The 72,089-nt window shown below is 46.0% G+C and overlaps 1 non-coding gene and 3 pseudogenes across 1 annotated transcript; all 4 read right to left on the bottom strand.

Moving 5' to 3' along the window:
- Window positions 1-39,172: 39,172 nt before the first annotated feature.
- LOC125511727 lies at window positions 39,173-39,255 on the bottom strand. The gene has a single exon (XR_007285082.1). It is a non-coding gene; the product is annotated as a small nucleolar RNA SNORD24 (small nucleolar RNA).
- Window positions 39,256-39,340: 85 nt separating this feature from the next.
- LOC125511784 lies at window positions 39,341-39,416 on the bottom strand (annotated as a pseudogene).
- A 111-nt stretch (window positions 39,417-39,527) lies between these two features.
- On the bottom strand, window positions 39,528-39,603 carry LOC125511783 (annotated as a pseudogene).
- Window positions 39,604-39,883: 280 nt separating this feature from the next.
- LOC125511777 lies at window positions 39,884-39,959 on the bottom strand (annotated as a pseudogene).
- Window positions 39,960-72,089: the final 32,130 nt, after the last annotated feature.

The raw sequence follows: 72,089 nt of genomic DNA, 5'->3' as shown, positions 1-72,089 counted from the left end.
TAAAGTTATTATTTATTTCCTCATATCATGATAAATGTTTATTATTCATGCTAGAATTGTATTAACCGGAAACATAATACATGTGTGAATACATAGACAAACAGAGTGTCACTAGTATGCATCTACTTGACTAGCTCGTTGATCAAAGATGGTTAATTTCCTAACCATAGACATGAGTTGTCATTTGATAAACGGGATCACATCATTAGGAGAATGATGTGATTGACTTGACCCATTCCGTTAGCTTAGCACTTGATCATTTAGTTTACTGCTATTGCTTTCTTCATGACTTATACATGTTCATATGACTATGAGGTTGTGCAACTCCCGATTGCCGGAGGAACACTTTGTGTGCTACCAAACATCACAACGTAACTGGGTGATTATAAAGGTGCTCTATAGGTGTCTCCGATGGTACTTGTTGAGTTGATATAAATTGAGATTAGGATTTGTCACTCCGATTGTCGGAGAGGTATCTCTGGGCCCTCTCGGTAATGAACATCACTATAAGCCTTGCAAGCAATGTGACTAATGAGTTAGTTGCGGGATGATGCATTACACAACGAGTAAAGAGACTTGCCGGTAACGAGATTGAGCTAGGTATTGAGATACCGACGATCGAATCTTGGGCAAGTAACATACCGATGACAAAGGGAACAATGTATGTTGTTATGCGGTTTGACCGATAAAGATCTTCGTAAAATATGTAGGAACCAATATGAGCATCCAGGTTCTACTATTGGTTATTGACCGGAGACGTGTTTCAGTCATGTCTACATAGTTCTCGAACACGTAGGGTCCGCACGCTTAAAGTTCTGTGACGATCGGTATTATGAGTTGTTGTGCTTTGATCTACCGAAGGTAGTTCGGAGTCCCGGATATGATCACGAACATGACGAGGAGTCTCGAAATGGTCGAGACGTAAAGATCAATATATTGGATGACTATGTTCGGACACCGGAAGTGTTTCGGGAGGTTTCAGACATATACCGGAGTACCGGGGGGTTACCGGAACCCCCCGGGGAGCATATTGGGCCTAATGGGCCTTAGTGGAGAAGAGGAGAGGCGGCCAAGGCAGGCTGCACGCCCCCTCCCCCTCTAGTCGGAATTGGACAAGGAGGGGGGGGGGCGGCGCCCCCCTTTCCTTCCTCTTCTCTCCTTCCTTTCCCCCTTCTCCTACTCCTACTAGGAAAGGAGGAGTCCTACTCCCGGTGGGAGTAGGACTCCCCCCTTGGCGCGCCCTCCTCCTGGCCGGCCGCCTCCCCCCTAGCTCCTTTATATACGGGGGCAGGGGGCACCCCATAGACACAACAATTAATCTGTTGATCTCTTAGCCGTGTGCGGTGCCCCCTTCCACCATAATCCACCTCGGTCATATCGTAGCGGTGCTTAGGCAAAGCCCCGCTTCGGTAGCATCATCATCACCATCACCATGCCGTCGTGCTGATGAAGCTCTTCCCGGAAGCTCTACTGGATCGTGAGTTAGCGGGACGTCACCGAGCTGAACTTGTGCTGAATGCGGAGGTGCCGTACGTTCGGTACTAAGGATCGGTCGATCGTGAAGACGTACGACTACATCAACCGCGTTGTTATAACGCTTCTGCTAAACGGTCTACAAGGGTACATGGACGGCACTCTCCCCTCTCATTGCTATGCATCACCATGATCTTGCGTGTGCGTAGGAAATTTTGGAATTACTACGTTCCCCAACAGTGGCATCCGAGCCAAGTTTATGCGTAGATGTTATATGCACGAGTAGAACACGAGTGAGTTGTGGGTGATACAAGTCATACTGCTTACCAGCATGTCATACTTTGGTTCGGCGATATTGTTGGATGAAGCGGTCCGGACCGACATTACGCTTACGCTTACGCAAGACTGGTTCTACCGATGTGCTTTGCACACAAGTGGCTGGCGGGTGTCAGTTTCTCCAATTTAGTTGAACCGAGTGTGACTACGCCCGGTCCGTGAGAAGGTTAAAAAATCACTAACTTGACCAACTATCATTGTGGTTTTGATGCGTAGGTAAGAACGGTTCTTGCTCAGCCCGTAGCAGCCACGTAAAACTTGCAACAACAAAATAGAGGACGTCTAACTTGTTTTTGCAGGGCATGTTGTGATGTGATATGGTAAAGACATGATGCTATATTTTATTGTGTGAGATGATCATGTTTTGTAACGGAGTTATCGGCAACTGGCAGGAGCCATATGGTTGTCTCTTTATTGTATGCAATGCAATCGCCTTGTAATTGCTTTACTTTATCACTAAGCGGTAGCGATAGTCATAGAAGCAATAGTTGGCGAGGCGACAAGGGTGCTACGATGGAGATCAAGGTGTCGTGCCGGTGACGATGGTGATCATGACGGTGCTTTGGAGATGGAGATCAAAGGCACAAGATGATGATGGCCATATCATATCACTTATATTGATTGCTTGTGATGTTTATCCTTTATGCATCTTATTCTGCTTTGTTTGACGGTAGCATTAGAAGATGATCTCTCACTAAATTTCAAGGAAAAAGTGTTCTCCCTGAGTATGCACCGTTGCCAAAGTTCGTCGTGCCGAGACACCACGAGATGATCGGGTGTGATATGCTCAACGTTCATCTACAACGGGTGTAAGACAGTTTTGCACACGCAGAATACTCGGGCTAAACTTGACAAGGCTAGAATATGCAGATATGGCCTCAGAACACTGAGACCGAAAGGTCGAGCGTGAATCATATAGTAGATATGATCAACATAGTGATGTTCACCATTGAAAACTACTCCATCTCACATGATGATCGGTTATGGTTTAGTTGATATGGATCACATGATCACTTAGATGATTAGAGGGATGTCTATCTAAGTGGGAGTTCTTAAGTAATATGATTAATTGAACTTAAATTTATCATGAACTTAGTACCTGATAGTATTTTGCTTATCTATGTTATTGTAGATAGATGGCCCGTGCTGTTGTTCCGTTGAATTTTAATGCGTTCCTTGAGAAAGCAAAGTTGAGAGATGATGGTAGCAATTACACGGACTGGGTCTGTAACTTGAGGATTATCCTCATTGCTGCATAGAAGAATTACGTCCTGGAAGCACCGCTAGGTGCCTGGCCTGCTGCAGATGCAACTGACGACGTTAAGAACGTCTGGCAGAGCAAAGCTAATGACTACTCGATAGTTCAGTGTGCCATGCTTTACGACTTAGAACCAGGACTTCAACGATGTTTTGAACATCATGCATCATATAAGATGTTCCAGGAGTTGAAGTTAATATTTCAAGCAAATGCCCGGATTGAGAGATATGAAGTCTCCAATAAGTTCTACACCTGCAAGATGGAGGAGAATAGTTCTGTCAGTGAACATATACTCAAAATGTCTGGGTATAACAATCACTTGATTCAACTGGGAGTTAATCTTCCGGATGATCGTGTCATTGACAGAATTCTTCAATCAGTGCCACCAAGCTACAGGAGCTTCATGATGAACAATTCCTGAGCTCTTCGCAATGCTAAAGGCTGCGGAGGTAGAAATCAAGAAGGAACATCAAGTGTTGATGGTCAACAAGACCACCAGTTTCAAGAAAAAGGATAAAGGGAAGAAGAAGGGGAACTTCAAGAAGAATGGCAAACAAGTTGCTGCTCAAGAGAAGAAACCCAAGTCTGGACCTAAGACTGAGACTGAGTGCTTCTACTGCAAACAGACTGGTCACTGGAAGCAGAACTGCCCCAAATATTTGGCGGATAAGAAGGATGGCAAGGTGAACAAAGGGACTACGGATTAAGCGAACACTGGCTAAGGACAAGGCGACGATACGCGTGGGAAATGGTTCCAAAGTCGATGTGATCGCCGTCGGCACGCTACCTCTAAATCTACCTTCGGGATTAATTTTAGACCTGAATAATTGTTATTTGGTGCCAGTGTTAAGCATGACCATTATATCTGGATCTTGTTTGATGCGAGACGGTTATTCATATAAATTTGAGAATAATGGTTGTTCTATTTATATGAGTAATATCTTTTATGGTCGTGCACCCATGAAGAGTGGTCTATTTTTCTTGAATCTCGATAGTAGTGATACACATATTCATAATGTTGAAGCCAAAAGATGCAGAGTTGATAATGATAGTTCAACTTATTTGTGGCACTGCCGTTTGGGTCATATTGGTGTAAAGCACATGAAGAAACTCCATACTGATGGACTTTTGGAATCACTTGATTATGAATCACTTGGTACTTGCGAACCATGCCTTATGGGCAAGATGACTAAACCGCCGTTCTTCGGAACAATGGAGCGAGTAGCAGATTTGTTGGAAATCATACATACTGATGTATGTGGTCCAATGAATATTGTGGCTCGATGGTCGAGACATAAAGATCGATATATTGGAAGCCTATATTTGGACATCGGAATAGTTCTGGGTGAAATCGGGATTTTACCGGAGTGCCGGAGGGGTTACCGGAACCCCCCGGGGATTAATGGGCCTTGTTGGGTCCTAGTGGAGAGAGAGAGGGGCTGGCCAAGGCAGGCTGCGCGCCCCCTCCCCTTGAGTCCGAATAGGACAAGGAAGGGGTGCGGCGCCCCCCTTGCCTCCCCCCTCTCCCTCTCCTTCCTTCCCCCTCCTAGTGGGACTAGGAAAGGGGAGTCCTACTCCCACTAGGAGGAGGACTCCTCTTCCTGGCTCGCCCTGCTAGGGCCGGCCGGTCTCCCCCCTTGCTCCTTTATATAAGGGGGTAGGGGCGCACCCCAGGACACAACAATTGATCATTGATCTCTTAGCCGTGTGCGGTGCCCCCCTCCACCATAATACACCTCGGTCATATCATAGCAATGCTTAGGCGGAGCCCTGCGTCGGTAACTTCATCAACACCGTCACCATGCCGTTGTGCTGACGAAGCTCTTCCCGGAAGCTCTACTGGATCGTGAGTTTGAGGGACGTCACTGAGCTGAACGTGTGCCGAACGCGGAGGTGCCGTATGTTCGGTACTGAGGATCGGTCGATCGTGAAGACGTACGACTACATCAACCGCGTTGTCATAACGCTTGCGCTGAACGGTCTACGAGGGTACATGGACGACACTCTCCCCTCTCGTTGCTATGCATCACCATGATGCATGTGCATAGGAATTTTTTGTGAAATTACTATGTTCCCCAACAGTGGCATCAAAGCCAGGTTTATGCGTAGATGTTATATGCACGAGTAGCACAAGTGAGTTGTGGGCGATACAAGTCATACTGCTTACCAACATGTCATAATTTGGTTCGGCGGTATTCTTGGATGAAGCGGCCCGGACCGACATTACGCGTACGCTTACGCGAGACTGGTTCTACCGACGTGCTTTGCACACAGGTGGCTGGCAGGTGTCAGTTTCTCCAACTTTAGTTGAACCGAGTGTGACTACACCCGGTCCTTGAGAAGGTTAAAACATCACTAACTTGACGAAATATCGCTGTGGTTTTGATGCGTAGGTAAGAACGGTTTTTGCTCAGCCCGTAGCAGCCACGTAAAACTTGCAACAACAACAAAGTAGAGGACGTCTAACTTGTTTTTGCAGGGCATGTTGTGATGTGATATGGTCAAGACATGATGCTATATTTCATTGTATGAGATGATCATGTTTTGTAACAGAGTTATCGGCAACTGGCAGGAGCCATATGGTTGTTGCTTTATTGTATGCAGTGCAATCGCCCTATACTTGCTTTACTTTATCAGTAAGAGGTAGCGATAGTCATAGAAGCAATAGTTGGCGAGACGACAACGATGCTACGATGGAGATCAAGGTGTCGCGCCGGTGACGATGGTGATCATGACGGTGCTTTGGAGATGGAGATCAAAGGCACAAGATGATGATGGCCATATCGTATCACTTATATTAATTGCATGTGATGTTTATCCTTTATGCATCTTATTCTGCTTTGATTGACGATAGCATTATAAGATGATCTCTCACTAAATTTCAAGGTATAAGTGTTCTCCCTGAGTATGCACCGTTGCCAAAGTTCGTCGTGCCGAGACACCACGTGATGATCGGGTGTGATAAGCTCAACGTCCTTATACAACAGGTGCAAGCCAGTTTTTCACACGCAGAATACTCGGGTTAAACTTGATGTGCCTAGCATATGCAGATATGGTCTTGGAACACAGAGACCGAAAGGTTGAGCGTGAATCATATAGTAGATATGATCAACATAGTGATGTTCACCATTGAAAACTACTCCATCTCACATGATGATCGGTTATGGTTTAGTTGATTTGGATCATGTGATCATTTAGATGATAAGAGGGATGTCTATCTAAGTGGGAGTTCTTAAGTAATATGATTAATTGAACTTAAATTTATCATGAACTTAGTACCTGATAGTATTTTGCTTATCTATGTTATTGTAGATAGATGGCCCGTGCTGTTGTTCCGTTGAATTTTAATGCGTTCCTTGAGAAAGCAAAGTTGAGAGATGATGGTAGCAATTACACGGACTGGGTCTGTAACTTGAGGATTATCCTCATTGCTGCATAGAAGAATTACGTCCTGGAAGCACCGCTAGGTGCCTGGCCTGCTGCAGATGCAACTGACGACGTTAAGAACGTCTGGCAGAGCAAAGCTAATGACTACTCGATAGTTCAGTGTGCCATGCTTTACGACTTAGAACCAGGACTTCAACGATGTTTTGAACATCATGCATCATATAAGATGTTCCAGGAGTTGAAGTTAATATTTCAAGCAAATGCCCGGATTGAGAGATATGAAGTCTCCAATAAGTTCTACACCTGCAAGATGGAGGAGAATAGTTCTGTCAGTGAACATATACTCAAAATGTCTGGGTATAACAATCACTTGATTCAACTGGGAGTTAATCTTCCGGATGATCGTGTCATTGACAGAATTCTTCAATCAGTGCCACCAAGCTACAGGAGCTTCATGATGAACAATTCCTGAGCTCTTCGCAATGCTAAAGGCTGCGGAGGTAGAAATCAAGAAGGAACATCAAGTGTTGATGGTCAACAAGACCACCAGTTTCAAGAAAAAGGATAAAGGGAAGAAGAAGGGGAACTTCAAGAAGAATGGCAAACAAGTTGCTGCTCAAGAGAAGAAACCCAAGTCTGGACCTAAGACTGAGACTGAGTGCTTCTACTGCAAACAGACTGGTCACTGGAAGCAGAACTGCCCCAAATATTTGGCGGATAAGAAGGATGGCAAGGTGAACAAAGGGACTACGGATTAAGCGAACACTGGCTAAGGACAAGGCGACGATACGCGTGGGAAATGGTTCCAAAGTCGATGTGATCGCCGTCGGCACGCTACCTCTAAATCTACCTTCGGGATTAATTTTAGACCTGAATAATTGTTATTTGGTGCCAGTGTTAAGCATGACCATTATATCTGGATCTTGTTTGATGCGAGACGGTTATTCATATAAATTTGAGAATAATGGTTGTTCTATTTATATGAGTAATATCTTTTATGGTCGTGCACCCATGAAGAGTGGTCTATTTTTCTTGAATCTCGATAGTAGTGATACACATATTCATAATGTTGAAGCCAAAAGATGCAGAGTTGATAATGATAGTCAACTTATTTGTGGCACTGCCGTTTGGGTCATATTGGTGTAAAGCACATGAAGAAACTCCATACTGATGGACTTTTGGAATCACTTGATTATGAATCACTTGGTACTTGCGAACCATGCCTTATGGGCAAGATGACTAAACCGCCGTTCTTCGGAACAATGGAGCGAGTAGCAGATTTGTTGGAAATCATACATACTGATGTATGTGGTCCAATGAATATTGTGGCTCGCGGCGGGTATTGTTATTTTCTCACCTTCACTTACAATTTGAGCAGATATCGGTATATCTACTTAATGAAACATAAGTCTGAAACATTTGAAAAGTTCAAAGAATTTCAGAGTGAAGTGGAAAATCATCGTAACAAGAAAATAAAGTTTCTACAATCTGATCGTGGAGGAGAATATTTGAGTTACGAGTTTGGTCTACATTTGAAACAATGCGGAATAGTTTCGCAACTCACGCCACCCGGAACACCACAACGTAATGGTTTGTCCGAATGTCGTAATTGTACTTTACTAGATATGGTGCGATCTATGATGTCTCTTACTGATTTACCCCTATCGTTTTGGGGCAATGCTTTAGAGACGGATGTGTTGGAAATATGCCCTAGAGGCAATAATAAAATATTATTATATTTCCTTATTCATGATAATTGTCTATTGTTCATGCTATAATTGTATTGTCCGGAAATCGTAATACATGTGTGAATACATAGACCATAATGTGTCCCTAGTGAGCCTCTAGTTGACTAGCTCATTGATCAACAGATAGTCATGGTTTCCTGGCTATGGACATGGGGATGTCATTGATAACGGGATCACATCATTAGGAGAATGATGTGATGGACAAGACCCAAACCTAAGCATAGCATAAAGATCGTATAGTTCGTTTGCTAGAGCTTTTCCAATGTCAAGTATCATTTCCTTAGACCATGAGGTTGTGCAACTCCCGGATACCGTAGGAGTGCTTTGGGTGTGCCAAACATCACAACGTAACTGGGTGGCTATAAAGGTACACTACGGGTATCTCTGAAAGTGTCTGTTGGGTTGTCATGAATCGAGACTGGGATTTGTCACTCCGTATGACGGAGAGGTATCTCTTGGGCCCACTCGGTAATGCATCATCATAATGAGCTCAATGTGACCAAGGGGTTGGTCACGGGATCATGCATTACGGTACGAGTAAAGTGACTTGCCGGTAATGAGATTGAACAAGGTATTGGGATACCGACGATCGAGTCTCGGGCAAGTAACGTACCAATTGACAAAGGGAATTGAATACGGGATTGATTAAATCCTCGACATCGTGGTTCATCCGATGAGATCATCGAGGAGAATGTGGGATCCAACATGGGTATCTAGATCCCGCTGTTGGTTATTGACCAGAGAGGCGTCTCGGTCATGTCTTCATGTCTCCCAAACCCGTAGGGTCTACACACTTAAGGTTCGGTGATGGTTGTAGAGATATTAGTATGCAGTAACCCGAAAGTTGTTCGGAGTCCCGGATGAGATCCCGGACGTCACGAGGAGTTCCAGAATGGTCCGGAGGTGAAGATTTATAGGAAGTCCAGTTTCGGCCATCGGGAAGGTTTCGGGGGTTACCAGTATTGTACCGGGACCACCAGAAGGGTCCCGGGGGTCCACCGGGTGGGGCCATCTATCCCGGAGGGCCCCATGGGCTGAAGTGGGAGGGGAACCAGCCCCTAGTGGGCTGGTGCGCCCCCCCTTGGGCCAACCCTGCGCCTAGGGTTTGGGAACCCTAGGGGTGGGGGCGCCCCACTTGCTGTCGGTGTCAAAACCGGCGGATCTCGGGTAGGGGTCCCAAACTGTGCGTCTAGGCCGGATGGTAACAGGAGAGAAGGGGCACGAAGTTTTACCCAGGTTCGGGCCGTCTTGATGGAGGTAAAACCCTACGTCCTGCTTGATTAATATTGATGATATGGGTAGTACAAGAGTAGATCTACCACGAGATCAAGGAGGCTAAACCCTAGAAGCTAGCCTGTGGTATGATTGTTGTATGATGTGTATGATGAAGTTGTCCTACGGACTAAAACCCTCCGGTTTATATAGACACCGGAGAGGGTTAGGGTTACACAAATTCGGTTACAATGGTAGGAGATCTTGAATATCCGCATCGCCAAGCTTGCCTTCCACACCAAGGAAAGTCCCATCCGGACACGGGACGAAGTCTTCAATCTTGTATCTTCATAGTCCTGGAGTCCGGCTGAAGGTATAGTCCGGCTACCCAAACACCCCCTAATCCAGGACTCCCTCAGTAGCCCCTGAACCAGGCTTCAATGACGACGAGTCCGGCGCGCAGATTGTCTTCGGCATTGCAAGGCGGGTTCCTCCTCCAAATTCTTCATAGAAGATTTTAAACACCAAGGATAGTGTCCGGCTCTGCAAAATAAGTTTCCACATATTGCCATAGAGAGAATAATATTAACACAAATCTAGTCTGCTGACGTATTCCGCAGCGTGACATCACACTACGGCCAAGTCTTTTACTCGAATCGTTTTTACTTCTCCACCTCAGCTTGTTTTGCGAGGCGGTTTCCTTGGCACGTCTTGTCAAAACAGAGATCGTATCCCCTTTATTTACGGGATTCTCATCAATACGGACGTGGGTAACCCAACCGCGCCATTTATCACGACGCTTGGGAGGCAAGCGAGTTTAATAGGCTGGTGGGGACGCATAGCCGCATCCGCCCATATAAGGGGATAAGGATCCACCTTTTTACCTACACCTTCTTCCTCCTTTGCCTATCCATCTTCCGCGCACTCGAGCTCCAGCGCCCAAGCCCGCACTCCCCACCTCAACCTTCTCCAGCAATGTCCGGAGCGGGAGGCAAGTGGATGGTCTCCTCCATCACGGAGGGCCATGTCAAAAAGCTAAGGAAGGCCGGATACTTGTCCAAAGACATCGCGCACCGGCTTCCTGAGGAGGGGCAGCTCCTCCCCACCACAAGGCCCCATGAGAGGGTAGTATTACTTCCCCACTTCCTCCGCGGACTGGGTTTTCCACTCCACCCGTTCGTCCGGGGGCTCATGTTCTACTACGGCCTGGATTTCCACGATCTGGCCCCGAACTTCGTCCTCAACATCTCGGCGTTTATCGTCGTGTGCGAGGCTTTCCTCTGCATCCGCCCCCATTTCGGCCTCTGGCTCAAGACCTTCAACATCAAGCCCAAGGTGGTGCGCGGCACCCAGGCGGAGTGCGGAGGCGCCATGGCGGGCAAGATGGCCAACGTCCTATGGCTCGAGGGCTCCTTCGTGGAGACCCTAAAGGGGTGGCAATCCGGGTGGTTTTACATCGCCGAGCCGCGCGATCCGAAATGGATCGCGGCCCCTGAGTTCCGATCCAGACCCCCACACGGCGCATGTCCTGGAAAGAGACGGGCCTATCGTGGGGTGACGAAAGAGAGGTGACTGGACTACAGACATGCATCCAGTCCCTGGTGAACAAGCAGCTCAAGCTTGTTAATGTAGTCCAGGTTATGCTCGTCCGCCGGATCCTCCCTGTCAACAATGGGACTTTACTCTGTGGGAGTTCGACCCGGCGCAGCACCAAACCCTTAACAGGCTCTTCGACATGACGTATGAAGACGTCTGGAGGGTGCTAACCAAAGGCGTCGAGGCTCCCGCATCCGCTTCCGAGGACCGCGGATATAGCTCGTAGCGTCATGCTAGCGAGGTAAGCTATTTTCACCTTTTACAGGATGTTAGTTTTTTCATAGTTTGACTCTATGCAGGATCTAAACTCCCTCACCTTTGACAGGCTTGGCGGGTGAAGTCCGGACCGATAAACTGTCCGGCTCCCTTACCCGAAGACCCAGCCCCTGCTCGCTTAGCGAAGCTGCTGGCTCCGGCACCTTATGTGGTGCCGGAGAAGAAAGCCAAGAAGAAGAAGACCACGGGGACTCGAAAGAGTGCCCGGCACATGGTGGTGTCGGACTCATCATCCGATGAATCCGAGACGCACTCCTCCCGCGAAGACGAGGAGGAGGAAGAAGAAACCTCTCCCCCTCCAGCGGGGGGAGGAAAGAAGAGGAAGGCCGAAGGGTCCAGGAAGAGGAAGACCCCTCCGCCGGACTACTCCCCCGACGCCGAAGAGGACGAAGAGGAGTGCCCAGACAGGGCCAAGCGTCCGGCAAAATCGTAAGTATTCGGACACCAGAGTAACTCATGATATTCCTTTGTTGCACAGCTTTCCCTAATGTCGAATATAATCATGCAGCCCGCCCAAGGACGGGCTCGACGAGTCGTCGAGTGGTTCCCTGGATTCATCGGACGTGAATTCAGTTCCGCCCGCTGCCTCCCCCTGCGCCGCGGACGACGCCGAAGTGGCGTCGCAACAAGTTCCGCGCCAAGAGGAGGTGGTCCTGGAGGAGCCGCGAGGCGACCTCCCGGACTCCGGGAATAAAGGGGACAAAACCCCCCAGGGCTCCAAGTCCGGCTTTAAGCTGGACACTGCGCTGGAATCGTCAATGGTTCCGGACCGCGGTAGGTGAACTCCTTCTAAGAGGAGCAAGCCTACTGATCCGGCGGCCTTCGTCCAACCGGAGGCGCCGGACAATTTACTGGAGGTGCTTAAGGGTGCCTCCATCGACGAGGAGCACCGTACTATCATGAGTACAGTGATCCAGAAGGTTCAGTCCGCCAAGGGCGGACTGACTGAAGCTTGTGCCAACCTTCTAACAGGATTCGAGGTAAGTAAAAATATTACCGCATAGACAGTAGCCCCTGATGCTCTGTTTGGTGTTCGGAAAGAAAAGCCGAATAGAGGATCTATAAATTTTCGCAGGAGTCTAACAAAAAAAGAGTCAATATGCGTATGCAGGCTTCGCTGCTAGCCACCGCCGCACTGACTGCGGTGGTGGGTGCCTTGAAGCAGGGCCTCGAGCGGACCGAGGAAGAGCTCGGCCTTGCCAAGCGGCAGCTCGAGGAGAAAGAAGGTAAGAGAGACCTTATAGAAAAATATATAAAAAATATGCAATTGCAAAAAATGACAGGATTGTAATTCTTATTGTAGGGGCCACGACTGAGGTGGCGACCCTCAAGCAGGCGCTGTCCGAGGCCGAAAAGAAAGCGGCTGCGGAGCGCACTGAGCGAGAGAAATTTGAGGCCCAGGTCGGCGAGGTGCAGCGAGAGCTTCAGGCTCTCATGAAAAAACTTGAGAGTTTGGAGCTTGAGTCGAAGACGCGAGCGTCCGAGCTCGCGGAGGCCCTTGAAACTGCGAAGTCTGCCAAGGCCGAATCCAAGAAGGCCCTCCAGGAGTTGGAGGCGGTGAAAAAGATAGCGGCGGGTAAGGCATTCTTTATGCAAAGCAGACATATAAAAGTAAACTACTTGTTACTTACCCGAATCCGGAGTTCTCCAGGGGCATTCGCAGATCTTCCCCGCAGCGTATCCGATGCCGCCACATTCTACCAAGCCGAAGAGGGCAGCTCGAAGGAGAAGGTGTTCTGGTCTCAGTATGTTGAGGCTGGACACCCTGTGCCCCTGAGCGACTAGCTGAAGCAGCTAGTCAAGCTCCCCAAGGTGGCCGAACAGGCTATGAAGGGCTTCATAGTCCGGCTGTGGCCTGGGGAGGCCCTGCCAGGGAGCTACTTCGGACTGGTGCAGCGGCTGGTGGAGGCCTGTCCAAGGCTTGAGGTCATCAAGCGCTCCGTCTGCATCGAAGGTGCCCGCAGGGCCCTTGCCCGTGCAAAGGTGCACTGGGGTAAGCTGGACGGTGAGAAGCTTGTGAGAGACGGGCCACCGCCGGGGAAGGAGCATCGCAAGCCCGAGAACTATTACAAGGATGTTCTGGCGGGTGCCCGACTTATGGCGGATGAATGTACCAAGGATGTAATTTTTGAATGAACTCGCTCGTGTTATCCTGTGCACTGAAAACTTGTTCATATGCGCTAAGCAATGCTTGCTGAATTTAAAATATTACTTTCTGTGCGCCGTTTATCAAAAAATTGAGAGATGGCCAGTCGTCGGCTTCTGCCCCCATGCCACTAGTGCTGGGGTGTTCGGGATAAACCTGAGCGCTCTTTTTCCCATGTTTTGGTCCTTCGAGGGAGGCGCTCAGCACAACGAACAAGGCAATCAGACTAAAATGTTTGAACACTCTCACTTAGCCATAGAACTCTATAATTTTAAATCTTGGTGAAGCCCCTAGTATTCGGAAGACCGAGTTCGGGGCGCTATCCACGCCTTGGCCGGACAAAGTCGGCTCCTCGCTCGAAGCGGCATAAGTCTTTAGGGACTCGAAAAACCTCTCGAACAGCGACCGGTCTCTCGCCTCATAATGACAGTCAGTTTTAGCTTTCTCTACTGAGGTGCTCAGCCCAGCTCAACTAGGGCACAATCGCAGTAGTTCTCCTAGTGCTACCTTAGCCGATATAGCAGAACATAAGGCACCAAAACATAGGAGCCGGGCAAACCCAACTATTGACCCAAATCATGATTCGGAGCCGATGCATATAGTGATATAAGTTCGGGGTGCCGCACTTGTGAAAGTGTTCGGTCTTCTCACACAATGTTAAGGGGTACTGAAGCCCCTGGCGTATTCGCCATACCACAATGTACGGGTGCAACATGTCATTAATAAACATATATATGAAAAGAGGATAATGCAAAAAATAGACAAAAAGCTATGCATTATTTATAGAAAGGCTGCTATCAAAGCAGAACGATACAAATAGTGCGATAAGCAAAAGAGGTTGGACTATTTAACATGTCCTGGCCAGGGGCAGGCCGCGGAATTGTATTCAAAACAGGTATACTGCTCATAATAGAGACCACCTGGGAGTTCCATAATGCGGCATGGCTTGTCTGCTTTCCTGGATCTTGCATCGTTTGTGTGGCAGTTGAATTGCCAAACAGGTCGTCCGAAGTATGGAGTCTTGAAAGTAAGAAAAAATTAAAAAAAATCCAGCAGCCCCTGGTGCGGTTTAAGCCGTATTTCGGGTGTGCCGTGATAGTGCCCCTTCCCCTGTGCCCATGGTATTTCAAGAGCGTAGTTATGTACGCGAAGCACTGGTTTCGCTATATCGCGAGGGCTAGGGTTGGGGCCGCATTGCTAACCTAGCTCAGAACGTGCCAGGCGGTCCTATTGTAGGTTACTCCGGGCGCGCTTGACAGTGTCCGGCTTTTTGAACGCCGAACTGGAGATCTGCCTAGAGAGGCTGCTTTGTGCTTCTGCTGCGAGCGCTGCCGTGTGCTCCTCCATTCGGAGGGAGCGTTCGGTGTCCCATTGACCGTGATTACTCCTCTAGGGCCTGACATCTTGAGCTTGAGGTATGCATAGTGCGGTACCGCATTGAACTTTGCGAATGCGGTTCGCCCGAGCAGTGCGTGATAGCCACTGCGGAACGGGACTATGTCGAAGATTAACTCCTCATTTCAGAAGTTATCCGGAGATCCGAAGACCACTTCGAGTGTAACTGAGCCTGTACAGTTGGCATCTACACCTGGTATGACGCCTTTAAAGGTCGTTTTGGTGGGCTTAATCCTCGAGGGATCTATGCCCATTTTTTGCACTGTATCCTGGTAAAGCAGGTTCAGGCTGCTGCCGCCGTCCATGAGGACTCTTGTGAGATGAAATCCGTCAATAATTGGGTCTAGAACCAATGCGGCAAACCCGCCATGACGGATGCTAGTGGGGTGATCCCTTCGATCAAAAGTGATCGGGCAGGAGGACCATGGGTTGAACTTTGGGGCGACTGGCTCCATCGCGTATACGTACCGTAGCGCACGCTTCCGCTCCCTCTTGGGAATGTGGGTTGCGTATATCATATTCACCATCTGCACTTGTGGGGGAAAACCCTTCTGTCCACTGTTGTTCGGCGGCCTGGGCTCCTCCTCGTCATCGCTATGCAGCCCCTTGTCTTTGTTTTCGGCTCTTAACTTGCCTGCCTGCTTGAACACCCAACAATCCCTGTTGGTGTGATTGGCTGGCTTTTCGAGGGTGCCATGTATCTGGCACAAGCGGTCGAGTATTCGGTCCAAACTGGACGGGCCCTGAGTATTTCTTTTGAATGGCTTTTTCCGCTGACCGGATTTGTAGCCTCGGAATCCGGCATTGACTGCCGTATCCTCGTTGCTGTCGCTGTTAACACGACATTTTTGCTTGTTCCGGCGCGACCTGCCACTTTAGTCCTTGGTATCCGAATTACCAAGGTTCTTGGTTAAGTTGTTGCTGCGAGCTAGCCAGCTATCTTCTCCCGCGCAAAAGCGGGTCATGAGTGTCGTGAGAGCTAACATAGATTTCGGCTTTTCCTGTCCCAGGTGCCGGGCAAGCCACTCGTCGCGGATATTATGTTTGAAGGCCGCTAGGGCCTCTGCGTCCGGACAGTCGACTATCTGGTTTTTCTTTGTTAGGAACCGTGTCTAGAATTGCCTGGCCGATTCTTCTGGCTGTTGAATTATGTGGCTTAAGTCATCGGCGTCCGGTGGTCGCACATAAGTACCCTGGAAGTTGTCTAGGAATGCGGCTTCCAGGTCGTCCCATGAACCGATTGAGTCTGCTGGCAAGCTGTTAAGCCAATGCCGGGCCGGTCCCTTAAGTTTGAGCGGGAGGTATTTGATGGCGTGTAGATCGTCCCCACGGGCCATGTGGATATGAAGTAGACAATCCTCAATCCATACCGCAGGATCTGTTATGCCATCGTATGATTCAATGTTTACGGGTTTGAAGCCCTCAGGGATTTTATGATCCATTACTTCATCTATGAAGCATAGTGGGTGTGCGGCGCCTCTATACTGGGCTATATCACGACGCAGCTCAAAGGAGCTTTGTCAGTTGTGTTCGGCCCGGCCGGATTTATTTTGTCCAGAGTGACGATCATCGTCACGTGCCATGGGGCGCCCGCGCAATTCGTAGATCGATCTTGTTTGCCTTGCCTTGTCCTCCAGTATGTCTCGCAGGTCTGGCGCGTTTTCCCGTGCCTTAGTATGCTTTGAGCGGCGCCGGGGCACGGCTTGAGTGGAGGGCCGAGAGGCCTCTTTGTCCCAGCCACGAGGTGGCCGGTCAGCCATGTCATGCGCTGGTGATGTGGGTGCTTCCTACTCTAATCGGGGTAGCAGCCTGCGCTTTGGGTAACTCTTGGAGGGGCGTTCGAGTTCATACTCTTCGGCTGCGAGGACTTCAGTCCATCTGTCAGCTAGCAAATCCTGATCAGCTCTAAGTTGTTGCCGCTTTTTCTTGAGGCTGATTGCTGTGGCCATGAGCCTGCGTTTAATACGCTCTTGTTCGGCGAGATCCTCTGGCACGACGAACTCGTCGTCGTCGAGGCTTGCCTCGTCTTCTGAGGGAGGCATGTAATTATCATCCTCGACCTCTCTGTCTACCGCTCTCTCATGAGGGCTGACTTCTCCGTCCTCCTGTGCTGAATCTTGCTGGAGGGGGTGCTCTTCGGTGCTATCCGGATTAGTATTATCTCCCGTCCGGAATCACCGTTTTTGCTTTGGCGGGATTTAGAGCGGCGCCGCTGACGCCGGCACTTGGGCTGTTTCTTAGAGGTGTCGTCCCTCGTTGTTCCATCGCCATCTCCATCCTTTGGAGTGTCCACCATATATATGTCATATGACGAGGTGGCCTTCCAGCGCCCTGCAGGTGCTGGATCTTGTTCGTCTCCTGCATCGTCGTCCATACCATCGATGTCTTCGGAGTCGAAGTCAAGCATGTCGTTTAAGTCGTCGACAGTGGCTACAAAGTGGGTGGTGGGTGGGTTTTGAATTTCTTCATCGTCCGTATCCCAACCTTGCTGACTGTAATCCGGCCAGGGCTCTCCTGATAAAGAGAGAGACTTTAGAGAATTCAGGATGTCGCCAAAGGGCGAGTGCTGAAAGATGTCCACGGTGGTGAACTCCATTATCGGCGCCCAATCGGATTCGATCGGCAGGGGCGTGGGGGGCTCGGAGTTCGGAGAGGAATCCGGCTCCTCGGAGTCACGGGCCATGCGGAGCGCGGGGCTGGTGTTCGGCTGGATCGCCTTTGAGATCGCAGCCCTCGAGGTGGCGTCCAACCGCTCATCCTCGATTGGCGCAGTAGGCTCTGAATTATGGGTCGGAACCGGTGCGTGTGCGGCCTCCAGGGCACCATTCGGCGGCAGAGCTAGATCATGCCCAGCGAGACAGTGCGGCGTGCTCGGCTGTGGCTCGAATCCGTCGAAGATCAAGTCCCCGCGAATGTCAGCCGTGTAGTTTAAACTTCCTAACCTGACCTGGTGGCCAGGGGCGTAGCTTTCGATCTGCTCCAGGTGGCCAAGCGAATTGGCCCGCAAGGCGAAGCCGCCAAAGAATAAGATCTGTTCGGGGAGAAAAGTCTCACCCTGGACCGCATCGTTGTCGATGATCGAAGGAGCCATCGGGCCTAAAAGCGACGACACAGAGGAACTCTCAATGAAAGCACCAATGTCGGTGTCAAAACCGGTGGATCTCGGGTAGGGGGTCCCGAACTGTGCATCTAGGTCGGATGGTAACAGGAGACAAGGGGCACGAAGTTTTACCCAGGTTCGGGCCCTCTTGATGGAGGTAAAACCCTACGTCCTACTTGATTAATATTGATGATATGGGTAGTACAAGAGTAGATCTACCACGAGATCAAGGAGGCTAAACGCTAGAAGCTAGCCTATGGTATGATTGTTGTATGATGAAGTTGTCCTACGGACTAAAACCCTCCGGTTCATATAGACACCGGAGAGGGTTAGGGTTACACAAAGTCGGTTACAATGGTAGGAGATCTTGAATATCCGCATCGCCAAGCTTGCCTTCCACGCCAAGGAAAGTCCCATCCGGACATGGGACGTAGTCTTCAATCTTGTATCTTCATAGTCCTGGAGTCCGGCTGAAGGTATAGTCCGGCTACCCGAACACCCCCTAATCCAGGACTCCCTCACTTGCCTTGGGGGGCAAGCCACCCCCCTTTGCCCCCCCTCTAGATGGGATCTAGAGGGGCCAGCGCCCCCCCAGGGCCCCTATATAAAGAGGGGGGAGGGAGGGCTGTGCACCCTAGCCCCTGGCGCCTCCCTCTCCTTCCTGTAAGACATCTCCCGCTCGCTGGTGCTTGGCGAAGCCCTGCCGAGACTCTGCTGCATCCACCACCACACCGTCGTGCTGCTGGATCTTCATCAACCTCTCTTTCCCCCTTGCTGGATCAAGAAGGAGGAGACGTCTTCCCGACCGTACGTGTGTTGAACGCGGGGGTGCTGTCCGTTCGGCACTTGGTCATCGGTGATTTGGATCACGATGAGTACGAGTCCATCATCCCCGTTCTCTTGAACGCTTCCGCTCGCGATCTACAAGGGTATGTAGATGCACTCCTATTCCCTCGTTGCTAGAATACTCCATAGATTGATCTTGGTGATGCATAGAAAATTTTAATTTCTGCTACGATCCCCATCAGTGGCATCATGAGCTAGGTCTATGCGTAGTTTCTATGCACGAGTAGGACACAAAGTAGTTGTGGGCGTCGATATTGTCAATTATCTTGCCGTTACTAGTCTTATCTTGATTCGGCGGCATTGTGGGATGAAGCGGCCCGGACCAACCTTACACGTACGCTTACGTGAGACCGGTTCCACCGACTAACATGCACTAGTTGCATAAGGTGGCTGGCGGGTGTCTGTCTCTCCCACTTTAGTCGGATCGGATTCGATGAACAGGGTCCTTATGAAGGGTAAATATAAATTGGCAATTCACGTTGGTTTTGGCGTAGGTAAGAAACGTTCTTGCTAGAAACCTATAGCAGCCACGTAAAAACTTGCAACAACAATTAGAGGACGTCTAACTTGTTTTTGTAGCAAGTGCTTTGTGATGTGATATGGCCAAAAGTTGTGATGAATGATATATGTGATGTATGAGATGATCATGTTCTTGTAATAGGAATCACGACTTGCATGTCGATGAGTATGACAACCGGCAGGAGCCATAGGAGTTGTCTTAATTTATTTATGACCTGCGTGTCAACATAAATGTCATGTAATTACTTTACTTTATTGCTAAAGCGTTAGCCATAGTAGTAGAAGTAATAGTTGACGTGACAACTTCATGAAGACACGATGATGGAGATCATGATGATGGAGATCATGGTGTCATGCCGGTGATGATGATGATCATGGCGCCCCGAAGATGGAGATCAAAGGAGCGAAATGATATTGGCCATATCATGTCACTATTTGATTGCATGTGATGTTTATCGTGTTTTACATCTTATTTGCTTAGAATGACGGTAGCTTAAATAAGATGATCCCTGAAATTAATTTCAAGAAAGTGTTCCCCCTAACTGTGCACCGTTGCGAAGGTTCGTTGTTTCGAAGCACCACGTGATGATCGGGTGTGATAGATTCTAACATTCGAATACAACGAGTGTAAGCCAGATTTACCACGCAATACACATAGGTTGACTTGACGAGCCTAGCATGTACAAACATGGCCTCGGAACACGGAGGACCGAAAGGTCGAGCATGAGTCGTATAGAAGATATGATCAACATGGAGATGTTCACCGATGTTGACTAGTCCGTCTCACGTGATGATCGGACACGGCCTAGTTGCCTCGGATCATGTTTCACTTAGATGACTAGAGGGATGTCTGTCTGAGTGGGAGTTCATTAAATAATTTGATTAGATGAACTTAATTATCATGAACTTAGTCTAAAATCTTTACAATATGTCTTGTAGATCAAATGGCCCACGCTAATGTTGCCCTCAACTTCAACGCGTTCCTAGAGAAAACCAAGCTGAAAGATGATGGCAGCAACTATACGGACTGGGTCCGGAACCTGAGGATCATCCTCATAGATGCCAAGAAAGATTATGTCCTAGAAGCACCGCTAGGTGAAGCACCCATCCCAGAGAACCAAGATGTTATGAACGCTTGGCAGCAGCGTGCTGATGATTACTCCCTCGTTCAGTGCGGCATGCTTTACAGCTTAGAACCGGGTCTCCAAAAGCGTTTTGAGCAACACGGAGCATATGAGATGTTCGAGGAGCTGAAAATGGTTTTCGAAGCTCATGCCCGGGTCGAGAGATATGAAGTCTTCGACAAGTTCTTTAGTTGTAAGATGGAGGAAAATAGCTCTGTCAGTGAACACATACTCAAGATGTCTGGGTAACACAACCGCTTGACTCAGCTGGGAGTTAATCTCCCGGATGATGCGGTCATTGACAGAATCCTTCAGTCGCTCCCACCAAGCTAAAAGAGCTTTGTGATGAACTTCAATATGCAGGGGATGGAAAAGACCATTCCCGAGGTATATTCAATGCTGAAATCAGCGGAGGTGGAGATCAAAAAGGAACATCAAGTGTTGATGGTGAATAAAACCACTAAGTTCAAGAAAGGCAAGGGTAAGAAGAACTTCAAGAAGGATGGCAAAGAAGTTGCCGCGCCCGGTGAATCAGTTGCCAGGAAGAAGTCAAAGAATGGACCCAAGCCTGAAACTGAGTGCTTTTATTGCAAGGGAAGTGGTCACTGGAAGCGGAACTGCCCCAAATACTTAGCGGACAAGAAGGCCGGCAACACCAAAGGTATATGTGATATACATGTTATTGATGTGTACCTTACCAGCACTCGTAGCAGCTCCTGGGTATTTGATACCGGTGTGGTTGCTCATATTTGTAACTCAAAGCAGGAGCTGCGGAATAAACGGAGACTGGCGAAGGACGAGGTGACGATGCGCGTCGGGAATGGTTCCAAGGTCGATGTGATCGCCGTCGGCACGCTACCTCTACATTTACCTACGAGATTAGTTTTAAACCTCAATAATTGTTATTTAGTTCCAGATTTGAGCATGAACATTGTATCAAGATCTCGTTTAATTCGAGATGGCTAATCATTTAAATCTGAGAATAATGGTTGTTCTATTTATATGAGAGATATGTTTTATGGTCATGCCCCGCTGGTGAATGGTTTATTCTTGATGAATCTCGAGCGTAATGTTACACATGTTCATAGTGTGAATACCAAAAGATGTAAAGTTGATAATGATAGTCCCACATACTTGTGGCACTACCGCCTTGGTCACATAGGTGTCAAACGCATGAAGAAGCTCCATGCAGATGGACTTTTAGAGTCTCTTGATTATGAATCATTTGAAACGTGCGAACCATGCCTCATGGGTAAAATGACCAAGACTCCGTTCTCCGGAACAATGGAGCGAGCAACCAACTTATTGGAAATTATACATACCGATGTGTGCGGTCCAATGAGTGTTGAGGCTCGCGGTGGCTATCGTTATGTTCTCACTCTCACTGATGACTTGAGTAGATATGGGTATGTCTACTTAATGAAACACAAGTCTGAGACCTTTGAAAAGTTCAAGGAATTTTAGAGTGAGGTTGAGAATCAACGTGACAGAAAAATGAAGTTCTTACGATCAGATCGTGGGGGAGAATATTTAAGTCACGAATCTGGCACACACTTAAGAAAATGTGGAATCGTTTCACAACTCACGCCGCCTGGAACACCTCAGCGTAACGGTGTGTCCGAACGTCGTAATCGCACTCTATTGGATATGGTGCGATCTATGATGTCTCTTACCGATCTTCCGCTCTCATTTTGGGGCTATGCTTTAGAGACTGCCGCATTCCCTTTAAGTAGGGCTCCGTGGAAATCCGTTGAGACGACACCGTATGCATTATGGTTTGGGAGGAAACCTAAGCTGTCATTTCTAAAAATTTGGGGATGCGATGCTTATGTCAAGAAACTTCAACCTGAAAAGCTCGAACCCAAATCGGAAAAATGCGTCTTCATAGGATACCCTAAGGAAACCATTGGGTATACCTTCTACCTCAGATCCGAAGGCAAGATCTTTGTTGCCAGGAATGGATCCTTTCTAGAGAAAGAGTTTCTCTCGAAAGAAGTAAGTGGGAGGAAAGTGGAGCTTGATGAAGTATTGCCTCTTGAAACGGAAAGTAGCACAGCTCAGGAAAATGTTCCTGTGGTGCCTGCACCAACTAGAGAGGAGGTTAATGATGATGATCAAGATACTTCGGATCAAGCTCCTACTGAACTTCGTAGGTCCACAAGGACACGTTCCGCACCAGAGTGGTACGGCAACCCTATCCTGGAAATCATGTTGTTAGACAACGGTGAACCTTCGAACTATGAAGAAGCGATGGCGGGCCTAGATTCCGACAAATGGCAAGAAGCCATGAAATCCGAGATAGAATCCATGTATGAAAACGAAGTATGGACTTTGACTGACTTGCCCGATGATCGGCGAGCCATAGAAAATAAATGGATCTTTAAGAAAAAGACAGACGCGGATGGTAATGTGACCATCTATAAGGCTCGACTTGTCGCTAAGGGTTATCGACAGGTTCAAGGGGTTGACTACGATGAGACTTTCTCACCCGTAGAGAAGCTGAAGTCCGTCCGAATCATGTTAGCAATTGCCGCATTCTATGATTATGAGATATGGAAAATGGACGTCAAAACGGTATTCCTTAACGGCTTTCTTAAGGAAGAATTGTATATGATGCAGCCAGAAGGTTTTGTCGATCCTAAGAATGCTAACAAGGTGTGCAAGCTCCAGCGCTCAATCTATGGGCTGGTGCAAGCATCTCAGAGTTGGAACATTTGCTTTGATGAGATGATCAAAGCGTTTGGGTTTATGCAGACTTATGGAGAAGCCTGCGTTTACAAGAAAGTGAGTGGGAGCTCTGTAGCATTTCTCATATTATATGTGGATGACATACTATTGATGGGAAATGATATAGAATTCTTGGAAAGCATAAAGGCCTATTTGGACAAGTATTTTTCAATGAAGGACCTTGGAGAAGCTGCTTATATATTAGGCATCAAGATCTATAGAGATAGATCGAGACGCCTCATCGGTCTTTCACAAAGTACGTACCTTGACAAGATATTGAAGAAGTTCAATATGGATCAGTCCAAGAAGGGGTTCTTGCCTGTATTGCAAGGTGTGCGATTGAGCACGGCTCAATGCCCGACCACGGCAGAAGATATAGAAGAGATGAGTGTCATCCCCTATGCCTCAGCCATAGGGTCTATTATGTATGCCATGCTGTGTACCAGACCTGATGTAAACCTTGTCGTAAGTTTGGTAGGTAGGTACCAAAGTAATCCCGGCAAGGAACACTGGACAGCGGTCAAAAACATCCTGAAGTACCTGAAAAGGACCAAGGATATGTTTCTCGTTTATGGAGGTGCCGAAGAGCTCGTCGTAAAGGGTTACGTCGACGCTAGCTTCGACACAGATCTGGATGACTCTAAGTCTCAAACAGGATACGTGTATATTTTGAATGGTGGGCAGTAAGCTGGTGCAGTTGCAAGCAAAGCGTCATGGCGGGATCTACATGTGAAGCAGAGTATATGGCAGCCTCGGAGGCAGCACAAGAAGCAGTCTGGGTGAAGGAGTTCATTACCGACCTAGGAGTCATACCCAATGCGTCGGACCCGATGACTCTCTTCTGTGACAACACTGGAGCTATTTCCCTTGCGGAGGAGCCCAGGTTTCACAAGAAGACCAGGCATATCAAGCATCGCTTCAACTCCATTCGTGAAAGTGTTCAAAATGGAGACATAGAGATTTGTAAAGTGCATACGGACCTGAATGTGGCAGATCCGTTGACTAAACCTCTCCCTAGAGCAAAACATGATCAACACCAAAATTCCATGGGTGTACGATTCATCACAATGTAACTAGACTATTGTCTCTAGTGCAAGTGGGAGACTGTTCGAAATATGCCCTAGAGGCAATAATAAAAGATTATTATATTTCCTTGTTCATGATAATTGTCTATTGTTCATGCTATAATTGTATTGTTCGGAAATCGTAATACATGTGTGAATACATAGACCACAATGTGTCCCTAGTGAGCCTCTAGTTGACTAGCTCATTGATCAACAGATAGTCATGGTTTCCTGGCTATGGACATTGGGATGTCATTGATAACAGGATCACATCATTAGGAGAATGATGTGATGGACAAGACCCAAACCTAAGCATAGCATAAAGATCATATAGTTCGTTTGCTAGAGCTTTTCCAATGTCAAGTATCATTTCCTTAGACCATGAGGTTGTGCAACTCCCGGATACCGTAGGAGTGCTTTGGGTGTGCCAAACGTCACAACGTAACTGCGTGGCTATAAAGGTACACTACGGGTATCTCCGAAAGTGTTTGTTGGGTTGGCATGAATCGAGACTGGGATTTGTCACTCCGTATGACGGAGAGGTATCTCTTGGGCCCACTCGGTAATGCATCATCATAATGAGCTCAATGTGACCAAGGGGTTGGTCATGGGATCATGCATTATGGTACGAGTAAAGTGACTTTCCGGTAACGAGATTGAACAAGGTATTGGGATACTGACGATCGAGTCTCGGGCAAGTAATGTACCGATTGACAAAGGGAATTGAATACGGGATTGATTAAGTCCTCGACATCATGGTTCATCCGATGAGATCATCGAGGAGCATGTGGGAGCCAACATGGGTATCCAGATCCCGCTGTTGGTTATTGACCGGAGAGGCGTCTCTGTCATGTCTGCATGTCTCCCGAACCCGTAGGGTCTACACACTTAAGGTTCGGTGACGCTAGGGTTGTAGAGATATTAGTATGTAGTAACCCGAAAGTTGTTTGGAGTCCCGGATGAGATCCCGAACGTCACGAGGAGTTCCGGAATGGTCCGGAGGTAAAGATTTATATATAGGAAGTCTAGTTTCGGCCATCGGGAAGGTTTCGGGGGTTACCGGTATTGTACCGGGACCACCGGAAGGGTCCCGGGGGTCCACCGGTTGGGGCCACCTATCCCGGAGGGCCCCATGGGCTGAAGTGGGAGGGGAACCAGCCCCTAGTGGGCTGGTGTGCCCCCCCTTGGGCCTCCCCTGCGCCTAGGGTTTGGGAACCCTAGGGGTGGGGGCGCCCCACTTGCCTTAGGGGGAAAGCCACCCCCTTTGGCCGCCGCCCCCCTCTAGATGGGATCTAGAGGGGCCGGTGTCCCCTAGGGCCCTATATAAAGAGGGGGGAGGGAGGGCTGCGCACCCTAGCCCCTGGCGCCTCTCTCTCCCTCCCGTAACACATCTCCCGCTCGTTGGTGCTTGGCGAAGCCCTGCCGAGACTCTGCTGCATCCACCACCACGTCGTCGTGCTGCTGGATCTTCATCAACCTCTCCTTCCCCCTTGCTGGATCAATAAGGAGGAGGCGTCTTCCCGACCGTACGTGTGTTGAACGCAGAGGTGCTGTCCGTTCGACACTTGGTCATCGGTGATTTGGATCCCGGCGAGTACGACTCTATCATCCCCGTTCTCTTGAACGCTTCCGCTCGCGATCTACAAGGGTATGTAGATGCACTCCTATTCCCTCGTTGCTAGAATACCCCATAGATTTATCTTGGTGATGCGTAGAAATTTTTTAATTTCTGCTACGATCCCCATCAGGCTGCACTCACGTTAAATAGGGCACCGTCTAAATCCGTTGAGACAACGCCTTATGAACTGTGGTTTGGCAAGAAACCAAAGTTGTCGTTTCTTAATGGGCTGCGATGCGTATGTGAAAAAGCTTCAACCTGATAAGCTCGAACCCAAATCGGAGAAATGTGTCTTCATAGGATACCCAAAGGAGACTGTTGGGTACACCTTCTATCACAGATCTGAAGGCAAGACATTCGTTGCTAAGAATGGATCCTTTCTAGAGAAGGAATTTCTCTCGAAAGAAGTGAGTGGGAGGAAAGTAGAACTTGATGAGGTAATTATACCTGCTACCTTACTAGAAAGTAGTTCATCATAGAAATCTGTTCTTGTGACTCCTACACCTATTAGCAAGGAAGCTAATGATGATGATCATGAAACTTCAGATAAAGTTACTACCGAACCTCGTAGGTCAACCAGAGTGAGATCCGCACTAGAGTGATAAGGTAATCCTGTTCTGGAGGTCATGTTACTTGACCATGACGAACCTACGAACTATGAGGAAGCGATGATGAGCCCAGATTCTGCAAAATGGCTTGCGGCCATGAAATCTGAGATGGGATCCATGTATGAGAACAAAGTATGGACTTTGGTTGACTTGCCCGATGATCGGCAAGCCATAGAAAATAAATGGATCTTCAATAAGAAGACTGACGCTGACGGTAATGTTACTGTCTACAAAGCTCGACTTGTTACGAAAGGTTTTCGACAAGTTCATGTTGGGGAACGTAGTAATTTCAAAAATTTCCTACGCACACGCAAGATCATGGTGATGCACAGCAATGAGAGGGGAGAGTGTTGTCTACGTACCCTCGTAGACCGCAACAGAAGCGTTGACACAACGTAGAGGAAGTAGTCGTACGTCTTCCCGATCCGACCGATCCAAGCACCGTTACTCCGGCACCTCCGAGTTCTTAGCACACGTACAGCTCGATGACGCTCCCCGGGCTCCGATCCAGCAAAGCATCGGGGAGGAGTTCCGTCAGCACGACAGCGTGGTGACGATCTTGATGTTCAACCATCGCAGGCCTTCGCCTAAGCACTGCTACAATATGACCGAGGTGGAATATGGTGGAGGGGGGCACCGCACACGGCTAAGGAACGATCACGAAGATCAACTTGTGTGTGTATGGGGTGCCCCCTGCCCCCGTATATAAAGGAGTGGAGGAGGGGAGGGCCGGCCCTCTCTATGGCGCGCCCTAGGGGAGTCCTACTCCCACCGGGAGTAGGATTCCCCTTTTCCTAGTCCAACTAGGAGTCCTTCCATGTATTAGGAGTAGGAGTCAAGGCAAGGGAAAAGAGGAGAGAAGGAAGGAGGGGGCGCAGCCCTTCCCCCTAGTCCAATTCGGACTAGGCCTTGGGGGGGCGCCCAACCTCTCCTATCTCTTTCCCCTAAAGCCCAATAAGGCCCATATACTCCCCGGCGAATTCCCGTAACTCTCCGGTACTCCGAAAAATACTCGGATCACTCGGAACCTTTCCGATGTCCGAATATACTCATCCAATATATCGATTTTTACGTCTTGACCATTTCGAGACTCCTTTTCATGTCCCCGATCTCATCCGGGACTCCGAACTCCTTCGGTACATCAAAACTCATAAACTCATAATATAACTGTCATCGAAACCTTAAGCGTGCGGACCCTACGGTTCGAGAACAATGTAGACATGACCGAGACACGTCTCCGGTCAATAACCAATAGCGGGACCTGGATGCCCATATTGACTCCTACATATTCTACGAAGATCTTTATCGGTCAGACCGCATATAAACATACGTTGTTCCCTTTGTCATCGGTATGTTACTTTCCCGAGAATCGATCGTCGGTATCCAATACCTAGTTCAATCTCGTTACCGGCAAGTCTCTTTACTCGTTCCGTAATACATCATCTCGCAACTAACTCATTAGTTGCAATGCTTGCAAGGCTTATGTGATGTGCATTACCGAGAGGGCCCAGAGATACCTCTCCGACAATCGGAGTGACAAATCCTAATCTCGAAATACGCCAACCCAACATCTACCTTTGGAGACACATGTAGAGCACCTTTATAATCACCCATTTACGTTGTGAAGTTTGGTTGCACACAAAGTGTTCCTCCGGCAAACGGGAGTTGCATAATCTCATAGTCATAGGAACATGTATAAGTCATGAAGAAAGCAATAGCAACATACTAAACGATCGGGTGCTAAGCTAATGGAATGGGTCATGTCAATCAGATCATTCATCTAATGATGTGATCCCGTTAATCAAATAACAACTCTTTTGTCCATGGTTAGGAAACATAACCATCTTTGATTAACGAGCTAGTCAGGTAGAGGCATACTAGTGACACTCTGTTTGTCTATGTATTCACACATGTATTATGTTTCCGGTTAATACAATTCTAGCATGAATAATAAAAATTTATCATGAAGTAAGGAAATAAATAATAACTTTATTATTGCCTCTAGGGCATATTTCCTTCAGTCTCCCACTTGCACTAGAGTCAATAATCTAGTTCACATCGCTATGTGATTAACACCAATAGTTCACATCTTTATGTGATTGGTTCACTTCTCCATGTGTAACACCCAAAGGGTTTACTAGATTCAATAATCTAGTTCACATCGCTATGTGATTAACACCCAAAGAGTGATCATGTTTTGCTTGTGAGAAAAATTTAGTCAACGGGCCTGCCAAATTCAGATCTGTATGTATTTTGCAAAATTCTATGTCTACAATGCTCTGCATGGAGCTACTCTAGCTAATTGCTCCCACTTTCAATATGTATCCAGATTGAGACTTAGAATCATCTGGATCAGTGTCAAAAACTTGCATCGACGTAATCCTTTTACGACGAACCTTTTGTCACGTCCATAATCGAGAAACATATCCTTATTTCACTAAGGATAATTCTGACCGCTTTCCAGTGATCTACTCCTAGATCACTATTGTACTCCCTTGCCAAATTAGTGCAGGGTATACAATAGATCTGGTACACAGCATGACATACTTTATAGAACCTATGGCCAAGGCATAGGGAATGACTTTCATTCTCTTTCTATCTTCTGCCGTGGTCGGGCTTTGAGTCTTACTCAACTTCACACCTTGTAATACAGGCAAGAACTCTTTCTTTGACTGCTCCATTTTGAACTACTTCAAAAACTTGTCAAGGTATGTACTCATTGAAAAAACTTATCAAGCGTCTTGATCTATCTCTATAGATCTTGAAGCTCAATATGTAAGCAGCTTCACCGAAGTCTTTCTTTGAAAAACTCCTTTCAAACACTCCTTTATGCTTTACAGAATAATTCTACATTATTTCCGATCAACAATATGTCATTCACATATACTTATCAAAAATGTTGTTGTGCTCCCACTCACATTCTTGTAAATACAGGCTTCACCGCAAGTCTGTATACAGGCTTCAACTCATCAAAGCGTATATTCCAACTCCGAGATGCTTGCACCAGTTCACAGATGGATTGCTGGAGCTTGCACATTTTGTTAGCATCTTTCGGATTGACAAAACCTTCTGGTTGCATCATATACAACTCTTCTTTAATAAATCCATTAAGGAATGCAGTTTTGTTTATCCTTTTGCCAGATTTCATAAAATGCGGCAATTACTAACATGATTCTGACAGACTCAAGCATAGATACGAGTGAGAAGCTCTCATCGTAATCAACACCTTGAACTTGTCGAAAAAACCTTTTGCGACAATTCTAGCTTTGTAGATAGTAACACTACTATCAGCGTCCGTCTTCCTCTTGAAGATCCATTTATTCTCAATTGCTTGCCGATCATCAGGCAAGTCAACCAAAGTCCAAACTTTGTTCTCATACATGGATCATATCTCAGACTTCATGGCCTCAAACCATTTCGCGGAATCTGGGCTCATCATCGCTTCGTCATAGTTCGTAGGTTCGTCATAGTCAAGTAACATGACCTCCAGAACAGGATTACCGTACCACTCTGGTGCGGATCTCACTCTGGTTTACCTACGATATTCGGTAGTAACTTGATCTGAAGTTACATGATCATCATCATTAGCTTCCTCACTAATTGGTGTAGTAGTCACAAGAACAGATTTTTGTGATGAACTACTTTCCAATAAGGGAGAAGGTACAATTACCTTATCAAGTTTTCTACTTTCCTCCCACTCACTTCTTTCGAGAGAAACTCCTTCTCTGGAAAGGATCCATTCTTGGCAACGAATTTGCCTTCGGATCTGTGATCGAAGGTGTACCCAACAGTTTCCTTTGGGTATCCTATGAAGACGCACTTCTCCGATTTGAGTTTGAGCTTATCAGGTTGAAATTTTTTCATGTAAGCATTGCAACCTCAAACTTTAAGAAACGGCAGCTTAGGTTTCTTGCCAAACCATAGTTCATACGGTGTCGTCTCAACGGATTTAGATGGTGCCCTATTTAACGTGAATGCAGCTGTCTCTAATGCATAATCCCAAAACGATAGTGGTAGATCGGTAAGAGACATCATAGATCGCACTATATCTAATAAAGTACGGTTATGACGTTCGGACACACCATTACACTATGGTGTTCCAGGTGGCGTGAGTAGTGAAACTATTTCACATTGTTTTAATTGAAGGCCAAACTCGTAACTCAAATATTTTACCTCTGCGATCATATCGTAGAAACTTTTTATTTTCTTGTCACGATGATTTTCTACTTCACTCTGAAATTCTTTGAACTTTTCAAATGTTTCAGACTTATGTTTCATCAAGTAGATATACCCATATCTGCTCAAATCATCTGTGAAGTTCAGAAAATAACGATACTTGCCGTGAGCCTTAACACTCATCGGACCGCATACATCAATATGTATTATTTCCAATAAGTCAGTTGCTCGCTCCGGAGAACGGAGTCTTAGTCATCTTTCCCATGAGGCATGGTTCGCAAGCATCAAGTGATTCATAATCAAGTGATTCCAAAATCCCATCAGCATGGAGTTTCTTCATGCGCTTTACACCAATATGACCTAAACGGCAGTGCCACAAATAAGTTGCACTATCATTATTAACTTTGCATCTTTTGGTTTCAATATTATGATTATGTGTATCACTACGATCGAGATCCAACAAACTATTTTCATTGGGTGTATGACCATATAAGGTTTTATTCATGTAAACAGAACAACAATTTATTCTCTTACTTAAATGAATAACCGTATTACAATAAACATGATCAAATCATATTCATGCTCAACGCAAACACCAAATAACACTTATTTAGGTTCAACACTAATCCTGAAATTATAGGGAGTGTGCGATGATGATCATATCAATCTTGGAACCACTTCCAACACACATCGTCACTTCACCCTTAACTAGTCTCTGTTTATTCTGCAACTCCCGTTTCGAGTTACTAATCTTAGCAACTGAACTAGTATCAAATACTTAGGGGTTGCTATAAACACTAGTAAAGTACACATCAATAACATGTATATCAAATATACTTATGTTCACTTTGCCATCCTTCTTATCCGCCAATTACTTGGGGTAGTTCCACTTCCAGTGTCCAGTCCCTTTGCAGTAGAAGCACTTAGTCTCAGGCTTAGGACCAGACTTGGGCTTCTTCACTTGAGCGGCAACTTACTTGCCGCTCTTCTTGAAGTTCCCCTTCTTCCCTTTGCCCTTTTCTTGAAACTAGTGGTCTTGTTAACCATCAACACTTGATGTTTTTCTTGATTTCTACCTTCATTGATTTCAGCATCACGAAGAGCTTGGGAGTTGTTTCCGTTATCCCTTGCATATTATAGTTCATCACGAAGTTCTACTAACTTGGTGATGGTCACTAGAGAATTCTGTCAATCACTATCTTATCTGGAAGATTAACTCCCACTTGATTCAAGCGATTGTAGTACTCAGACAATGTGGGCACATGCTCACTAGTTGAGTGATTCTCCTCCATCTTTTAGCTATAGAACTTGTTAGAGACTTCATATCTCTCAACTCGGGTATTTGCTTGAAATATTAACTTCAATTCCTGGAACATCTCATATGGTCCATGACGTTCAAAACGTCTTTGAAGTCCCGATTCTAAGCCGTTAAGCATGGTGCACTAAACTATCAAGTAGTCATCATATTGAGCTAGCCAAACGTTCATAACGTCTGCATCTGCTCCTGCAATAGGTCTGTCACCTAGCGGTGCATCAAGGACATAATTCTTCTATGCAGCAATGAGGATAAACCTCAGATCACGGATCCAATCCGCATCATTGCTACTAACATCTTTCAACACATTTTTTCTCTAGGAACATATCAAAATAAACATATGAAAGCAACAACGCGAGCTATTGATCTACAACATAGATATGCTAATACTACCAGGACTAAGTTCATGATAAATTAAAGTTCAATTAATCATATTACTTAAGAACTCCCACTTAGATAGACATCCCTCTAATCCTCTAAGTGATCACATGATCCAAATCAACTAAACCATGTCCGATCATCACGTGAGATGGAGTAGTTTCATTGGTGAACATCACTATGTTGATCATATCTACTATATGATTCACGCTCAACCTTTCGGTCTCTGTGTTCCGAGGCCATATCTGTATATGCTTGGCTCGTCAAGTATAACCTGAGTATTCCGCGTGTGCAACTGTTTTGCACCCGTTGTATTTGAACGTAGAACCTATCACACCCGATCATCACGTGGTGTCTCAGCACGAAGAACTTTCGCAACGGTGCATACTCAGGGAGAACACTTCTTGATAATTAGTGAGAGATCATCTTATAATGCTACCGTTAATCAAAGCAAGATAAGATGCATAAAAGATAAACATCACATGCAATCAATATAAGTGATATGATATGGCCATCATCATCTTGTGCCTGTGATCCCCATCTCCGAAGCACCGTCATGATCACCATCGTCACCGGCGCGACACCTTGATCTCCATCGTAGCATCGTTGTCGTCTCGCCAATCTTATGCTTCCACGACTATCGCTACCGCTTAGTGATAAAGTAAAGCATTACATCGCGATTGCATTGCATACGATAAAGCGACAACCATATGGCTCCTGCCAGTTGCCGATAACTTGGTTACAAAACATGATCATCTCATACAATAATATTTAGCATCATGTCTTGACCATATCACATCACAACATGCCCTGCAAAAACAAGTTAGACGTCCTCTACTTTGTTGTTGCAAGTTTTATGTGGCTGCTATGGGCTTAAGCAAGAACCAATCTCACCTACGCATCAAAACCACAACGATAGTTTGTCAAGTTTATGCCATTTTAACCTTCACAAGGACCGGGCATAGCCACACTAGGTTCAACTAAAGTTGGAGAAACAGTCACCCGCAAGCCACCTCTGTGCAAAGCACGTCGGGAGAACCTGTCTCGCGTAAGCGTACGCGTAATGTTGGTCCGGGCCGCTTCATCCAACAATACCGCCGAACCAAAGTATGACATGCTGGTAGGCAGTATGACTTATATCGCCCACAACTCACTTGTGTTCTACTCGTGCATATAACATCAAACCATAAAACCTAGGCTCGGATGCCACTGTTGGGGAACATAGTAATTTCAAAAATTTCCTACGCACACGCAAGATCATGGTGATGCACAGCAACGAGAGGGGAGAGTGTTGTCTACGTACCCTCGTAGACCGCAACGGAAGCGTTGACACAACGTAGAGGAAGTAGTCGTACGTCTTCCCGATCCGACCGATCCAAGCACCGTTACTTCGGCACCTCCGAGTTCTTAGCACACGTACAGCTCGATGACGCTCCCCGGGCTCCGATCCAGCAAAGCATCGGGGAGGAGTTCCGTCAGCACGACAGCGTGGTGACGTTCTTAATGTTCAACCGTCGCAGGGCTTCGCCTAAGCACTGCTACAATATGACCGAGGTGGAATATGGTGGAGGGGGGCACCGCACACGGCTAAGGAACAATCACGAAGATCAACTTGTGTGTGTATGGGGTACCCCCTGCCCCCGTATATAAAGGAGTGGAGGAGGGGAGGGCCGGCCCTCTCTATGGCGCGCCCTAGGGGAGTCCTACTCCCATCGGGAGTAGGATTCCCCTTTTCCTAGTCCAACTAGGAGTCCTTCCATGTATTAGGAGTAGGAGTCAAGGCAAGGGAAAAGAGGAGAGAAGGAAGGAGGGGGCGCAGCCCTTCCCCCAAGTCCAATTCGGACTAGGCCTTGGGGTAGCGCCCAACCTCTCCTATCTCTTTCCCCTAAAGCCCAATAAGGCCCATATACTCCCCGGCGAATTCCTGTAACTCTCCGGTACTCCGAAAAATACTCGGATCACTCGGAACCTTTCCGATGTCCGAATATACTCGTCCAATATATCAATTTTTACGTCTTGACCATTTCGAGACTCCTTGTCATGTCTCCGATCTCATCCGGGACTCCGAACTCCTTCGGTACATCAAAACTCATAAACTCATAATATAACTGTCATCGAAACCTTAAGCGTGCGGACCCTACGGTTCGAGAACAATGTAGACATGACCGAGACACGTCTCTGGTCAATAACCAATAGCGGGACCTGGATGCCCATATTGGCTCCTACATATTCTACGAAGGTCTTTATTGGTCAGACCGCATAACAACATACGTTGTTCCCTTTGTCATCGGTATGTTACTTTCCCGAGATTCGATCGTCGGTATCCAATACCTAGTTCAATCTCGTTACCGGCAAGTCTCTTTACTCGTTCCATAATACATCATCTCGCAACTAACTCATTAGTTGCAATGCTTGCAAGGCTTATGTGATGTGCATTACCGAGAGGGCCGAGAGATACCTCTCCGACAATCGGAGTGACAAATCCTAATCTCGAAATACGCCAACCCAACATCTACCTTTGGAGACACCTGTAGAGCACCTTTATAATCACCCATTTACGTTGTGACGTTTGGTTGCACACAAAGTGTTCCTCCGGCAAACGGGAGTTGCATAATCTCATAGTCATAGGAACATGTATAAGTCATGAAGAAAGCAATAGCAACATACTAAACGATCGGGTGCTAAGCTAATGGAATGGGTCATGTCAATCAGATCTTTCATCTAATGATGTGATCCCGTTAATCAAATAACAACTCTTTTGTCCATGGTTAGGAAACATAACCATCTTTGATTAACGAGCTAGTCAAGTAGAGGCATACTAGTGACACTCTGTTTGTCTATGTATTCACACATGTATTATGTTTCCGGTTAATACAATTCTAGCATGAATAATAAACATTTATCATGAAATAAGGAAATAAATAATAACTTTATTATTGCCTCTAGGGCATATTTCCTTCAGTTCAAGTGGTTGACTACGATGAGACTTTCTCACCCGTAGCAATTGCCGTATTTTATGATTATGAAATTTTGCAAATGGATGTCAAAACTGCATTCTTGAATGGATTTCTGGAAGAAGAGTTGTATATGATGCAACCAGAAGGTTTTGTCGATCCAAAGGGAGCTCACAAAGTGTGCAAGCTCCAGTAATCCATTTATGGACTGGTGCAAGCCTCTCAGAGTTGGAATAAACGTTTTGATAGTGTGATCAAAGCATATGGTTTTATACAGACTTTTGGAGAAGCCTGTATTTACAAGAAAGTGAGTGGGAACTCTGTAGGATTTCTAATATTATATGTGGATGACATATTACTGATTGGAAATTATATAGAATTTCTGGATATCATAAAAAGATACTTGAATATGAGTTTTTCAATGAAAGACCTTGGTGAAGCTGCTTATATATTGGGCATCAAGATCTATAGAGATAGATCAAGATGCTTAATTGGACTTTCACAAAGCGCATACCTTGATCATGTTTTGAAGAAGTTCAAAATGGATCAAGCAAAGAAAGGGTTCTTGCCTGTGTTACAAGGTGTGAAGTTGAGTCAGACTCAATGCCCGACCACTGCAGAAGATAGAGAGAAAATGAAAAGTGTTCCCTATGCTTCAGCCATAGGATCTATCTGTATGCAATGTTGTGTACCAGACCTGATGTGTGCCTTGCTATTAGTTTGGCAGGGAGGTACCAAAGTAATCCAGGAGTGGATCACTGGACAGCGGTCAAGAACATCCTGAAGTACCTAAAGAGGACTAAGGATATGTTTCTCATTTATGGAGGTGACAAAGAGCTCGTCGTAAATGGTTACCTCGATGCAAGCTTTGACACTGATCTGGACGATTCTAAATCACAAACCAGATACGTGTTTATATTGAACGGTGAAGTTGTCAGTTGCTGCAGTTCTAAACAAAGCGTCGTGGCGGGATCTACGTGTGAAGCGGAGTACATAGCTGCTTCGGAAGCAGCAAATGAAGGAGTCTGGATGAAGGAGTTCATATCCGATCTAGGTGTCATACCTAGTGCATCGGGTCCAATGAAAGTCTTTTATGACAATACTGGTGCAATTGCCTTGGCAAAGGAATCCAGATTTCACAAGAGAACCACGCACATCAAGAGACGCTTCAACTCCATCCGGGATCAAGTCCAGGTGGGAGACATAGAGATTTGCAAAATACATACGGATCTGAATGTTGCAGACCCGTTGACTAAGCCTCTTCCATGAGCAAAACACACTACAAGAAATATGTCAACTTGTGACCCTCACTATTGGCCGTTGAAAGGTCATAGTTTTTCATTTGCGACCTTTTTGTGACCAAAAACAGAAGGTCAAAAGCTGGCGGTCGTAAACTGAAATTAGCGACATTTAACAGAAGGTCGTTGAACCCATGACCTTTTGTTTTGGTCACTGGCTGTCTGCCCAGGCCACGTCGGATCCGACGTGGCAATCTGACGTGGCAAAATTGCGACCAATTGAAAAGGTCGTAAATTAGAATCGGCCCGGTCCAATTTGGTGTTTTAGATGGGCCGAGCCCAACAATTCAGCCTTTTTATATATTTTTTTCTTATTAATTTTGGTCAGCTATATGGACCAAGCCCTACTATTCAGCCTTTTTATTTTCTGGGCCTAGGCCATTTTGCATTCTGTTGCACAACATTCCAGTCCACTTTTGTTTGGGCCGTAGCCTTTTTAAACCCAAAATATTACTTGGTCCAGTAGAACGTGTTCAGTCTTTTTCATTCACAAATTTCAATTTTACACATTTCAACAAAAAAAAAATTCTCTATTAAATTATTAAATACAGAATCATTCGCTTAAATATTCACAACATCACATACATGTTTGCATGTCCAACAGCATATACACGGTGGCAAACTAGCATCACCAAGAACATCAAATACTCAAAACATGGTGGCAAACTAGCAACATCAACTAAAACTGTGGTGCGCATCTCGAGGCTTCCTTGATCTTCTGTCATAGCACCAGCATCCTCAACAGCATTAGATCCTGATGTACATAAACTATTAGTGAGATATATTGGGAGTTAAATTATTGTCAATAAAAAATATTGAGACAATTATAGGTACATGCCCAAATGCTTCAGTTCATTAAACATTAAGCAAGGCATAGCAAAAATTCCAACAACTTCACAGCAACACGTTAACCTGTTCTACACTTCCACTACAACATTCAAGCTCATGTTAGGTAGCAACAATACTAACCTACAGTCACCAACATGGTATATTGGCACAAGTGCATGTCATGCAATGAACGTCACTGTAACACATTCACCTGAAGAAAAAATTACTGTACTATTCTACTACCACGACCATCCATTCAACTGACAGCATATAACAATACTAGTAAGCCCACATGGACTAACATCACAAGGCAGGAGAGAATAAAGGGAATCAAGACCTGATGATGATAGTGTTGACAATGATCTGATTGGAATTATCAAGCAGAGCAAAACAGGAGCATGACCATCAAGTCGCAGCCCTGAAGAAAGAACGAACCAATAGAGTCAGCTACTTATTTATTCAGAATTGAGAGTTGAACAATCATCAGAAAACTAAAGATACTGCTCAGCCAACTAAATAACACATGATTCAGTCACACGGTATAATTCTGACTATAATATAACAAGAGAACTAAGGATACTACATACTTAGAACTCAACTAATAAGTGAGAATGATCAAATCTGATGCAAACAACTGATTTTATTTGTTGATGTTACAAAAGGAAGTGTATAAAACAAACTGCAGCAAACACGCTTTGATTTGCTGCTCCAAATAGAGGACCTTGGGATTGGGGTGCTGATCACATAAGTAAATAAACAGTAATACATCTCCAAAACCTCAAATATGGCATCAACTTCTCAGATCACAAAGGTCTAAATTTATAGCATCACACATGAGGTCTAAATTTATACTATGTTCCTTTAGTAGCAAGAGCTGGTTCATGTCTAGCTTGTATTGCAGATAACTAGTACAATTTTCACACAAAAAATAGGATTGCAGTATATATTCACAGCATGCAAGAATACTTGGATTAACAGACTAATCAACCATCAACTAACACTTCACAGTACCAACTAACACTTCACAGTACCAAAAAATGGGATGGCGCTCGCCACTTCGGATGTGCAGCAGCCATGAGGGCTTCTTCCTGTTCCACCTGCAACAGCGGCAGCGGCGGCAGCTTCTACAGATCTGAGACACAAAGCAAAACGCATGCAGGAGGAATCAGAGGGATGGGAGATGAAGAACATGGCAGGCATTTATATGATGGCAGCACATAACGTGCAGCTTGGTTCACAAGCATAACTAACCACATGTCAGGATCCTTTCAATGGCATGCACCACACTAATTAAAATAGGATACTGATTTCTACTCTTTGTAATTAGCTACTGCCGATCACATCTGCAACTTCCTAGCTCAGCGGTCAGAAGACCGACCATACAACGTTCCATGTAGCCGGCCGGCACACACTGATTCGTAGCAAATCAGATTGAACTTTCATAGAATGATTACACTAGCAACTAGTGAGCACTGAAGACTAATCTTAACCCACTGGTAGCAGTCTAACACTAGCAACTAGTGAGCACTGAAGAAACAGCAAGAAACATCACAATGTAACAGCTGAGATCCTAACTTCTCTTCGGCTACCTTCTTGACCTTGACGCGGAGCTTCGCCAGTTGCTTTCTCCTATCGTAGGAGATCTTGGCCTTCTCCTTACTCTTTTCCTCCAGCTCTTGAATACCAGGCCAGAGAGTGATGAGAAACGGTATGCACAAACATCAGCTCATAATGAACAAAAACTGGCAACAGCGGATGTACTGTACTGATAACATTAGACTAGAACTAAGAGCCTCAGAGATCTTGGTGGTTAAGATCATCAAGTGGGATAAACCCATTAAGAGTAGCAAATATTTTTATAACATCACAGGCTCAAATGAAAATAAACACCAGCAAACTGTTGAATGAATTAAAACCCAAAACAGAGCAAAATCTCTTAAAGAGCACAAAATGGCATGGTCTGTCAGAAGTAGCTGGTTGTGATAATCATGAAGTATCAGTGGGAATCCGAACAATTTTCTTCATCACGCAGAAGCATGCAAAAGACCCAATATAACACAAAGAGCAACAAGGTTGCGACCAATACAGGGAGTGCATGTACGACCAGTCATAAAGTAGTGCAAATGTAATACAGGAGATGCCATCATCCATCAGAAGTAGCTGGTTACACTAATCATGAGATATCATTGGGAATCAGAACGATTTTCTTCATCACCCGGAATCATGCAGTTCAACCCAACAGAACACAATGAGCAATAAGGTTCATAACCAATGAAGGAATGCATGTACAGTCAGTCTAAAGCAGTAAAAATGTGCAAATGTACTTCAGGAGATGGCGTGACCCATCGATTTTCTTCATCACCCAGGTAATGCACATCTCATCAGCCAGCAGAACACAAAAAAGAGGATACAAAAAGTACTGCTAAGAGGTTTGCAAAAAATCAAAGGAAAGTATTTGCTCAATAATGAAGGAGTACATATGTAGTCCAAGAGATGGCATGATCCGTCAGAAGTAGCTGGTTGTAATAATCATGAAAAATCAGTGGGAATCCGAACGATTTTCTTCATCACCCAGATCATGCACATCTCAGCTAGCAGATCATACATCAACTTGTCCGGAACCATGGTTAGTGAATATTTCATTCCATGGTTCCACTGTGCTGTTAGTTTTAGCTGCTACTGATCTACTATGGTCAGGACATTTGGCACTTAATTTGGTACATTCCTGATCCAAACGGTAGGCTGTAAGCATATGCCATATTGACAGATTTAAAATTGGAGCCGATCCCTTTGTTCACAGTTGCAAGAATCCGAAGGGTATTTTTACTAACACGCAAGATCTAAAGTGTTGTCTCCAACTAGGAAAAAAGAAGAAGCATAATCACCTTGTTATCGATGTCGCGGTCGAGAAGATCATTCACCGTGCAACCAGCCCCCCTGAGGAGGACAGCTCCGCATCCAAAGAGCACCAGCATTTTCAAGTCAGGGAGCTCCCCCGGCATCGCCGCTATCGTGATCGACCTACGAAGAAAGGTTCAAAGGAGCTCTTTGAGTAAGCTGGTACTGTGCTTGGTAAGGCATACAAGTAACAGGGTAATAAAAGTTGGTCTGTTGCTAACGAACATGCTCTGTTTTCTTGCTAGATCACAAGATCCAGCATGAAGTCAGAATTTTAACCATGACTGGACCTATTAATTATCTGTTTGTGCACATAGCAAATCTGAGACTTTGAGATCAGGATGCTGTCTCTAATATCTACTGAGTTGGCCCTTCAGAGCAGTTGATCCAATCTCTACGCATTGGTGTTCAGAGATGGTGATGTCGGTAGAAATAAGCGTACCACCTCTCCACCCACGACGCAGTTGCCGAGGGTGGAGAGCCGCTCGTCGACACACTGGACGACCACCTCATCAGGCAGGCTATTCTTGAGGTGCTGGAGCTCTATGGTAGGCATTTGAAACCCATGTCAGGTCAGGTCACTGCTGACTCACTAGACAAGGAAGGACCTCTTTCTTTCTTAACTTGGTCGTTGGTGGTGTTTGGTAGAAGAAGGATCCTCATGCCGCCGATGGATGCATTGACCACCGGGACGGTGTCGGCGAGCTCGGCCTCAAACACACTACAACCACAGGACAACGAGAGGATCAATTAGAAGAGAAGAGGCCACCAGAGGTCGCGATTAACCATGACAGATCGAGTCGAGGACAACCAACCTGGTGAAATTCCCCGCCCCACCGGCCGGGAGCCACCTCTCCACCCACGACGCCGGCGGCGCGGGTGGGAGGCTCTTCTCCTTGTCCTTGTCCCGGGAGGAGGTCGAGAGCGGATGCGAGAAGCTGCTGGGCAGCACGATCCGGTCGGTGTAGAACGAGGAAGCTGTCGCAGAGGCGGAGGGCGGGTGAAAGCATGGGCTGCGGCGGCTTAAGGTGATGAGGTGGCACCGGGCAGTGGGGCTGGGGACGGGACCGGGGGAGGGGGAGGAGGATGAGGTGTGGCTGTGGGGGAATGGAGAGATGGCCGGGAGAGCGGCGACGCGGAGTAGGATGGGATCTACACGAGGCCGTCGCCGGGGTTTGTGGCGTGGTGGAGGCGGCTGTGAGGAGGGAAGGAGGAGAGGGCGAGGGAGGGAGGGTGCCGCCGCCGGCGACGGGAAGCTAGGGTTAGAGAGGGGTGGCGGCGTCGATCTGGATCGGGGAGAGAGAGGGAGGCGGCGGGCGGAAGGAAGGGAGGAGAGGTGAGTGAGTTGATCTGGGTAGGGTTTGGTGCGGTGGGTTTTTTCAGATGGATGGATGGATGGTGGGATTGCTAGCAATGGATGGTAGGATGTCTGCCATGTCATCGATCCGTGTGACAGGTGGTTCCACCAATCAAAGTCTAGCTTATGTAATTGTGTTGTTTCTCTTTTGTTTCTTTTATATTTTTTACCCTCTTATTTCGGGTAAACACTCAACATATTAGCTTCATTTTGTATGTTTAAATGACCCAATATTGTGTTCATACGTGTATCTTATGATTTCAAACAATGATAATATTGTGGTCTTCATTTGCATTGCACACAAAAATCATTTTCCATTTTTCAAGTGCCCAAAATGAGGTTTTTTTGTGAAGAACCTACCAAATAATTATTGCAAAATTGGACCAATTCATTTTTATAAAATACTAGGCCATATTTAATGCACAATTGACCAAATGATTGGGTGTCAAAAGTTTCGATCCACCTCTAGTGAAAAAGACAAATTTTCGACGATTCAGCAGGAAGCGGGTCAAATTTGAACTGTGGCTGCCTCATAGTTTGCTATTTATTTTTTCCAAAAATCATTTCTAGGTACAAAAGTATCTATTTAATTAGATAAACACCAAAAAAATTCCAAGATTTAACAACTAACTAGGAACGGTCATTCCCGCCGTTTTGACCACATTTTGAAACAGGCGTAAAAAATTCAAAAAAAAATCAAAAAATTGGAAAACCTTCGCATTGCATCATTATATGTGACCAAGTTACCAGGAAAAATAATAAACTTGTAATACGGCAATTGTTTTGAAAAAGTGTTATCGGAAACGAGCTATCAAGTGTGAAGATTCATGGCTTTCAAGTCAAATGATCAATCTTATGGCCAAATTCATGGCATAGTTTGTTCAAATGATCTCATATTGTGCACAAGGGTGAATATTGGAATTCCAAACAATGTTTCCTAAGGGAGTTTTCATTTTCTTTGCACGGAAAATTCATTTTTCATTTTTCGAGTGCCCGAAATGAGGTTTTTTCGTGAAGGAACTACCAAATAATTGTTGTAAAAATGGACTGAATCAATTTTATAAAATCCTAGGCCATATTTAATGCACAATTGACCAAATGGTTGGGTGTCAAAAGGTTCGATCCACCTCTAGTGAAAAAGACAAATTTCCGCTGATTCAGGAGGAAGCTGGTCAAATTTGAACTGTGGCTGCCTCGTAGTTTGCTCTTTTTTTTCCAAAGATAATTTGTAGGTACATAAGTATCTATTTAATGAGAGAAACACCAAACAAATTCCAAGATTCAACCACTAGCTAGGAACGGTCATTCCCGCCGTTTTGACGGTATTTTGAAACGGGCATAAAAAATTCAAAAAAAATGAAAAAATTGGAAAACCTTTGCATTGAATCATTATATGTCACCAAGTTACCAGAAAAAATTATAAACTTGTAGTACGACAATTATTTTAAAAAAGTATTCTTAGAAACGAGCTATCAAGTGTGAAGATTCATGGCTTTCAAGCCAAATGATCAATCTTATGGCCACATTCATGTCATAGTTTGTTCAAATGATCTCATATTGTGCACAAGGGTGCATATTGGAATGACAAACAATGTTGCCTAAGGAAGTTTTCATTTTCTTTGGACGAAAAATTCATTTTCCATTTTTCGAGTGCCCAAAATGAGTTTTTTGTGAAGGACCTATAATATATTTGTTGCAAAATTGTACTAAATCAAATTTTTAAAATACTAGGACATATTTAATGCACAATTGACCAAATGGTTGGGTGTAAAAAGTTTAGATACACCTATCGTAAAAAGACAAATTTCCGCCGATTCAGTAGGAAGTGGGTCAAATTTGAACTGTAGCTACCTCGTAGTTTGCTCTTTATTTTTTCCAAAATTCATTTCTAGGTACATAAGTATCTATTTAATCAGAGAAACACCAAAAGGTCTCCAAGATTCAACAACTAGCTAGGAACGGTCAAGCCCGCCGTTTTGACCGCATTTTTGAAATGGGCATAAATAATTCAAAAAAATCAAAAAATTGGAAAACCTTCGCATTGTGTCATCATATGTGACCAAGTTTCCAGGAAAAATAATAAACTTGTAATAAGACAATTATTTTAAAAAAGTGTTCTCAAAAATGAGCTATCATGCATGAAGATTCATGGCTTTCAAGCCAAATGATCAATCTTATGGCCACATTCATGGCATAGTTTGTTCAAATGATACCATATTGTGCACAAGGGTGCATCTTGGAATTCCAAACAATGTTGCCTAAGGAAGTTTTCATCGTCTTTGCACGGAAAATTCATTTTCCATTTTTTTAGTGCCCGAAATAAGGTTTTTTTATGAAGGACCTACCATATATTTGTTGCAAAATTGTACCAAATCTATTTTCTAAAATACTAGGACATATTTGATGCACAATTGACCAAATGGTTGGGTGTAAAAAGTTTTGATCCACCTCTCATGAAAAAGACAAATTCCCGCCGATTCAGTAGGAAGCGGGTCAAATTTGAACTGCAGCTGGCTCGTAGTTTGCTATTTATTTTTTCCAAAAATCATCTCTAGGTACATAAGTATCTATTTAATCAGAGAAACACCAAAAAAATTCCAGGATTCAACCACTAGCTATTCATTCACGCCGTTTTGACCGCATTTTGAAACGGGCATAAAAAATTCAAAAAAAAAATTGGGAAACCTTCGCATTGTGTCATTATATGTGGCCAAGTTCCCAGGAAAAATAACAAACTTGTAATACGGCAATAATTTAAAAAAAGTGTTCTCAGAAATGAGCTATCATCTCTGAAGATTCATGGCTTTCAAGCCAAATGATCAATCTTATGGCCACATTCATGGCATAGTTTGTTCAAATGATCTCATATTGTGCACAAGGGTGCATATTGGAATGGCAAACAATGTTGCCTAAGGGAGTTTTCATTTTCTTTGGACGAAAAATCAATTTTCCATTTTTCGAGTGCGCCAAATGAGTTTTTTTTGTGAAGGACCTACCATATATTTGTTGCAAAATTGGACCAAATCAATTTTATAAAATACTAGGCCATGTTTAATGCACAATTGACAAAATGGTTGAGTGCCAAAAGTTTTTATCCACCTCTGGTGAAAAAGACAAATTTTCGCCGATTCCGCAGGAAGCGGGACAAATTTGAACTGCAGCTGCCTCATAGTTTGCTCTTTATTTTTTCAAAAAATCATTTTTAGGTAGAAAAGTATCTCTTTAATCAGAAATACATGGTTTGGTGGCAATACGTTGAGGTTTGGATGGTGGCCCAGGGCCCCAACTCCAAAGTGCGTAGACTCGCATGCCCGCCACATGGTCACCGCGTGACCGCGGTGTTGCCACGCGTTCCGGGCGGCCTAGGCATGTCTAGTGGGTTGGGCACTCCCCTGATAGGTGTGAGGAAGAAGAAGGCAATAGAAGAATCTCATGAGAAGACTGAACCGAGCTCAAACATGAATTAGCACCCAAGTGTTTGACTAGTGGTATGGGAAATGCACATGGACAATGGCCTGAGTTTTGGCCGAGGATGATCATCTACTAAGGACACTATCTTGGAAAATTTGCAGCTCAAATGGAGGAGCCTAGGTGTCACTTGCTTTGCAACGTACCACACTAGACACAAATATGAATGTTGAAGCCACACTCACATGTATTGTTAGATGGGGCTCAAATTTTGTGGAGTGCTATGATTTGGGAATATAGAAGATGTGGCAAAAATTCAGCTCATTAGGATATGCCTAGCCAGTACTTCCTTCACAACAGTTTGAGCTGAACAAAAATTTGGAAATTTGCCGAGGAAGATTTACGAGTCAAATGGAGTTGAATATTGTCATGAGGCAATGCTTTGGATAGTAAAGAATGCCCAATTTTTTTGGGAATTTTGGGAATGACAGAAATATAGGTTGCTTCACAACCTAGGGAAAAAATTGACACATGGACATGACACATAGGCAAAACCGATGAGGTGGCGCCTTGTCATAGCAATAAGTACCAATGCATCCACGTTCACAACCTCATGACCATTTATATTGGTCGTAATCAGGTAGAAATAAGGTCATTGGCGCCTCTTGTCTGCTTTGTGACCATTTGGTGTAAGCTATTTTAGGGTTTGAGCCCTTCCAAGCGAAATGGTCGTGAATTTACGACCAATTCAGCTGGGGTCACTAAGAGAAGGTCATAAGTTGACATATTTCTTGTAGTGACATGATCAGCACCAAGGCTCCATGGGTGTTAGAATCATTACTGTGTAATCTAGATTATTGACTCTAGTGCAATTGGGAGACTGAAGGAAATATGCCCTAGAGGCCATAATAAAGTTATTATTTATTTCCTCATATCATGATAAATGTTTATTATTCATGCTAGAATTGTATTAACCGGAAACATAATACATGTGTGAATACATAGACAAATAGAGTGTCACTAGAATGCCTGTACTTGACTAGCTCGTTGATCAAAGATGGTTAAGTTTACTAACCATAGACATGAGTTGTCATTTGATAAACGAGATCACATCATTAGGAGAATGATGTGATTGACTTGACCCATTCCGTTAGCTTAGCACTAGATCGTTAATTTACTGTTGTTGCTTTCTTCATGACTTATACATGTTCCTATGACTATGAGGTTATGCAACTCCCGATTACGGGAGGAACACTTTGTGTGCTACCAAACGTCACAACGTAACTTGGTGATTATAAAGGTGCTCTACAGGTGTCTCCGATGGTACTTGTTGAGTTGGCATAAATCGAGATTAGGATTTGTCACTCCGATTGTCGGAGAGGTATCTCTGGGCCCTCTCGGTAATGCACATCACTATAAGCCTTGCAAGCAATGTGACTAATGAGTTAGTTGCGGGATGATGCATTACAGAACGAGTAAAGAGACTTGCCGGTAACGAGATTGAGCTAGGTATTGAGATACCGTCGATCGAATCTCAGGCAAGTAACATACCGATGACAAAGGGAACAACGTATGTTGTTATGCGGTTTGACCGATAAAGATCTTCATAGAATATGTAGGAACCAATATGAGCATCCAGGTTCCGCTATTGGTTATTGACCGGAGACGTGTCTTGGTCATGTCTACATAGTTCTCGAACCCGTAAGGTCCGCACGCTTAAAGTTCTGTGACGATCGGTATTATGAGTTTTTGTGTTTTGATGTACCGAAGGTAGTTCGGAGTCCCGGATATGATCACGAACATGACGAGGAGTCTCGAAATGGTCAAGACGTAAAGATCGATATATTGGACGACTATGTTCGGATACCGGAAGTGTTTCGGGAGGTTTCAGACATATACTCGAGTACCGGGGGGTTACCGGAACCCCCCGAGGAGTATATTGGGCCTAATGGGCCTTAGTGGAGAAGAGGAGAGGCGGCCAGGGCAGGCCGCGCGCCCCTTCCCCCTCTAGTCCGAATTGGACAAGGAGGGGGGGCGGCGCCCCCCTTTCCTTCCTCTTCTCTCCTTCCCTTCCCCCTTCTCCTACTCCTACTAGGAAAGGAGGAGTCCTACTCCCGGTGGGAGTAGGACTCCCCCATTGGCGCGCCCTCCTCCTGGCCGGCCGCCTCCCCCTAGCTCCTTTATATACGGGGGCAGGGGGGCACCCCATAGACACAACAATTGATCTGTTGATCTCTTGGCCGTGTGCGGTGCCCCCCTCCACCATAATCCACCTCGGTCATATCGTAGTGGTGCTTAGGCGAAGCCCTGCGTCGGTAGCATCATCATCACCGTCACCACGCCGTCGTGCTAACGAAGCTCTTCCCGGAAGCTCTACTGGATCGTGAGTTCGTGGGACGTCACCGAGCTGATCGTGTGCTGAACGCGGAGGTGCCGTACGTTCAGTACTGATGATCGGTCGATCGTGAAGACGTACGACTACATCAACCGCGTTGTTATAACGCTTCTGCTAAACGGTCTACGAGGGTACGTGGACGACACTCTCCCCTCTCATTGATATGCATCACCATGATCTTGCGTGTGCGTAGGAATTTTTTTGAAATTACTACGTTCCCCAGCAGCATTATTGGGTCTTCAATGTCAACTTGAGGGACGGACGCTTCAAAGTTCTTGATTCAAGCAGGATGCTGGACAACATTGAGTTGATGACTACCGCCTCTACCATCGCGGGGGCAGTACGCCAGCTATGGAGGAAGCATTACCCAAAGTTCAGCATCGAGCACTTCCAGATTATTGACATTGACATACCGAAGCAGCTCGGCAAGTAAGACAATAAGCATGGCATTCTTCTCAATTTCTTACCATCAATTTGTAGTTTTAAATTTTTTCTACATGTGGAATCTTTAGCTTTTTAAGACATAGAACTAGTCTCCAATCTGTTTTTCATTTTCATGAGTTTCTCATAGATTATCTAGTCAGTTGCACAGTGGCACATAAGTAGTTGCATAGTGGCACATAAGCAGTTGCACAACGCCACATAAGCAGTTCCACAGTGGAACATCAGTAGTTGCACAGTGGCACATAAGCAGTTGCACAGAGTGCATTATCTTTATTTTGGTTTTAATTTTCTGTGACAGATTTTCTTTTTTTGCCCACACGCAGCAATGAGTGTGGGATGTTCGCACTGCTTAACGCCACTGAGTGGAACGGTAGCCAACTGCCCAACTACAAACCCAAGGAAGTACTCAACATCAGGAAGAAGCTGGCATATGATTGGATCACCAGCCCACACAACTCCGCCCCATGGAGGAAGTTACTCAGATACGACAAGGACTAGGTCAGTACTCTTTTTCTTTCTCTGCCCCATGGAGGAAGTTGCTGGTTTGCACAATTTTTGAGCAGATTTTGTAGTTGCACACTAGTAGTAATTCCATTTGCAACTCAATATTATCACTTTTGTTGACACATTAGGAGCACTGGACATACAATTGTTTAACAACTAAATATTTAACCAGTTTCCAACAAAGGCACAAATAGCAACCTTTTTTTACACAGTGCATGAACTAATTCAAGGAGCATAAATGAGATAAGAGAAAGCATAGATGTTGAATGTGTCCACTTGGTCCCAACATTGCTCAAAACCATCATTCTTTTCCTTTTTTGTCCCAAAGTTACAAATAATGAAAGAGAATCATAGCAGCCTGAGTGGACACACACCAGCAGTGTGCTCTGTAGATTGGCACTGGCTGAATTTGTTTTTCTTCTTTGGGTGTAGCTCCAGCACCGATTTGTACCGTCGACTCTTTGCCCTACCCTTTGTAGTAGACCTTGGAGGATCCCTGGGAACAAAATCATCAGAGGCTTGTGCAGGGGATGCAGCCTCCAATGGGGTAGTAGGACCATCATGAGGTTGTGTTCGATCATCTGTGTAATAATCATATAAAAATTTTAGTATTTTTTTTGTGCAACCAGCACTGATGTTCTCTGCAACCACACAGCCCATGCTGTGCAACTAACTGGTTGTTGTGTGCAAGTTAAGTTAAAAAAAACACATGTAGTAGCATGGCCCGTCATGGTACTTGGATTGTAATCACCTATGGGCAGAATAGGAAAAACAAGTTAGTTTTTTTATCTTGATGCTCAAACTAACATAGCGCATGCAACTAGGTAGCCTGTTCTGTGCAACTGGGCACTATGATGTGTGCAACTGAAGTCACACACCTAGTTTCATTTGGAGTTGGGGAAGGTAATTACCTGGGTGATGAGCCCCCTGAGTACTGCCTGTAGGTCCATTGGGAGGAACACGCGGGGCACTGCTTGTTGTGCCAAGCAGGGGAGGAGGTGGCAGAGCATGTCGTGTAGGGCCAGGAGGTGGAGGAGGTCCTAGAGGGTTGTCGTCACCTATAGCCAAAACAGGACAAACAAGTTAGTTGTGTTATCTTGATGCTCGAACTAACACGGCGTGCGCAACTAGGTAGCCTGTTCTGTGAAACTGGGCACCATGATGTGTGCAACTGAAGTTACACACCTAGTTAGATGGGGAGTTGGGGCAGGTAATTACCTAGATGATGAGCCCCTGAGTGTTGCCTGTAGGGCCATTGGGAGGAGCCCGCGGGGCGCTGTTTGTTGGGCGAGGCGGGGAGGAGGTGGCGGAGCATGCCGTGTAGGGCCTGGAGGTGGAGAAGGTCCTCGAGGGTTGCCATCATCTGATGGCCCCGTAGAAGCAGCCGTTTTTTCTTTTTCTTGGACTTGTTCAGGTGGCCAATCTCAGTACGTGCTCCGCGCATATGCTTGTATACAATGGCCTGTGCAAGCCACTCACAAACTTGGCTAGTTTTCAAAAATTGAATATCATGTTTCCCTCCCTTATCTGCTTCTTTGATTGAGGAGGCATTTCATCCGGTTGCTCATACCCGGTCCCTGGCGCACTAGGGACAGCAGTAGGTGTCCATCGTCTTAGCATGTACCTTTCCAGTATGACATCAACTCCAAGATGGGTGAACACCTTGAGGATGTGGCAACAGAGCATGACGTCCTTGTCCATTTTGCAGCACTCACACAAATAGGAACCATCCTCCACCCTTGCCTGCACGAAGTAGTTTCGAGAACCATATTTGGCAACAAATTCCTGGTTTGGTCTAAGCTCAAAAAGGTCAGCACCAACTTGGAACGCATTATAACGTCCAATCAGCTCAAACTCTTCTCTGAACTTGCGGTAAAGGTCCCTAGTGTAGGTTTCATAAGCTTGCCTCTCTATTGGGAAGTTGGACCATAGCTCAATCTCAAGGTGTTCTGTCCTTTAATCATTACAGCCTTCCTTGGCAAGGATGTGGTTCTGAATTATTTCATATTGCTTGAAGAAGTTCAAGATTGAGTTGTGTGGGTTCACATATCTTTTTAGGACGGCGTTGAACCCCTCACTAACCTGTGTAGACTGTAGGAAGGGGAAGAACCTGTGTTTGAAGTAGCACGGCACCCAAGTTGACCTCTATTCGTACAACTTCTCAAAGTGCGTGTGTGTCATAGCCTCGTACTTCATCATTAACCCAGCCCAATTCTGCTCAAACTCGTCTATACTAAAGCTGAAGTCAACACGATAGTTGAAATCATTAGAGAGCCCTGGATTCTGGAACAATAGCCAACCAACTTTTTCCTGAGCCTTTTTCATGATGTGCCATCGACAACAGCGGTGCACGGTGGTTGGAAAGGTGCTATGTATAGACTGCCTCATTGCACCATCCTGATCGGTGATGAAGTTGTCAGGAGGTTTGCCATCCATAGCCTCTAGGAATGCTCCAAAGACCCAATCAAATCTCGATGACAACTCCTTCCTCACAAACGCGCAACCTAGCATGAAAGATTGGCCATGTCGGTTTATTCCGATGAAGGGCGCGAACGGCATATTGTACATGTTGGTCATGTAGGTGGTGTCAAACGATATGCAATCGTGGTACGCCTCCGCATAAGCTTTTCGAGCTGAGCCATCCACCCAAAATATGTTGACAACTTTGTCCTCTTCATCATATTTTACCTTATAAAAGAAGTCTGGATCTGTTTTTTGTATATCCTTGAAGTGCGCAATTGTCTCAATCATGTCACCCTCCTTTGTGTCATCTCTACGGAAACTTGTACACAGATTTGTTATTGCCTTTGGTTCGAAGGGAACCATCATCTCAGATCCATAGAACTCTGCCATTAGATGCATCATACGTCCTGCATAATACAAAAAGAAACAATATACGTTTTATTAGTCGCACGAATGCACATATCCAGCTGCACAATAATACGATATGTGTTGGCACAGAAGATAGTTGCAGGAAATGGACAACCAGCTGCACCTTTTAAAAACACTTGCACTTTGCACACAGGACATTATGTAGTTGCGCAGTGAAGGTAATCTAGTTGCACATGAACATTATGTAGTTGCACAATGAAGGTAGTATAGTTGCACACTTAAGGCATTTTAGTTGCACACCATTACCATAACAGTTGCACACTGGACTGCCTAGAGGGAAACTTAATTCTGTAAGGGATATAGAGACACACATGTAGTCAAGTTGCAGTTATACAAGATGCGCAAAAACTCCTTTTCATCAGGAGAGATGCCTTGGTGGGATCTCAAGTATTTGGGCAATGAAGGTTTGTTCACCAGTGGATGATTGTGGTCACGAACAAAGTGCTTCACCTGCCATCGCCCATCTATCAGCTTCACCAACATTTTTGCCTTGCATTGAGTCTGCTTTATTGTCTTGCGTTTACGCTTCTTCTTTTTCTTACTAGTACCAGCCTCCTCTTCAGCAAATATTGGAGGTTCATCTTCCATCTCCTCATCACTATCAATAGGTTTTGGATCTGGTATAGGGTCCAGGACAGGAGGAGCCTCAGCTCCTCCATCATCAGCTTTGGGCTTCTTGAACTTGTTGCAACAAAACTGTTGTTTTACCAATACATTTGTGTGGGGTGTCCGCCTAGAGGTGTTCATTTTTACAGAGAAACCCATCTGTAGGGCATAGCTGTTGTAGTGATCCTTAACAATTTGAAGGGTGTCAAACCTCATGCCAACATAGGGTTCCATCGGCTGAGCACGAACCTCATCTTCTCCTTCTTCTCCTTGCACAACATCGTCAACAACACCAGCTCCGAGCTCAGTCCTGGTTGGACCAGGAACATTTACCGCGGTGCCCGTGTCATCAAGAGTATGGCTCTCTGACTGCAAAGACACCACTATAGGGGCACCACGGGTTGATGACTGCCCTGCCACATTGTCATGGCCCATAGGGTTAGGCCCACGACTTGTCTGCGTGTAGTAAACAGAGCGCCCATTTTCTGTCCAATTTCCTTGCGGTATGCTGGGTTGCTTCTCATCCATATCATGAGGAAGCTCATTGAGATCAGGACGCAACTCATTGAGATCAAGCATTTTTTCCTTTTTCTGTCTGTTGCCACACATCCACTGCATATAAAAAAGAAGGAAGTGATGTCAAGTTTTAATCATCAAATAGTGTTTCAAAAAACCTAAAAACTTAGTAAATAGGAATTTACACAACATTTTATGACAATCTTAGTTCCAAAAGCGACATGTCTATAGCAGAATCTTTTATTATAATAGGTATGCATTTTTTTGCACAGACTTGTTATGTTAGTTGCACAGTTTGCCGTAAATAGTTTGCAAGAACATGACTTTTTTTACTACAGAGTTTTTCTAACTTTTTCCTTTGTTTGTTGCAATGATCCGCAGGTTTTCTGTTGGCAAGGAGCTGATTCAGATTTTTCTGCACACAATTTGGACACAATTCGATGCTACACTTTGAGATGGAAAATCCAGGTGAAAGAAGAAAGAAGAATTGGATGACAGACTATAGACATATGCTTTTCATCGCCATTTCTATTTTTTACTTCCAGTATATTTGAACATATTTTTACACTATAGCTTTGCAATAGGTGTGCTACCAGAAAATATCTGTGGAACAAGTATATATACGTGACTACTTTAATATGGTTTATGGCTTCAATAGCCTTTTTTATTTTTCTCTGTTCCACAAATTGCTGGAGATGTTGCTATTGATCATTGTGTAGCTTTCAAAAAAGTTCCTGCCTTTTAGCTATCGTACTGCAGATTTTTGGTTTTGGCTAGTGTCGGTGTCAAAACCGGCGGATCTCGGGTAGGGGGTCCCGAACTGTGCGTCTAGGCGGATGGTAACAGGAGACAAGGGACACGATGTTTTTACCCAGGTTCGGGCCCTCTCGATGGAGGTAAAACCCTACTCCTGCTTGATTAATATTGATGATATGGGTAGTACAAGAATAGATCTACCACGAGATCAAGGAGGCTAAACCCTAAAAGCTAGCCTATGGTATGATTGTTGTTCTGTCCTACGGACTAAAACTCTCCGGTTTATATAGACACCGGAGAGGGCTAGGGTTACACAGAGTCGGTTACAATGGTAGGAGATCTACATATCCGTATCGCCATGCTTGCCTTCCATGCCAAGGGAAGTCCCTTCCGGACACGGGACAAAGTCTTCAATCTTGTATCTTCATAGTCCAAGAGTCTGGCCAAAGGTTGTAGTCTGGCTATCCGGACACCCCCTAATCCAGGACTCCCTCAGTAGCCCCCGAACCTGGCTTCAACGACGATGAGTCTGGTGTGCAGATTGTCTTCGGCATTGCAAGGCAGGTTCTCCTCCAAATTCTGTGTACCTGTCGAATAATGTCTGGTTTTTTGTGAATGTAGCGCTCCTTGGCTTCTACGCCCAATAATGGCCGTCTTCCACGTGTCAAACGAATACGAAAAGTCAGGGTGTTTTTACATTTACACCCCTAGCCGCGTAAATGAGCCGCCTATTTAAAGGGACGAGGATTTAGATCCAAACCACACCATCTCCCCTCCGCGAGCATTCATCAGAGTGTATCCGACAGAGGTCCATTCCATCATGGCCGGCCGTCGCAGCTCCTCCTCTCGCCCTTCCAGCCCTCAGCCTGGAGATTGGGAGAGATGCTCCATCCCGCACAGCGAGCTAGTGACGCTCCAGACCAAGGGATTTCTCCCCCCCCGGCCTATATGGTCCCGGTTCGAGCCGGACTTGCCACCTATAATGGCGGAGAGCAAGCGGAGAGCGCCCCCAATCCCTCCAAAGGAGAGCGGGTATGCCTTGTCCCTTATTTAATAAGAGGGCTCGGATTTCCAATTCATCCGTTTCTCCGGGGGCTCCTGGAGTTCTATGGCCTCCAGCTACACAACCTCACGCCTGCCTCCATATTGCATATCGCGGGCTTCGTAGCCCTTTGTGAGCTGTTCTTGGGCTGCGAGGCTCATTTCGCACTGTGGAAGAAGCTATTCTGCCTTGTGCCCCGTTCTCAAAAGGGGTCAATATATCAAGTGGGCGGAGCCGAAGTGTGGCGCATCGCCGGGACCGGATATCTATCCGGAACCCCAAAGAAGGCGTCCGAGGACTGGCCTTCGGAATGGTTTTATATAGTGGACGTCCCGCTGCCGGATCCTGTCCGGATCGGCCTTCCTAAGTTTGACAGTGCTCCCCCCGAAGAAGCGCCTAAGCTGGCGTCCACGGAGCCCTCAGAAGGAAAGCGACAAGGACGTCCTTTACCTAATGGGCCGAATAAGGTTGTTAGCTCATTCCGGACTGACCATGATCGGAGTCATGGCCGCATGCATTATGCGGGGGGTGCAGCCGCTTCAGTATAGAGGCCACCCCATGTGGGACTTCAACGGGGAGGACGACGCCACCCGCCACGGCCGTAAGGGGCCGGAATCGGCTGCCGCTCTAATACAGATCTTGTCCGCTTTGTACAAGGGAGAAGAGGAGGAATTTCTCCACGTCAACCCACAGGGTGGATTTTCTATGTACAATCCTCCAAGTTGGGTAAGTGGACACTTTTACTTGTCCATCCGTTTTATATTCCCATCGTTAAATATTCAGTCTAACGACTTCAACGCAGGAACTGCACCAGGCTGTTAAAGAAATAAACAGCCCACCTCCATAACCCGAGGATCCGGGACGGTCCCTCGACCCGGCCTCCCAAGAGGATCCGAACTTATCTATGGAGCTGATTGATGGGGTGTTTCATCAATTGAGCAAGGACAATGCCTTGGTGGCCATTACGGCCGATTACCCAGGGCTACTCCCAGCCTCACAGGTAACTGAGACCGAAGTCCCAGCACCTTGAAAAGGGATTCATCCTCGCGTGTTTTAGATTTCTGTATAACAACCATGTTTTGTAGGGGAGGTCCTTGAGACGGGAGGCCGAGCCTGTGGCGACTAGCCAACGAGGGGCTGCAAGGCCCCGTGGGCTGAAAAGAAGTGCGGTCCGGACTGAGACGCCGACGCAAAGGTATAGCGCGCCATCTTATTCCCTGGTGTTATTCCTTCAAGGCATATTAACGCTCGTGCTCTCTTCAGGACAAAGAGACCTCGCCGGACTATATCCGGAGAGGTTGCCAATCGCGCCTCCACCAGCCAGGCTCCAAAGCCTAGTCCCGAAGCAGAGGCCAAAACGAGGCGCGCACTGGACACTCCTCCGACAAAGGATGCGGATAGGTTGTCTGCCACCAATTCCGAGGTGGAGAGTGCCATGAACCACAGGCGTTGCCGGACAGTTCTTCGCGATGCTTGTTTCTCCCAAGAGGCATTGGATGCCTTCAATTCAGGAGATGCATACCTTGGTGCCGCTCAAAATGGTCTAGCCAGAGCCACGGAGCAATATGTAAAAGACATACGGGTGAGAAAATTTAAGGTTATATATATATCAGTAGCCCCTGAGACTTGAAACAGTTAGAATAACTGATTTAAGGATCATTTATAATGCAGGTTCTTGCGGAAAAGAATACCCAACTGTCCCAGGAGCTAGAAGAGTGCAAAGCCCAACTTGAGGCCGCACTAGCCGCGGCAGGGGAGCCCAAGGAGACCCCCTCTGGTAATATACGCTTCAAAAGATAAGTATTTTGTGACGTGCGGCGTGGGTGCAAATCTGACAAATGAAATTGCATATGGCGCCGGATTAAATCCGGATCAGCAACAACTCCTACGCCAGCTAAAGGCTGGTGAGAGTGTGCTGACAAAGGTGAGGCGGGAGAAGAACGATCTCCAAGATGCCAACACCAAGCTGGGCGTTGAACTGAAGGATGTTTGTGCCCAGCTGTCGGACTCCGTTAAGGAGAAAACGGCTTCGATGCGGCATATTTAGTAAGTGCTTAAACGAACTTTCAAAAAAGAGTTCGGCGAGGAAGTCGACTAACAGAGTTATGTCTGTAGGTATGCTAACAGGTCGTCCTGCAGAGGAAATGCCCGGTTCTATGGGTGACCTTCTTCCCGAGCTCTCACAACTGCACGAACGAGTTCGGCAGGTGATGCAAGGCGTCGTTCAGGTCTTGTGGCCATCCATCTCCATGCCCGAAGGCCTTGGAGAGCTTGCGGACAAGCTGAATGGAGCGCGGCGGCGCTTCCGATTGTGGAAGATATCGGCCTGCCGTCAAGGCGCCAGGGAGGCCTGGGCCATGGTGAAGACGCGGTACACGAAGGCTGACCCAAACCACATGGCCGAGGTTGGACCTGTGGGGCCCGATGGGAAGGAGATCCCTGTGAGCTTAGTGTACGGCCAAGTAGAATTGGCCGCAAAATATTCCCAGCAGGACTGTAAACTAGACAGCCTATTAGATGGTATTGAAGAGGAATACAATCAGTTGGATTGACTATGTAATTTTAATTGACATGTATAATGCCTTCTAGCCGGATTGTAGATCGTTTGTCATGGCCGACCTTTTCGCTTCAACCTCGGGACCTGACGGTCCGGAGTGTGTCCGAATACCCTCGCGGTTATATAAGAACCGGGTTATGCATGGAGACCAAGCGTAGGGGTCATTAGTGCTTGAACAGACAAGTGCCCAACTAGTTATGTTATATTACATGGTTAGTAAGAAACATCTTCCAGGGAGAATAGTTCCGTTAGGGGTTCCTTTCCCTGGGAAGCATGCCCTAAAGTGCATGTCCGTTCTGCGAAAAGAGACGCAGGAAAAACGTCTGGGGCGAATAAATAAGTAAAAAATCATCTTTAGTTGACCGACCGAATATTCCCTTAAGAACGCTAGCTTTCGGCTTCACCCAGTCTGAGGTACACATCCGGCTGATCCGGCAGTAACAATCGCAGAGGTGCTCCCTTTACCACCTAGCCGAACAATCGGGAACGTAGGCGTAAGCACAGGAGCCAGGCAACCCAGCTTGGCCAAAAATTAAGTCATATCGATGCATATAATGGTGAATAAAGGGTACATGCGGAAGTGTGACACATGTGTTGGGCATGAAGCCCGTATAAATAAGCTTCTGTTAAAGAAGCCCCTAGGTCTAATGAGCGCGGATAGCGCGTCAGTTGTGTGCGAACAAGGCACAGATGAGCCTTTAAAGGCTATAGTAAAAAGAGAGGAGAGAAATGTAAGACATGCAGTTTATAAAAAATGGACAGAGGAAGGAGACGAACACAGAGTCCGGCGCTAGGCATAGAATCTTCAGAGACGGGCTGCGTTCCATGGGTTCGGCTCGAGTCGGTTATCCGATGCATCTCGCAGGTGGTACACTCCACCAGTCAGGACTTGGACAATGATGAAGGGACCTTCCTATTTGGGCTTGAGTTTGTCCTTTTTCTTATCCGGCAGGCGTAGAACCAATTCGCCAACATTGTAATTTTTGGCAGTACTTCTCTGCTTTGGTATCTTCGAGCCTGCTGTTGATAGAATGCGGAACGGGCTTTTGCCACGTCACGCTCCTCCTCTAAGGCGTCCAGACTGTCCTGCCGATCGAGCTCGGCTTCTCTTTCTTCGTACATGCGCACACGAGGTGAGTCATGAATTATGTCACAGGGCAAAACTGCCTCTGCGCCGTACACCATAAAGAATGTTGTGTATCTGGTGGTGCGATTCGGCGTGGTCCGCAGCCCCCAGAGTATGGAGTCGAGCTCCTCTACCCAGTGCGTATTAGATTCCTTGAGGGACCGCACTAATCTGGGTTTGATGCCGCTCATGATAAGACCATTTGCTCGTTTGACCTGGCCATTAGTTTGTGGGTGATAGACGGAAGCATAATCGAGCGTGATGCCCATGTTTTTGCACCAGAGTTTTACCTCGTCGGCCGTGAAGTTCGTGCCGTTATCAGTGATGATGCTGTGGGGGACGCCGTAACGGTGTATGACCCCAGATATAAAGTCTATCACCGGTCCGGATTCGGCCGTCTTAACAGGCTTGGCTTCTATCCATTTGGTGAACTTATCCACCAGGACCAGTAAGTATTTTTTCTTATGGGTTCCACCTTTAAGGGGTCCAACCATGTCAAGCCCCCAGACCATGAAGGGCCAAGTGATGGGGATAGTTTGGAGGGCGGTGGGTGGCATCTGGCTTTGGTTTGCAAAGAGCTGGCAACCGACGCATCGTTCGACTAAGTCCTGAGCGTCTGCCCGGGCCGTCGGCCAATAAAAGCCTGTATGGAAGGCCTTGCTTACAAGGGACCGAGCTGCAGCGTGATGACCGCCGAGTCCGGCATGAATTTCAGCCAGAAGGTTCCATCCTTCCTCTTCGGAGATGCACCTTTGAAGGACTCCGGTAGTGCTTTTCTTATAAAGCTCTCCCTCATGGACTTTATAGGCCTTAGATCGCCGCACTATGCAGCGTGCGTCATTTTGGTCCTCGGGGAGTTCCTGCCTAGTAAGGTAGGCTAGGAATGGTTCTGTCCACGGGGCGATGACGGCCATTAGTACGTGGGCTGAAGATGTTATTTCGTTGGCAGAGCCGCCGATTATGTCAGAGTGTTCGGTGTCGGGCAGTGCGGTTGGGTCTGGGCTGTTATTGCCTGGTTCCCCTTCCCATTCCACGGATGGCTTGAAAAGCCTTTCCAAGAAGATGTTGGGGGGACTGCATCGTGTTTTGCGCCGATGCATGCCAGGACATCTGCCGCCTGATTATTTTCCTGGGCTATATGATGAAATTCGAGCCCCTCGAGCCGAGCTGACATTTTTAGGACGGCGTTACGGTAAGGTGCCATTTTCGGATCCTTGGCATCAAAGTCTCCATTTATTTGAGATATCGCGAGGTTCGAATCCCCGGGCACCTCTAGGTGTTGAATGCCCATGGATACTGCCATCCTGAGGCCATGTAGAAGGGCCTCATATTCGGCTGCGTTGTTGGAGTCCATATACATTATCTGGAGTACGTATTGAACTGTGTCTCCTGTGGGGGACGTCAAAACGACGCCAGCCCCTAGACCGGCCAACATTTTGGAGCCGTCGAAGTGCATGATCCAGTTTGAATATGTGCCGTACTCTTTAGGGAGTTCGGCTTCCATCCATTCGGCGACGAAGTCGGCCAAAACTTGCGACTTAATAGCTCGCCGTGGTTTATAAGTTATGTCGAACGGGAGGAGCTCAATGGCCCATTTTGAAATCTAGCCCGTTGCGTCGCGGTTGTTTATAATATCATTAAGTGGCACTTCCGAGGCTACTGTTATTGAACACTCTTGAAAGTAGTGTCGCAACTTCCGGGATGCCATGAATACCGCATACGCAATTTTTTGATAATGCGGGTACCGTGACTTGCACGGAGTAAGGACAATGGACACATAATAGACCGGCCTTTGAATGGGGAATTTGTGTCCGTCCGTTTCTCGTTCAATGACGAGCACTGCGCTTACAACCTGATGGGTTGCTGCATGTATAGTAGCATTGGTTCGCCAATGTTTGGCGCGGCCAGGACTGGGTTTGTTGCCAATATGGCTTTTATTTCGTCGAGTCCGACCGTGGCTGCAGCCGTCCACTCGAAGTGGTCGGTGCGCTGAAGGAGGCGGTAAAGGGGTAGTGCCTTTTCTCCCAAGCAGGAGATAAAGCAGCTTAGAGCCGCCATGCATTTGGTTAATTTTTGTATTTGTTTGAGGTCCTTTGGGATATCCAATTGCGACAGAGCTCGGATCTTGGCTGGATTTGCTTCAATTCCTCTACCGGATACGATGAAGCCCAAGAGCTTTCTGGCTGGTACGCCGAAAACGCATTTTTCCGGGTTGAGCTTGATGTCGTATGTTCGGAGGTTATCAAATGTGAGCCTCAAGTCGTCTACTAGAGATTCGACATGTCTTGTTTTAACGACCACGTCATCTACATATGCCTCCACTGTTTTGCTGATCTGGTTTGCCAGACATGTCTGAATCATGCGCTGATATGTTGCGCCGGCGTTTTTGAGCCCAAAGGGCATTGTGTTGAAGCAGAATGGGCCGTATAGCGTGATGAATGCCGTTGCAGCTTGGTCTGACTCTGCCATCTTGATTTGATGGTAGCCAGAGTATGCGTCGAGGAAACACAACGAATCGTGTCCTGTGGTAGCGTCGATAATTTGATCGATGCGGGGGAGGGGGAAGGGATCCTTTGGGCAAGCCTTGTTAAGGTCTTTAAAATCAACGCACAGGCGCCAGGATTTGTCCTTCTTTGGTACCATCACCAGGTTTGCTAGCCAGTCCGGATGTTTTATATCTCTGATGAATCCGGCCTCCAATAGCTTGGCTAGTTCCTCTCCCATGGCCTGTCTCTTAGGTTCGGAAAAACGCTGAAGATCCTGTTTGACTGGCTTAAATCCTTCTAGGATATTTAAGCTGTGTTCAGCCAGCCTGCGTGGGATTCCTGGCATGTCTGAAGGGTGCCAGGCGAAAATGTCCCAGTTCTCACGTAGGAACTCTCGCAGTGCGGCGTTTACATCAGGGTTTAACTATGCCCCGATGGAAGCTGTTTTATTGGGGTCCATTGGATGGACCTGGAATTTGACTATTTCGTCCGCCGGTTTAAAGGAGGTGGACTTGGATCTTTTGTCGAGTATCACATCATCCCTATTCACCATGGAGCGCAGCGCAGTCAGTTCCTTAGCCGCTAGGGCTTCGGATAGTGCCTCGAGGGCTAGTGCGGCTGTCTTGTTTTCGGCGCGGAGTGTTGTGTCCGGATCACTAGCGAGAGTGATGATTCCGTTAGGCCCGGGCATCTTGAGCTTCATGTACCCGTAATGGGGTATTGCTTGGAAGATTGTGAATGCTTCCCGCCCTAGCAGAGCGTGGTATCCGCTACTGAACGGGGCCACTTGGAACGTGACCTCTTCGGAACTGTAATTATCCGGCGTGCCAAACACCACACCTAGTGTGATTTTTCCTGTACAACGCGCTTCCCGACTGGGGATTATTCCTCTAAAGGTTGTGGTGCTTTGCTCAATGCGGTTCCAGTCTATTTCCATTTTTTGAAGGGTTTCCTCATAAATGAGGTTCAATCCGCTGTCGCCATCCATGAGTACCTTGGTAAGGCGAAAGCCGTCCACTATTGGACTGAGGACCAATGCGGCTGGTGCTCGGGCTGTTCGGAATTTAGGTTCATCACTGGCATTAAAAGTAATAGCCGTGTCACTCCATGGGTTTATTGTTGCTACTTGGTAGACTTCAGCAAGGCTGCGGAGTGTTCTTTTTCGCGTATTATTTGATGTGAAAGTCTCGAAGACTGTTAATACCGTACTGGTGTCCCTGGGGTGGCTTTCTGTGGCTTCTGGAATTAGAAGATCTTGACCAATTTTAGCCACCTGCCGGAGTATCCAACATGCTCTAAGGCTGTGAGTTGGTGTGGCGCCCTCTGTACTGTGAATTTTACAGGGTCCATTAAGCCATCCTTCCAGTACGGTTCCATGCCCTGTAGGGGGTTTCTGCTTTTTGGTGTTTAACCTGGGTGTCTGGCTATGATGCACCCTTTTATTTCGGACTGGGTTTGTATTCAGGGCCGGATTGTCCCAAAATTTTATTTTGGTTTTCCAGGCGCTTTCCATCGCACAGTATTTTCGTACTATCACTGGTAGAAAAAGGGCCTATAGTCCCGGTTCGTAAGGGCCTTTAGTCCCGGTTCCTGAACCGGGACTAAAGTGTCGGTACTAATGCCCTGACCCTTTAGTCCCGGTTCAGAACCCATATATTGTGGGCCTGATGGGCCTCCACGTGGGCAGTGCGAAGAGCCCAGGCAGGAGACCATTTGGTCCCGGTTGGTGGCACCAACCGGGACCAATAGGCATCCACGCGTCAGCATTTCTGTGGCTGGGGTTTTTGTTTTTTTTGAAGGGGGGGGGGGTTTGGGGGTTTTGGGGGGTTAATTTAGGTGTTTCATATATTGTGTTAGCTAGCTATAATTAATAGAGAGAAGTGTCCTCTCTTATGTCTGTGCTTGGTCGACGCTACGTACTATACTTACGTATAGAGAGGACTAGACATGCTAGCTAGCTAGTAAGCAAACGAAGGAAACAGAAGATCGTCATGAACATATATGCATACAGAGAGAAGTGATATCGACCACCTCTCCTTCTCCGAGAGATTGGTCGAACAACAAGTTCTGGTATATCTATCTGACACTACCGGCTACATATATACAATAATTATCTCTTACAAATATAATCATACGGACTCAGGGTCCACATAGAATTCTCCGTCTTCAGCGATCACGTGGTCAAGAAAGAATGCCGCCAATTCCTCTTGAATTGCTTGCATGCGAGCTGGTGCTAGGAGTTCATCCCGCTTCCGAAACATCTAATTTAAAGAAGGGGGTCAATACATATATATATGAATGAATGAAACTCAACACAAATGATGGTAATAAAATAAAATTGTGAATGTTGTTATTTACGTACTTCATATTGTTCGTCAGTGTAGCCCCGCTCACAGGTCGTGTGGCGGATGGACTCGCAAACGTAGTATCCACAGAAATCATTCCCTTGTTCCTGCCATAACCACTTTACAAGAAATAGAGGTTAATCAAACTGATAAGCAAGAATGCCAAATGGTATTGATGAAACTAGCGCTTGAATGACTAGTAGATACGCGGAACATGCTACTATAGTACTTAATATGTATGTGATGTATGTGACGACAATCTCGACATGCCCTCGTTCTTCTCATCTATTCTTTCTTCTCCTCTTTTTATTCTTCTTCTTCCTCTTCTTCCACTTCTTCCTCTCCTCTTCTTCTCCCTCTTCCCCGCCTCTCTCATGAATGTTCGCCATCCCCCCCCTCGACCCCTCGACGACCCTCGTTCCCGATAAAAAAAGAAGAGGAAGAAGAAGAAGAAAAAAGAAGAGAATAAAGAATAGAGGAGAAGAACTTCTTCTCCTCTTTTTATTCTTCTTCCTCTTCTTCTCCCTCTTCTTCCCTGCCTCTCTCATGAATGTCCGACGTTCTTGACCCTCGACCCCCTAAACTAGTTCTCGACCCTCGACCCCCTAAACTAGTTCTCGACCCTCGGCCCCCTAAATATCCATATATGAACAAAAATTTCTACAAATGAAAATAACCTAAAAAAATCATATGATCATCTATGAACAAAAAAACATCATTTGATCATCTATCATCTATGAACAAAAAAATCATCATTTGATCATCTATCATCTATGAACAAAAATATTCCTAGATACATAAAAAATTTCTACAAACGAAAATAACCTAAAAAATCATATATATTTAGCAAATTCTAGCCACATACATCACATACACATATACATTATAGCCACATACACATATACATCACATATGAACAAAAAAAATAAACTAATAAAAATAAAAAAACATATTGCAACATATGAAAAAAAACATGGTGGCACCGGCGGGGCAGAGGGGCATGGCGGCAGGTGCTCGCAGAGGGGAGTGGCGCCGGCGTCGGGGCAGATGGCGTCGAGGGCGGCGGCGACGGCGTCGGGGCGGCGCGGGGCAGCGACGGCGTCGGGGCGACGCAGGGCGCGGGCGGCAACGGGGCGACGATGACGGGCGCGGGCAACAGCGACGAGGAGCAGGGCGTCGGGGCAGATGGCGTCGAGGGTGGCGGCGACGGCGTCGGGGCGACGCGGGGCGCGGGCTGCGACGAGGCGATGACGACGAGGAGCAGGGCATCGGGGCAGAGGGTTGCGTCGGCGGCGGGGAGTTGAGGAACTGAATGAAAATTTTGACAAGTGTTGTATATATAGCCAGGCCTTTGGTCCTGGTTGGTGGCACCAACCGGGACTAATGCACCCCTTTAGTCCCGGTTGGTGCCACGAATCGGGACCAAAGGCCTCTTTTCAGCAGCCCAAAGGGCGGGAAGCGGCGGCCTTTGGTCCCGGTTGGTGGCACCAACCGGGACCAATGGCCTTGTGCTGCCCCGCGACAAAAGTTTAGTCCCACCTCGCTAGTTGACAGCGCCCAACACCTGTTTATAAGCTCTGCTGCCTCCTCCCTCTCGAACTCCTCTGAACTGCAGGCCTATGGGCCTAATCTGACACTGCTTTGCCTGTGGGCCTATTGGGCCTTCTGTGGGCCTATTGGGCCTTCTGCGGGCCTGAATCCTGGCCCATGTTGGGTTTCTAGTCGTATTCAGGCCGTGGTGGCCCAATAGGTGGCAAATTTTTTATTTTTTTCCAGTTTTTTGTTTTGTTTTTTTGCATAATTTATTTCCTTTTTTTGCTTTATTTTTTTAATTCTTTTTGCTTTTAGGTCAGAAAAATTATAAACTTTCTGTTAGTGCCATTACTTTTCAAATTTGAATAGTTAAATTTTGAATTCTTTGAAATTTGTGTGAATCACAAGTTTGTGATTAACTTTACTATAAAAATATTTTTTTCCATTTTTCTGTTTTGTTTTTTGCATTATTTATTTTCTTTTGTTTTTTGCTTTATTTTTAATTCTTTTTGCTTTTAGTTTTAGAAAAAATTATAAACTTTCTGTTATTGCCATTAGTTTTCAAATTTGAAAACACTTTTTTGTTTTTTGTTTTCTTTGTTGATTTATTTATTTTATTTTATTTCTACTTACAACAAAATACTTATTGTTGCTATTTTTATTTATTTTTTCCAATATTTTGTTTTGTTTTCTGCATTATTTATTTTCTTTTGTTTTTGCTTTATTTTTTAATTCTTTTTGCTTTTAGTTTTAGAAAAATTATAAACTATCTGTTAGTGCCATTTTTTCAAATTTGAAAACACTTTTTGTTTTTTGTTTTCTTTGTTTCTTTATTTATTTTATTTTGTTTCTACTTACAACAAAATACTTATTGTTGCTATTTTTATTTTTTTCCAGTTTTTTTGTTTTGTTTTCTGCATTATTTATTTCCTTTTGTTTTTGCTTTATTTTTTAATTCTTTTTTATTTTAGGTCAGCAAAATTATAAACTTTCTGTTAGTGCCATTAGTTTTAGAAAAATTATAAACTTTCTGTTAGTGCCATTAGTTTTGAAATTTGAATAGTTAAAATTTGAATTCTTTGAAAATTGTTTGAATCACAAGTTTGTGATTAACTTACTAAAAAAATGAGAATAGATGAAAGTTGATAGTTTCTGTTAGTGCCATTAGTTTTAGAAAATTGAAAGTTGAAAGTTAAAAGTTGGCATGGGCCAGGGACTAATGGTCATGGTATTACGAGGGCCGAACCATAAGACATGAAAGCATTTCAAATGAACTCTGAAGAAGTTGAAAGTTGGGATGGTATCATAATTTCATCCACATAGCATGTGCATGTACAAAACGGACAATGGTAGCATGTTCGTGTGTTGCAAAGTTGCGGGAGAAAGTCTTCACTTTTTCTTCGCTTGTGTCATTTGCTTATTGCGCCGTAACCATGGATAATCTTCATTGTTTATCAGGATGCTTGGGTCAGCCTTGACATTGAAGGGAGGAATTTCATGAAACTTTTCATAATCTTTAGACATGTCTGTCTTGCCGTCCACTCCCAGGATGTCCCTTTTTCCTGAAAGAACAATGTGGCGCTTTGGCTCATCGTATGATGTATTCGCTTCCTTATCTTTTCTTTTTCTCGGTTTGGTAGACATGTCCTTCACATAGATAACCTGTGCAACATCATTGGCTAGGACGAACGGTTCGTCAGTGTACCCAAGATTTTTCAGATCCACTGTTATCATTCCATACTATGGGTCTACCTATACCCCGCCGCCTAACAGATTGACCCATTTGCACTTAAACAAAGGGACCTTAAAATCAGGTCCGTAGTCAAGTTCCCATATGTCCACTATGTAACCATAATATGTATCCTTTCCGCTCTCGGTTGCTGCATCAAAGCGGACACCGCTGTTTTGGTTGGTGCTCTTTTGATCTTGGGCGATCGTGTAAAATGTATTTCCATTTATCTCGTATCCTTTGTAAGTCAATACAGTCAAAGATGGTCCCCTGGACAACAAGTACAACTCATCACAAACAGTGTTGTCACCTCTGAGACGTGTTTCCAACCAAGTGCTGAAAGTCCTGATGTGTTCACATGTAATCCAGTCGTCGCACTGCTCCGGGTGTTTGGAGCGCAGACTGTTCTTGTGTTCATCGACATACGGGGTCACCAAGGTAGAGTTCTGTAGAACTGTGTAGTGTGCTTGAGACCAAGAATATCCGTCCCTGCATATTATTGAGTCTCTTCCAAGAGTGCCTTTTCCAGTCAGTCTCCCCTCATACCGCGATTTAGGGAGACCTATCTTGTTAAGGCCAGGAATGAAGTCAACACAAAACCCGATAACATCCTTTGTTTGATGGCCCATGGAGATGCTTCCTTCTGGCCTAGCACGGGTACGGACATATTTCTTTAGGACTCCCATGAACCTCTCAAAGGGGAACATATTGTATAGAAATACGGGCCCCAGGATGACAATCTCGTCGACTAGATGAACTAGGACGTGCGTCATGATATTGAAGAAGGATGGTGGGAACACCAGCTCGAAACTGACAAGACATTGTGCCACATCACTCCTTAGCCTTGGTACGATTTCTGGATCGATCACCTTCTGAGAGATTGCATTGAGGAATGCACATAGCTTCACAATGGCTAATCGGACGTTTTCCGGTAGAAGCCCCCTCAATGCAACCGGAAGCAGTTGCGTCATAATCACGTGGCAGTCATGAGACTTTAGGTTCTGAAACTTTTTCTCTGGCATATTTATTATTCCCTTTATATTCGACGAGAAGCCAGTCGTGACCTTCATACTGAGCAGGCATTCAAAGAAGATTTCTTTCTCTTCTTTCGTAAGAGCGTAGCTGGCAGGACCTTTATACTGCTTCTGAGGCATGCCGTCTTTTTCGTGCAAACGTGGCAGGTCCTCCCGTGCCTCAGGTGTATCTTTTGTCTTCTCATACACGCCCAAGAAGCCTAGCAGGTTCACGCAAAGGTTCTTCGTCACGTGCATCACGTCGATTGAGGAGCGGACCTCCAGGTCTTTCCAGTAGGGTAGGTCCCAAAATATAGATTTCTTCTTCCACATGGGTGCGTGTCCCTCAGCGTCATTCGGAACAGCTAGTCCACCGGGACCCTTTCCAAAGATTACGTAGTGTAAATCATTGACCATAGCAAGCACGTGATCACCGGTGCGCATGGCGGGCTTCTTCCGGTGATCTGCCTCGCCTTTGAAATGCTTGCCTTTCTTTCGACATTGATGGTTGGTCGGAAGAAATCGACGATGGCCCAGGTACACATTCTTCCTGCATTTGTCCAAGTATATACTTTCAAGTGTCATCTAAACAGTGCGTGCATGCGTGGTATCCTTTGTTTGTCTGTCCTGAAAGGTTACTGAGAGCGGGCCAATCGTTGATGGTCACGAACAGCAACGCCTTAAGGTTAAATTCCTCCTGTCTGTGCTCATCCCACGTACGTACACCGTTTCCATTCCACAGCTGTAAAAGTTCTTCAACTAATGGCCTTAGGTACACATCAATGTCGTTGCCAGGTTGCTTAGGGCCTTGGATGAGAACTGACATCATAATGAACTTCCGCTTCATGCACATCCAAGGAGGAAGGTTATACATACATAGAGTCACGGGCCAGGTGCTGTGATTGCTGCTCTGCTCCCCGAAAGGATTAATGCCATCCGCGCTTAAAGCAAACCATACATTCCTTGGGTCCTTTGCAAACTCATCCCAGTACTTTCTCTCGATTTTTCTCCACTGCGACCCGTCAGCGGGTGCTCTCAACTTCCCATCTTTCTTTCGGTTCTCACTGTGCCATCGCATCAACTTGGCATGCTCTTCGTTTTTGAACAGACGTTTCAACTGTGGTATTATAGGAGCATACCACATCACCTTCGCAGGAACCCTCTTCCTGGGGGGCTCGCCGTCAACATCACCAGGGTCATCTAGTCTGATCTTATACCGCAATGCACCGCATATCGGGCATGCGTTCAGATCCTTGTATGCACCACGGTAGAGGATGCAGTCATTAGGGCATGCATGTATCTTCTCCACCTCCAATCCTAGAGGGCATACGACCTTCTTTGATGCGTATGTACTGTCGGGCAATTCGTTATCCTTTGGAAGCTTCTTCTTCAATATTTTCAGTAGCTTCTCAAATCGTTTGTCAGCCACAGCATTCTCTGCCTTCCACTGCAATAATTCCAGTATGGTACCGAGCTTTGTGTTGCCATCTTCGCAATTGGGGTATAACCCTTTTTTGTGATCCTCTAACATGCGATCGAACTTCAGCTTCTCCTTTTGACTAATGCATTGCGTCCTTGCATCGACAATGACCCGGCGGAGATCGTCATCATCGGGCACATCGTCTGGTTCCTCTTGATCTTCAGCAGCTTCACCTGTGGCAACATCATTGGGCACATCGTCTGTTTCCTCTTGATCTTCACCAGCTCCCCCTGTTGCAGCATCACCGTATTCAGGGGGCACATAGTTGTCATCGTACTCTTCTTCTTCGCCGTCTTCCATCATAACCCCTATTTCTCCGTGCCTCGTCCAAACATTATAGTGTGGCATGAAACCCTTGTAAAGCAGGTGGGAGTGAAGGATTTTACGGTTAGAGTAAGACCTCGTATTCCCACATTCAGTGCGTGTACAACACATAAAACCATTCTGCTTGTTTGCCTCAGCCGCATCGAGAAACTCATGCACGCCCTTAATGTACTCGCGGGTGTGTCTGTCACTGTACATCCATTGCCGGTTCATCTGCGTGCATTATATATAATTAAGTGTCCAAATTAATAGAAGTTCATCATCACATTAAAACCAAAGTGCATGCATAGTTCTCATCTAACAACATATAGCTCTCCAGAGCATCTAATTAATTAAACCATACATTGAAACTATGTAAAAAATTTCAATGCGAAAACAAATGCGATCATAATCGCAACCAAGGTAACAATTGATCCAACGGCATAATGATACCAAGCCTCGGTATGAATGGCATATTTTCTAATCTTTCTAATCTTCAAGCGCATTGCATCCATCTTGATCTTGTGATCATCGACGACATCCGCAACATGCAACTCCAATATCATCTTCTCCTCCTCAATTTTTTTTATTTTTTCCTTCAACAAATTGTTTTCTTCTTCAACTAAATTTAACCTCTCGACAATAGGGTCGGTTGGCATTTCCGATTCACATACATCCTAGATAAATAAAATCTATGTCATGTTGGTCGGCATAATTTTCATAAACAATAAATGAACCAATAGTTATAAAGATAATATACATACCACATCCGAATCATAGACAGGACGAGGACCGACGGGGGTGGATACCAAAACCATCGCACTATATAAGATGCAATAATAAATGTAAGAAAATGATACAAGTATCTATCTAAACATACAAGTAAGAATATTTTTCCTTTCAGAAAGAAGATAAGAACAAGAGGCTCACCACGGTGGTGTCGGTGATGAGATCAGTGCAGGTGATCGACGGCGGTGAAGACGGGGACGGGGCGTGATGGACCGCTAAATCTAGACAAATCTCGAGGAAAATGGAGCTTGGAGGTCGAGCTTCGAGAGGAGAAAGCTTAAGTAGTGTGGCTCGGGCATTCCATCGAACACCTCATGTGCATAGGAGGTGAGCTAGAGCACCACAAAGCCCTCTCCCCCTCGGCCAGAAAAAACAGAGCACTGTGCTCTGCTCTTGCGCGAGGGGGTATATATGGGCACCTCATTGGTCCCGGTTGGTGGCATGAACCAGGACTAAAGGGGAGCCTTTGGTCCCGGTTCAAGCCACCAACCGGGACCAATGGTGGTGGGCCCGGAGCGAGGCCCATTGGTCCCGGTTCGTCCCACCAACCGGGACCAAAAGGTCCAGATGAACCGGGACCAATGGCCCACGTGGCCCGGCCGCCCCCCTGGGCTCACGAACCGGGACCAATGCCCACATTGGTCCCAGTTCTAGACTGAACCGGGACTAATGGGCTGACCCGGTCTGGACCAAAGCCCTGTTTTCTACTAGTGTATGGACGCCAAGTCAGCGAAGCGTGTAATATCACGGCGACTTATGGCGTTGAGGATTCCCTTGTCTATGCAATTATTGCAGAAGAATGAGATTGCGTCTTCCTCGCGGCAGTCCTTTATCATGTTCATAACCAGGAGGAATCTGGCCCAGTAATGATGTACTGTTTCTTCAGGCTCTTGCCTAACTTGGGATAGATCGCTTATGTTCGGGTGGGTGGGTGGAATTAAATCCAAAACCTCACCCAATCTGAGGCTCCGGAGATGAGGAGTTTCCGGACTCGGAAGTTTGGATTCTTGGATGTTGTCCAATGAATCTAGCCCATTACCTGACTTTAAGTTCAGGTCTTGAGTGACGTCCTCCCCTCCGCGGATATCCGGCTTGGAGGGATCGGGAATCCGGACATAGCTAGTCCTTAAGATAGATGAAGGGTCGCCGCACTGTCCCTCTAGCATTGCAACGTGATGGGTGACCTGGGGAGAGTTAATCTCTCTCAGATCGGGTTTAGGCCCAATCTGGTCGTAGTCTGTAGCGACTCCCAGGGCGGCGATGCGATCCAAGAGCTCGTTTAGGGAAGAGATCTCCGTTGGATCTAATTGCTCAGCGAGTTCGGAGTTGACGTGAAGATTGCTTTTGATGACTCGAGAGGTCATCGTCGGCGCAACAGCCGAACAGGTGGTCATAAGAAGACCACCTAGCCGGAGAGTTTGGCCGACAGCCAGAGCTCCCTTAGCAACGGTGCCGTCTTTAAAGACGGGACGAGGCATCCTTCCTGATGGCGACGACACAGAGGAACTCTCAATGAAAGCACCAATGTTGGTGTCAAAACCAGCGGATCTCGGGTAGGGGGTCCCGAACTATGCGTCTAGGAGGATGGTAACAAGAGACAAGGGACACGATGTTTTTACCCAGGTTAGGGCCCTCTCGATGGAGGTAAAACCCTACTCCTGCTTGATTAATATTGATGATATGGGTAGTAAAAGAGTAGATCTACCACGAGATCAAGGAGGCTAAACCCTAAAAGCTAGCCTATGGTATGATTGTTGTTCTGTCCTACGGACTAAAACCCTCCGGTTTATATAGACACCGGAGAGGGCTAGGGTTACACAGAGTCGGTTACAATGGTAGGAGATCTACATATCCGTATCGCCAAGCTTGCCTTCCACGCCAAGGAAAGTCCCTTCCGGACACGGGACGAAGTCTTCAATCTTGTATCTTCATAGTCCAAGAGTCCGGCCAAAGGTTGTATTTCGGCTATCCGGATACCCCCTAATCCAGGACTCCCTCAGCTAGAATAGATCTTTTCAGTTGGGCAGGATGCATATATCAGTTGGCCAGCATACATGTTTAGTTTTACAGTCAATGTCTTCAGTTGGCTAGGATAGATCTTTCAGTTGGCCAGGATGCATATATCAGTTGGCCAGCATGCATGTTGAGTTTTACAGTCAATGTGTACATCTGGCTAGAGTAGATGTTTCAATTTCCCAGGATGCATATATCAGTTGGCCAACATGCATGTTCAGTTGCACTGTCAGTGTGTTCAGTTGGCTAGAATAGATGTTTCAATTTCCCAGGATGCATACCAGTTGGCCAACATCCATGTTCAGTTGCACAGTTAATGTGTTCAGCTACCTAGAATAGATGTTTAAATTGGCCAGGATGCATATACCAGTTGGCCAGCATGCATGTTCAGTTGGCTAGAATCATGTTTAGTTGGCTAGAAAATATGTCTTAGTTGGCTTGCTGAACACATACAGGGGGGAGGGGAAACTTGCCTGGCATGCATGTTAGAAAACATGTTCAGTTTTGATCTCAAA

Source organism: Triticum urartu, chromosome 5 (genome assembly GCF_003073215.2).
Source record: "Triticum urartu cultivar G1812 chromosome 5, Tu2.1, whole genome shotgun sequence".
Taxonomy (NCBI): Eukaryota; Viridiplantae; Streptophyta; class Magnoliopsida; order Poales; family Poaceae; genus Triticum; species Triticum urartu.
This window is presented reverse-complemented; position numbering and strand designations above follow the sequence as displayed.